Source organism: Sciurus vulgaris, assembly GCF_902686455.1.
Source record: "Sciurus vulgaris genome assembly, chromosome: 1".
Classification (NCBI taxonomy): Eukaryota; Metazoa; Chordata; class Mammalia; order Rodentia; family Sciuridae; genus Sciurus; species Sciurus vulgaris.
The window spans coordinates 42,886,538-42,944,535 of record NC_136461.1 but is presented as its reverse complement, the minus strand read 5'-3'; the positions used below and the strand labels follow the sequence as shown (position 1 = coordinate 42,944,535).

General features: G+C 37.4%; 1 protein-coding gene across 2 annotated transcripts; it reads left to right on the top strand.

The window, feature by feature from the left end:
- The first annotated feature begins 2,337 nt into the window (after positions 1-2,337).
- On the top strand, positions 2,338-57,097 carry NDC1 (NDC1 transmembrane nucleoporin). Of its 2 annotated transcripts, none has more exons than XM_079106464.1 (18): positions 2,338-2,861; positions 4,245-4,365; positions 6,305-6,406; positions 10,431-10,605; positions 12,836-12,974; positions 16,609-16,717; positions 18,792-18,843; positions 21,100-21,235; positions 22,355-22,447; positions 24,274-24,355; positions 26,925-27,080; positions 29,593-29,838; positions 29,927-30,051; positions 32,641-32,691; positions 37,936-37,999; positions 39,405-39,505; positions 51,069-51,229; positions 54,761-57,097. In XM_079106464.1, the coding sequence occupies exons 1-18, from the start codon at positions 2,496-2,498 to the stop codon at positions 54,822-54,824; spliced, it is 2,343 nt and encodes a 780-aa protein (XP_078962590.1). In that variant the 5' UTR covers positions 2,338-2,495; the 3' UTR covers positions 54,825-57,097. The 2 variants fall into 2 exon arrangements, with proteins under 2 accessions (XP_078962590.1, XP_078962591.1); XM_079106465.1 differs by lacking the exon at positions 2,338-2,861 and adding an exon at positions 2,931-3,102.
- Positions 57,098-57,998: the final 901 nt, after the last annotated feature.

The following is a 57,998-nucleotide window of genomic DNA, read 5'->3' as shown; positions in this document are numbered from 1 at the left end:
TAGAGGTAAAGCACCCCTGGGTGATTAAATCTCTAGTACCAAAAAGAAGAAAGAAAGAGAGAGAGAGAGGAGAGAGAGAGAGAGAGAGAGAGAGAGAGAGAGAGAGAGAGAGAGAGAGAGAGAGAGAGAGAGAGCGAGAGAGAGAGAGCAGCTGCAGATAGTAGGGGGCACCTGTGGTCATTTCAGCATATTTCAGCATTTACAGGGGATTAGCACACTAGCTCCTCAGTTCCTGCTTGACAGCAATAGTTTGGTTCTCTCAGTAGCTTAGCACTGAATGTGATCTCATGGATCTAGTGTAGAGGAAGAATATATAGCCTCCTGATATTTGGGTAATAACTCCTTTTTTGTGTTTGCAACTACAGCCCTGTTCTTTATCCCCTGTACTCTCTTAGCTCTTCCAACACTTTTATCAATTCACCAAATTAAATCTTTTAGATAATAAGAAATTGTTAACCTGAATAGACATTGTCTGATACAGTTAATTTTGTCCATTCATTCATTATTTAAGCATTCATGGACTACTTACTAAAGTGATAGCTACTTTGGAAATAATATAAGACAAAGTTCCTGCCTTTGTGAAGCTTGCTTACCAATGGGAAGTTAAACAGTAAGTAAACAGATAATTGTAAAAGATGATTAAAAATATGAGAAGTTCTCTGGAAATAATGATGGCTTAAATAATAAACAAGCATCTGTCTTGTGTAAATATTGTCAGGAGGAAAAGGCAGGTAGCCCAGGACTGTATGGTTGCTCCAATAATCAAGTCTCCTTTTTCTGTGGTGTGGCCCTCTTCCTGTGGTCCAATATGGTGCTGGCACTCCAACCAACACATCCAAATTCCAGGAAGCTAAATGGAGAAAAGGATTAAGAAGAGGTAAAGACAATGCACTAATTTTTTCTAAAGGCTGTATCTAGGAAGTTACCATGTAATACTTTATGATATTGACCTGAATTCAGTCACCAGGCCACACCTCACTGCATGGGAGGAAGGGAACAGGGTTTATCTATCAATCTATGTGAAAACTGGGAGTTCTATTAAAAAATGAGGGAGGGGCTGGAGAGATAGCCCAGTTGGTAGAATGCTTGCCTCGCATGCACAAGGCCCTGAGTTCAATCCCCATCACCAGAAAAAAAAAAAAAAAAAGGGCTGGGGCTGTAGCTCAGTGGCACAGCGCTTGCCTCGCACATGTGAGGCACTGGGTTCGATCCTCAGCACCACATAAAAATAAATGAATAATGAAAATAAAGACATGCTGTCCATCTACAACTTTAAAAATAAATTTAAAAAAAAAAAAAGGAAGAATAGACACTGAAGTAGACAATTGGTAGTTTCTATCATAGTAACCTGGACATTCATTTAGGCTGATTCTTTATAATTTTTTTCCACCACAAGATAGGTTTCTTGATGGTACATATTTGATCTACTTGTTATAATCCCAGTTTGTCCTCTAGTGCTTCAGAAATGACATTTTATATGGTTATGGAAGTGTATATGATATAAACTTAAAGCAACTCAGGAACCATTATTAGCAAACATTGAGAATTAATGTGTGATCTCAGTTTCTCTCACTAGCCAGTGAGTTTCTTCAGAGACAATAAATGCCTGAGTCTATCCCTCTCTCTTCCTGGAGTATTGAATATTGATTGTGGCAGGTAATTGACTATACAGAGGTGTTAGCAATACTCACCTAGGGATCTCACTGAGGCTACAAGCAATCAGAGAAGACTTCATTAAGGAAACCTGAGTTGGTGAAAAGCTTTCTTCCTTACTATCAGGAAATCAGCAATAATATTTATAGAACTCATTATTTATATCCTCATAGCATCAATAGGATATTAGTTTTATTTTTATCCTTATTTTATAGATAAGAAATGGAGGTTGGGAGAGGGCCCAGATATGTCTACTTAGCATGTGGCAGAATTGGAACTAGAAACCAGATTTTATGAAACCAAACACATCCCTCTTAAGAAAATCCCCCAATTTTGTGGGGCTGGGGTTGTGGCTCAGTGGTAGAGCACTTGCTTAGCACGTGTGAGGCATTGAGTTAGACCCTCAGCACTACATGAAAATAAATAAATTAAATAAAGGTATTGTGTCCGGCTACATTTAAAAAAAATATACATATATATATATATATATATATATATATATATTTTTTTTTTTTTTTTTTTTTTTTTTTTTTTTTTTTTTTTTTTTTTTAGTTCCCCCAATTTTTAAAGATTTCAGTTAAATCACTGAGTACCTATTTGTGGAAAGGGCCACAACATCCTTTGATTTCACTTTAGGAAGTTGATGAAGTAATCGAGAGAAATGAAGGCAAATCTTTGCTAGACCTGTCTAACTGCTTTGTAAAAGACTACGATTCCCAGCATGCTTCAAGTCACCGCTGGGAAGACATCGGTTTCCGGCATGCTGTACTTTGGAACTCCGAGTCCCAGAATGCAACGTTCCTCCACAGGCCCAGGAGGTCGTCGAGACTACAGTTCCCAGCATGCAGCGCCGCCGCCCCTTGTTTCTGAAGCCCCGCTGGGCCCTGTTTCGGAGGGAATTTTTGGATTCCAGAGGACGGTTCCTGGAGTCAAAGCCCCCTTTGGGGGACGTGAATGCCGGGCAGTTCTGGCCCGTTGAGCCTCCCGGGGCGAAGCATCAAAGAAATGGGTTGCGACTTGGTTCGGCCTTTACTCAGGCAGCATTTGAGGCAGCCCCGACGAGGTCCTCCCGGGGTCTTGGTCCCTTTGAACTGCGGTGGCGGGCGGGCACACGGTCTCCTGCGCTGCTTAGAGCAGGGCCCGCCATCTCCATGGCCACGGCTACGAGTGCACCCTGCGCCGGCGGGTCGCGGGACATCCTGTGGCGCGTGAGTGCAGCTCACTTGGTGCTCGCCTCTAGGCACGGGCTGGGCGGGCGGGCTCCGAGGGTAGCGTGGGGAGTGGACTGCCTGGGGGACTGATTACGGGGTTGTGGCGGCGTCCTGATGGGATGCTGGGTATTGGATGGGAGAGGAGTAGGAAGTGGAAGCTGACCAACCTGGATGGATGACTTGAATGAAAATTGGGGCAGAGAATGGGGAAGGAGTTTATCCCAGTGTAGTGTATTCTGTAGGTGCAAAATAAATAACTTGGTTCCTTGGGATAAGAAGTGGGAAAGGAAGGACTGGGGATATAGCTCAGTGGTAGCATGCATAAGCCTCTGGTTCCATCCCGAGCTCTGAAGCGGGGATGGGGGGGTGGGGGGATGGGAGTTGGGAAGAATGTAGTGTGGCCTTAGCAGATCCTGGGATTGGAGACCAGATATTCAGGGCATGTATTCTTGGTAGAGGTAAATATCCACTGTGGGACTGAGCTGAGGACATTCTTCCTCCTGCATCTCTTATATGGAGGACAAAGAGATACAGGAGTAAGGTTACTTTTGGGGTAGTGCCTCTAACATAGTGTACTGTTATCTCTTCTATCCTCAGATTAACACTTTCAGGTCTTATCTACTCTTTATCCTCTATATTATATATTCCTATAGTGTATACCTCAGAAATATGGTTGCATTTTGTTCTTTTTTCCTTTCCCATTGCCATTGCTTTGTGCAGACATTGACTCTAATCTCTGAATTGGGCTGTTGTGGTGGATAGGCTGCCCTAACTACTGTGACTCCTGTCTAGGTCTGATCTCCTCCAGTGTATCTTCCTTTCAGCCATCTTATGGTAAACACAAAGGTGTTTTACCTTCCAGAACATAAATCCAGTTGTCACTCTCATGCTTAAAACCCCTCAGTATCTTTCCTTGTATTAATCAACTGTAAGTCTTGTTCCTCCTTATGTTAGGCACTGAGATTTAGAAAACAGTAATGCTACAATGTGTTAGTTTCCCAATAAGAAGTGCATATCATGGTTCTCAAGTACACGGCCTTTGGATATTCGTATAATTATCTAGAATCTGGAGAGACAAGTATTAAATATAATTAGAAAACTAAATAAGGTGATCTCACTCTCTACCCCAAAGTGTGATATTTGATGTAACACCTGACTCTGGACCTAATGCAAGCATCAGCCACTAGTTTTTAACAAAGTTCTGTAGTAGTATGTAAAATTATTATAATAGTAACCATTTGGGTTTATATAAAACTGGATGGACTATGATCTGGGTATATGTGTTAGTGATTAATAGCCTGTGTGAAGAGATAGGATTTGCCTAACTGAAATAGTATAACTGTCTTCATGATTGAGGGGGTTTTGTTTGTTTAATTTTAGGTTTTGGGCTGGAGGATAGTTGCAAGTGTTGTTTGGTCAGTGTTGCTTCTACCCATCTGTGCTGCGGTATTTATAGTCTTCAGCAGTATTGATTTAATTCATCCCATACAGTGGCTGTCAGGTAAGTGATATTCAACTTGGGGAAAACATAAAAATTGCATCATATTTCAAATAATTTATTTCTGATTATTGCCTGTATGTTAACCATGACTTTAAGATAAGTTTAAGGCATTCCCTGCATAACAGAAACCACCTTTTTATTATATAATGTGATTAATAAACTTTTTGGAGACTATGTGTGGTAATAGGTACAAAAAAATCTTTAGGAGATCACATAAATAAAAACTTAGTTTTTGTCTTTCACTTTGACAGCTTAATTGATCTTATTTGTCTTTTAAAAAAAGAACTGTTTCTGTCATCTATTTCAAATTGTGGGTTGAAAATATGACATTCTTTTAAAAATATGCCTAAATTAAGAATCCTTCATTTTTATATTGTTGCTAATAAAAAGAGATGAGAGGAAAGGATGAACTTTTGGCTAGGGAAGATACAGTTAAGTGCAAAAATTGATGAGGAAGAAAAGATTGAGGCAGGCTAAAATGTTTCCCTGAATCTTTGGAGACAAAATTACTAAGTTCACTAAGATATAACTTATTTTATGTTGATTAATAATAGCTACCAGTTATTTCTCATTTAGAGTGTGCTGGATACTGTGCTAAGTACCTATGTCCGTTATCTTTCCTATGATCCTCTTTAAGAAAGAAGTACTATTTCTACTTTATAAATGAGTAAACTGAGATTCAGGTTAAATAATCTGTGCAGAGATACTCAGCTAGTGAGTAATTAATCTAGGATTTGGACACTGGTTTCTGACATCAAAGTTAGTAGATGTTTTTCCACAATGCCTTACTAGAATTAAAAAAATTGAAAAGAGAGATTAATGTTACCAGATTTAGTTTTGAAATCTTTAAAGTCTTGCCTAAGGCTAAGAAACACAAATACTCTTGAATGCCCCCGCTCCCTCAACAACAGTATATTTATTTTGCTTTTGTGTGTTTTAAATTTCATAAGGAAATGCCAATTTTTAGGGAGTTAAAATCTTTACGTTGTGGCCTTTGGAGATATTACTGCTAAGAATTAAAGTCATGTAAGTCTTCTGTTGATCTGTGTCAGTCATTTCTTGAACAGGTTGCACAGGTCAGATAAAATTAAGCCATATGCCAGTGCATAGATAACAGGAATTTAATTATGAAGGCTTAGTAAGTAGTCTTCATTGTTTTGAGTACTGAGTTATATTTTTAAAAATAATTGGTTTCATTATGAAGTTTTAGTCTATTCAGCAAACATATTCTATTGTTTTTCTTTTATTTACATTTTTGGAGAAAATATATACATATCTTAAACTTTGAATTGAAATATTGTCAAACTACTCTGAAAGGGGAACTTAGTGTTTCACGGGACATCATGATTTTTTTTTAGATCATTTAGATGATTTATGGTTATGCTATTTCTAAAGATGTTACTTTGGGCTGGGGTTATGGCTCAGTGGTAGAACACTTGACCTAGCATGTGTGAGGCACTGGGTTTGATTCTCAGTACCACATAAAAAAATAAAGATATTGTGTCCATTTGCAGCTAAAAATATTTTTTTAAAAAAGATGTTATTTTAACTTTAGTTAAATTGCATTTATTAAGATGAGATCTGGAAATGTTTACACTTTAAAAAGAAACTTTGTTGATATCTTACTAACTATGGTACTTCTAGTTCACATGATGAAATGTTCGCATATAGTAGTGTTTGATCTAATGTTAACATCTGAGTGATTTAAAAGAAATTTGAATATAATTTTAAAATACCCAGAACCAAATCTGAAAAATTCATAATGGAGTTCTTGAATTGATGTCCCATTCAACCTGCCAGCGGTGCATAGTTCTTGAAGAAAGGATAACTTTTAAAGTTAAAATTACAGTTATGGTACAAATCTTTGCTATATTGCCATGTGCTCAACATGACTACAAGATTGAATAAACTTAACTAATTTATCTCTGTTATGTTTTAGATTCTTTCAATGATCTATATAGCTCCTATGTAATCTTTTACTTCCTGCTGCTGTCAGTGGTAATAATAATAATAAGTATTTTCAATGTGGAGTTCTATGCAGGTGAGTTTTCAAATGTTAGCATTTTTTTTTTTTTTTTTTTTTTTTTAAACAAATGGGATACATGTTGTTTCTCTGTTTGTACATGGTGTAAAGGCATACCATTTGTGTAATCATAAATTTACATAGAGCAATGTTGTTTGATTCATTCTGTTATTTTTTTCCCTTCCCCCCACCCCTCCCACCCCTCTTTACCCTCTATACAGTAGTTCCTTCCTCTATACTTGCCCCCCTCCCTAACCCTAACTCTAACCCTTCCCTCCCCCCCATTATGTGTCAACCTCCACTTATTAGCGATATCATTCGTCCTTTGGCTTTTTGAGATTGGCTTATCTCACTTAGCATGATATTCTCCAATTTCATCCATTTGCCTGCAAATGTCATAATTTTATCATTCTTTATGGCTGAGTAATATTCCATAGTATATATATACCACAGTTTCTTTATCCACTCATCAATTGAAGGGCATCTAGGTTGGTTCCACAGTCTGGCTATTGTGAATTGAGCAGCTATGAACATTGATGTGGCTGTATTTCTGTAGTATGCAGATTTTAAGTCCTTTGGGTATAGGCCAAGGAGTGGGATAGCTGGGTCAAATGGTGGTTCCATTCCAAGTTTTCTAAGGAATCTCCACACTGCTTTCCATAGCGGCTGCACTAATTTGCAGCCCCACCAGCAGTGTATGAGTGTACCTTTCTCCCCACATCCTCGCCAACACCTGTTGTTGCTCGTATTCTTGATAATCGCCATCAAATGTTAGCATTTTTAAAAAGTCTGAATTTATTTTATTAAGGCAGACTTAAGTGCATTTTATATGATTTTATATGTGAATGTGTATAACAGCTGAATTTTGTGTCAAAATTTTAAAGATGTATACAGATTGATATGCTTCCAGTATATATTACAGTTAATTTTGGTGCTAATTTCTCTTTTTAAAATATACCTAGACCTTTTAGGACAAATGTTGTATGATTCCACTTATATGAGATACCAAGAATAGTCAAACTTACAGAGACGGAACGTAGAGTGGTGGTTCCCAGGGGTTGGGGATTATTTAATGGGTAGAGTTTGAGTTGGGGAAGATGTCAGAGTTTGGGAGGTAGGTGGTGGGATGTGAACATACTTAAGCTACAAAACTGTATGCTTAAAAGTGGTTCAAATGATAAATTTTATTAATGTGTATTTTGCCACAGTAAAAAAAAAGTGGACCTTTTAATAGTTCACAGCTGGAGTTAGAGCTGTGACTTAGCAAATGTATTGTAAAAATCATTCTTTCTTGGATAGTAAATCAAGACCAGGTGAGATTTTTTTTTTTCCTTCAAATATGGAAGTCTGTAATTCTATGATTTAAATAAAAAATAAATAAACACTTTTAAAATATTAGGTTTTAAGCTGGGTGCGATGGTACATGCCTGTAATCCCAGTGGCTTGGGAGGCAGAGACAGGAGGATTGTGAGTTCAAAGCTAGCCTCAGCAATGGTGAGGTGCTAAGCAACTCAGTGAGACCCTGTCTCTACGTAAAATACAAATTTGGGCTGGGGATGTGGCTCAGTGGTAAAGTGCCCCTGAGTTCAATCCCCAGTATCAAAAAAAAAAAAAAAAAAAAAAAATTAGGTTTTGCCTTCAGAGAATCACCTGCTAAATTCCAGAGCTTATTATTTTTCTCAGTTTCTCTCCTACTCTTCCTGCCTCATTCAGATTCCTAAATTTGCCACAGTTAGAGGCTTCTTTTCATCAGTACTTCTTTGTAAAATAGGTGTAAACGCTTGAATTATTTTTTATACGTTCAACTAATTCGGCAAATTTTATTGGAATTGTACTGAGTGAAGAAAGCAAAACCCAAAAGGCTATTTATTGCATGATGCCACTGATGTAGCATTTTGAAACAAAAATCTTTTAGAGGGCTGGGGCTGCTGCTCAGTGACAGAGCATTTGCCTAATGTGTGAGGCACTGGATTCGATTAGCACCACATAAAAATAAATAAAATAAAGGCATTCTGTCCATCTACAGCTACAAAAAAAAATTAAAAATCTTATAGAAATGAAGAAAGAACAGTGGTTGCCGTGGGTTGGTGATGAAGTGGAGGGGTCAGGAAGGAGATGGGTAGTGACGAAAGGATGACACCAGAGACCCTGTGGAAACGTGAATCCTAAATCTGGCTGTTGTAATGCCTGTCTTTTTCTTTGCTTTCCTAATCCCTCACTCTTGGCTGGTGGGTCTCTTCTCCCCTCAGGCCCTGCTCAGAACCTTGGTTTACAGCAGTGTTCTTTCACGCTCTCCCACATGCCTGGGCTATCTTCTATATGTAGGTGTACCTGATGAGGGCTCTCTAGCCTGGTCATTCTAAAGCCTGACTAGTCACTTTGGTTCATTCCTTCTGTGAGCATTCCTTGTGCCTTTACTATGCGCCATGCATTGTATGGTCCCCACTTTCTCCAAAGGGTCACAGTTAATGGGCAGATAGGCAGTGAACATTAGGTGTCTTTGCCTACTGTATATCAGATGGTTGGGGAGTTTAGAGGAGCACCACTTACTCAGCATGGAAGCTTCCTGAAGGAGATGATACTTACACCAAGCCTTGAAGGAGGAGCTAGCTGCATTAAATAGATAAAGGAGAACAGTGATATTCTGGAGAAAACATGTGGCAAGTAAGGTTGAATGACATGAGAGGGTTTGGCACATTTAGAGTGTTAATAGTGAGTCATAGTTGGCTCTCTGGGCATTTCTGGTTGATAGGAGGAGGTGATGGTACTCTTTTCCCCAAAGTGCAGAGCACTTAAACCCTCTCTCTTCACAGTTTTCTGCCTCTTGTCCATCTGTTCTCTTTTAAGTATATTAAAAGAAAACTAGCTGCATGTATAGGCCAGGTAATCTTAGGCTAACTGTTTTTAAAACAACTATACCTTAGTACCTGCCCACAGTAGCCTCCCTAGATCACTTCCAGAAAACTTTATTGGGTTGTCAGAGAGGTATTAAAAATCTTCATACAGGGGCTAGAGTTGTAGCTCAGAGGTAAAGTGCTTGCTTGGCATGCATGAGGCCCTGGGTTTAATACTGAGCACTGAATATTAAAAAAAAAAAAATCCATTGACATCCAAAAATAATATTAAAAAATCCTCATGTGTGTGGTGGTGCATGCCTATAATCCCAACGACTTGGGTGATAGGCATGAAGATTGCCAAGTTTGAGACCAACCTCAGCAACTTAGGGAGACCCTAAGCAACTTAATGAGACCTTGTCTCAAAATTTTAGATAAAGGGTGGCTGGGGATGTAGCTTAGTAGTAAAGTGCCCCTGGGTTCCCTCTCCAATACCATTTAAAAAAGTCCCACATAAGCTTTTATGATGGTATTTAGTATTGTAAATATTTACCTGCTTTATGGTTTATTTTTCTCAGATGGATTATATAATGAGAGTTTCAAATATTGAAATAAAGATAACTTGCTGGAGGGCAGGAGCTATCTTTAAATCGTTACATATTTTATGGCCCTGGAGAGTTCCAGGATTGATTGGTATTGTTTCAGCTATTAGGAAACTTTAATTTAAAAGAAAGGAAAATTATTATCATGCTACCCCAGGTAGATTCTTACTTTTTCTCAAAACTTTTTAAAAATAATTTTTTACTTCTCAGTGGACCTTATATTTTATTTATATGTGGTGCTGAGAATCAAACCCAGTGCCTCATACATGCTAGGCAAGCGCTCTACCACTGAGCCACAACCCCAGCCCTTTTTTTTTTTTTTTTTAAATAATTTTTTAGTTGTCAATGGACTTCATTTTATTTATTTATGTGTGGTGCTGGGATTTGAACCCAGTGCCTCACACATGCTAGGCGAGTGCTTTGCCACTGAACTATAACCCCAGTCCTCAAACATTTTTTAACTCAAGTTTTTCTGTACTGCATTTTACATTCGCTGTGCGTTTCTTTCTGCCCTTTGGAGTCTTCATGCAAGTAGAAAGGGCATAGTTTAGATCCTCTAACTTTGTATGCTGTCATTATAAGGCCTTACCAATGTTTCCTTTGCAGTTGTGCCTTCCATTCCGTGCTCCCGATTGGCATTAATAGGGAAGATCATTCATCCGCAGCAGCTCATGCACTCTTTTGTTCATGCTGCAATGGGAATGGTGATGGCTTGGTGTGCAGCAGTGATAACTAAGGGCCGATACAGTTTTCTTGTGGTTCCCTGCACTGGTACTGAGAGGTAATACTAAATGTTTTAAATGTTTTTCCTTCTAGGGAGCCTTGTTTAGTTACTAAGTCAAAGTGCCTAAGTGTGTTAATAGTTTATGGACATTCTTTGCTTTCCCAATTTCTACAGAAGATTCTTGTTTATGTACATCAATTGTTTTGGTGTTTTACATTGAATTCAGCAGATTTTAAAAATGTTTGTAGAAGGCACTATACTAGGTGCTGTTAGTTTTAGGGAAATGATTCAAACATAGGCAGTAAGCTCCTTGAGGGTTGAGAACAGTAGGGAATTTAAGACATGGACACATACGAATGTAATAGGAAGAAGGACACGAGAGGTGCAGACAGAACCTGTGAGAGTTCAGAAAGCAGGGAGGATCTACATGTGTTCTTGGAGAAGGTGGTTGTTTGAAGGAAGGGTAGTTGTAAAGAATGAATGTGAAGAGAATTTTAAAATAATGACTGCCTTCTATAGAGTGCTTTTATAATTTTGAAACTTACACAGTCTTGAAATATGGCACTGATATAAATTGCAAATTGATACTGACTTTCTGAATTAAAAAAGGTCTGTGGATGTAGCTCAGTTATAGAGCGCATGCTTAACGTGCCAAGGCCCTGGTTTCAGTCCTTAGCACCACACACACACACACACACACACACACACACACACACACACACACACACACACACGCACACACGCACACGCACACAAACATTAAAGAAGATTACTAGAATAATCTTAAATTTCGTATATTCCACCGACTTTAAAACAGTGTTATAAAGAGTACTGCCTAATACTTGATTTTCTCGGCTACTGCTTATGAAGCAGAGTTGCTTTTTTTCCCCTCTGATATAGGCTTTCTGTAGTGAAAACCCTATTGTTAAAAAACATTAAATGATAAAGGACATCTGTGAATACAGTACTGTTGTGACTAAGGAAATTCCCATGGCTCATCTTAGATGAGTCTTGAACTCTTTTTTTGCACATCTCTTTTTAGTGGAGGGGGCAGTGAAGTTCCAGGGAGCAGAAAGCTCCAGTGAGCTACAAGTTGTTAAATAGATTAGCACCATTATAAATACATTTACTAATGATTTCCAAGAGTCTTTAGCAAAATGAATCTCTTTCATCATCTTCATAACTCAGGGTCCAGAAAACAATCAATCTGGAGTCTCAACCCTCATGGAGATAGATGGCAGAGCAGGCTCCTAACCTGTTTTCCTTCATGGAAAGTGTATTCCTATGGACTCTATACACCCTCAGATATTTTCTAGATTATAGAGATGCTTAGACAACTTCCAAAGGAGCTTAAGAACTTGATGTTCACCAAATAATAAGTGATAATTTTAATAATAAGGATAATAATTTTATCCTTAAAATTAAAAGATGTCAGATAAAGATGATAGGGTGATAGGGTAGTGGCTTACAGAGGTGCTTACCAGGGAATCCTCTTGGATTTAACTGAATTTTCAGAACTTAACAACTCTAGATTGTTATCTGAGAAGCACCAGGACTTCCTCTTTAGCAGGAGTACTGGATGCAGTTCAAACAGGTGATAGATCCCATAGCCATCCAGGAGCTGTTGCCTTGCCTGTGGTACAACTCAGAGGTGGAGGTCACATCAGATAGGTGTTGTAGGCTCCCTGTTTTAGAACCTTGTGCTCCATGGGCTCCAGTATCTCCTGCAGCAATTTTATAGGCATAGCATCCAGAATCCCTAGAGTGGGGTGCCTAGTTACCAGAGATGACATTGAGAGAAGACCAAAGGTATGGCATCTCTGTCAGGCATATATAGTTGATTTTGGTTCCTCTTAGAGCAGATGTTTTTTTGAAAAAATATTTTTGGTTGTAGATGGACACATTACCTTTATTTTATTTATTCATTTTTATGCGGTGCTGAGGATTGAACCCAGTGCCTCATACATGTGAGGCAAGTGCTTTACCACTGAGTCACAGCCCCAGTGCAGTTTACCAGTTTGTAAGCAGTGTTACTTACTACCAACGTAGACATTCTTACCCTTGTCAGATTTCCAGGGGAACAGAGCTAGAGTCAGGCTGTCAGGCTTCAGGGAAAAGGGTGTTGTTAATCTTTTGCTCATACTTAACTTAAAATGAACCATTTTGTTAGAATTTAGAACATTTCTTAAGTGATTAACTCAGAATTTTGCCTTCAGTAAGTATTAAGCCTAAAACAATGAAATGTATCCCTGACTGTTAAATCAATAATTTAATTTTTCCCTTCCAGTTTAGATAGCCCTGGGGCACGAACCTGTTTAAATGAATATCACCTTTTTTTCCTACTGGCTGGAGCATTCATGGGCTATAGCTATAGCCTTCTGTATTTTGTTAACAACATGAACTATCTCCCGTTTCCCATCATACAGGTATGACACCATTTGAGCATTACCTTTTGCTAGAATGTGGCAGTATTAAAACTGCCTTGGTGTGTATGTATGTAACGGGCCTTATTTGATTAATTTCAAGATTTGTTCTACACAATTTAGTACTGAAATCCTCAAAATGCCATTTAGAGAAAAGAGTTTGTCTTCATGAGACTTCAGTGTATTTTTGAGAACTACATTGTACGTAGAATATATACCCAGTTATATTTTACCCTTCCTTGCTGCCACTCTCAGACTGCTGTTTTGCTCTACTCTTTCCCCTCCTGCTAGGTGCTGGCACTTGCTGTGACCTAGCAGGACTGGAGTGGTGAGGGGAAAATTATGACATTCATGCAAAGTACCTCTGTGCAGCTACCAGCTTCCTTTTGAATTTAAAATTTCATGAGGGTAGGGGTGTGCAAGTAATTTTAGAATTTGTCAGTTACTGTCTCACATCCATTTCAGAATAAGGCAAGATATGTACAGATAAATAAAACAGTTTGACCTTGTTTGATTTGAGTGGTGTAATATAAACTGTTAGTGTGTTTTTTTTTTTTTTTTTTTGGTGACAGTACTAGGATTGAACCCAGGGGCTCTAACACTGAGGTACATGCCAGCACCCTCCTCCCTTTTTTGAGAGCAAGTGCCTCACTGAGTTGCTGAAGCTGGCCTCAGATTGCAGTCCTCCTGCCTCAGCCTCCTGAGGTGCTGGGATTACAGGTGTGCATCCCATGCCCAGCTTCAGTTGGGTGTTTAAAATTCTAATCTGGAGGCGTCATCCCTGGAATTTAGAGCCACCTCTTCTGGCAGGAGAGAGAAAGATTGGTTGAAATGTCTCACTGTTGCATCAGGCCTCTCCCTGTCCTGTTTCTGCTATTCCTGATTAGCTGTTATTCACTTCATTTCTGCTCTGGCAGGTTGAAGACTGGGCACTGAAACAAAAATATTAGAACCCTAGGTCCTTCCCACTAGAACCCAGTCAGGTGGGAGCGAAGGGATGTGTAAACAAATGATACATCATAATGAGAGTGTAATCTATGAAAATGATGCATTAGAGTTCTCCTAGGTTAACTAAGGTTGTCCCATGCCTGTTGCAACTGTGAGAATATATACTGCAAGGAGATAGTACTCCCTAGAAAAAATTTGGTTCTTACTCCCTACAGTTTGAGGGTAACCATTTAGAAATTCTTCATATCTTGTGAAGATGAAGTAAAAGTAGGATATAAATTTTGCTACCTCAAAATTTCACAAAGAAAAATTTTCAAAATCTTGTGCAGAAATATCCAATGGTAAATCAACTTAGATCCAAATATAGTAATGAATAATAGTAGGTGAGTGGGATAGTGCACGCCTATAATTCCCACATCTTGGGAGGCTGAGGTAGGAGGATCTTGAGTTCAAAGCAAGCCTCAGCAATGGCAAGGTGCTAAGCAACTCAGTGAGACCCTGTCTCTAAATAAAATACAAAACAGGGCTAAGGATGTGGCTCAGTGGTTGAGTGCCCCTGAGTTAAATTTGTGGTACCGAGTATAGTAGTAACATTTTGACTATAAAATATTCAAATACTATAGATAAATTAAAAGTCCCTCTTGCCCTATTTAATCTCAGTCTTAGTCCCAGAGAACCATTATCAACTTAACTGTATTTTCTTCTAAACTTTACTGTACATTATGTTTACATGTATTGGTAGCACTATATATTTTGTGGGTAGGGTTTTCATAAATAGCTTCATATTGTACATATTATTTAGTAGCTATTTTTTAAATGAAACCTTTGAAAAAACTAGATCTATTAATTTTAACCAATAACCATTAGCTCATTAGTTTTTTTTTTGCTTCAGATTTGCTTAACACTACTAAACCAGTTACATTACCCTTATCAAATCCCTAATGGGCTCACAGGGAAAAGCAGAATGTTAGTATAAAGTAGAGGGCAAATAAATGGACAAGAAAGGCTTGGCAAATTTTGTGTCAGTAAGACTGTTGAAAGCATTAAACAAGGTAAGACAGCATTTGGCATAGTACCTGGTGTGTAGTAAATATTCAGTAGAGTATAGCTCATTGCTAATCATAGAAGTCCTATAGAGTTGAAAAATACTTATACTTGGGAGCAAGAGGAGGATATAGTAGACATTCTGTGTGGAAATGTCTACCTGTTTCTGTATGCTCCCTGTACCCTTCTGAGTGATGATTGAGGTGGGAGCTGTAGTAGGAATAGTACAGCAGCTTTGTCCTTTGTATTGGACGGTGACGGTGGTGGTAGCACCCAGTGGCTCATGGAGTGGTATAGTTGCACAAGTTGGACTTTGAAAATATTTGAATGAACCTTTAATTGAAGCTATACAGTTTGTGACCCAGTATTCATATGGGCTACTTTTTGTAACCGTAGGCATCCATAGACGTGGTATGAAGATTTGATTTCCATCTACTACTATAATTCTTTGCTGTTCTTTGACTTCTAAAATTCATTAAATACCAGTCTCAGAGTTAGCACAAAAGAAATCTAGGCAGTGGGAATGTAACTCAGTGGTAGAACACAACTAGGATGAGCAAGGCTCCGGGTTCAGTCACCAATACCATAAAAACAAAGCAGGATAGAATTTAAGTACATTTTTCATTCATTAGGTTTCCTGATTCCAATAATGTATCATTTTTCCATTGGCATTTTGGGGATGAGGAGCAGAAAGGAGAGAAGGTTTGTTTCAGAATTGTTATTTCAGGAAAAAAGATTTTTTTTTCTAGTGCATTCATCTTCTGAGGTAGTTAGTATTGTCTTCACTGCCTCCATTTTTCTGCAACTTAGTGTGAAGGCAGTGTGCATTATCTTTAAGATTATAGGCTCTGAAACCAGCTTGCCCAGATTCATATTGTAGATTACTAGCTGGTAATGTTGGTTAAATCATGTAACCTCTTTCTGCCTTGGTTTCCTTTTCTGTAAGATGGGGATAATAATAGAGCCTCCACTGGGCTGTTGGGAGGTTTAAACAGATTAATGCATGTAATGTGTACCAGTTCCTGACATGGAAACACGAAGAATGCTGGCTGCTATTGTTATAGTAGTTCCCCCCTTATCCACAATTTTGTTTTCTTTACGTTATATATTAGCAGTCAACTACAACCTGAAAATATTAAGTGGAAAATTCTAGAAATAAGCAATTTATAACTTAAATAAATTTTATTATAGTATATTATTATAATTGTTCTATTTTGTTACTGGTTATTGTTTTTAATCTCTTTGATGTATCATATTACTAATCATAGGTATGTATGTATAGAAAGAAACAGTATATTTATATTTAGGGTACTATCTGAAGTATCAGACATTCACTAGTGGTCTTGAAATGTATCCCCCATGGCTAAAGGGGGAAGTGTGTTTTTTATACTTTCTCCATATCTATAGACCTTACTAACAAGTATGGATTAATATTGTTAATTTTCTTATTTCTGATCTCCTATTAGTGAGATGGTTTATAATGTAAAATATTAAATATTTTAGCATCAGAAATATTTCATTTTTGCCTCTGGGATAATATTTGACTTTTTGTACAGTGATTATGGTTTATATGTTGATGGTTATAGTTACGTACTTGCTGTAAAATGAGGTAAGAACATGCTGATTCTTTTCTCTTTTTCCACAGCAATACAAGTTCTTGCGGTTTAGGAGATCTCTGCTCTTACTAGTTAAACATAGTTGTGTGGAGTCACTGTTCCTGGTTAGAAATTTCTGCATTGTGTATTATTTTCTTGGTAAGAATTCTACTTTTTAATACAGGGTATTGTTAGCTCAGAGGTCAGAAAATGTCAATTTGGAAGTCATTCTTTATTGCATTTCTGTGTTTCCTACGGTTATGGGTATGTAATTAATCCACCAGATTCATGGTTTAGATTGTCAGAATATTTATTTAGTTAAAGGAAAATGTTGTTAAAGAAAGTGTGATATATACATATAATGAAATATTATTTAGTTTTAAAGAAGAAACTCTTGTCATATAGATAAACCTTGAGGTCATAATGTTAACCAAAGTAACCCAGTCACAAAAAGACAAAATATTGCATGATTCTATTTATCAGAGGTGTCTTTAAAATAGTCACACTTTTAGGAACCCAGAATAGAATGACAGTTGCCAGGGTCTGAGAGCAGGGAGATGGGAAAGAGTTGTTCATTGGGCAGAAAGTTCCAGTCATGCTTGATGGGAAAGTTCTGGAGGTCTGTTGCACAAAAAAGAAAAAAATATTGTGTGTCATTTGGTCATTATCTAGAAATAACATACTTGTTTTTATAAGTTTGTAGCTTGATACTGACATAATAGAAATATTCTGTTGGTAGAATTTATAAACATGAATTTTCGATACAGAAATTACAACTCAACATTTTTCATAGTGAATAACACAGGTTGAAAACATTAATCTCATCAGTACCACAATAATGTAAACAAAATCCAGTATTCAAAACTTTTCAGATCTTTTTCTGATTTTTTTTCATAGATACAATTTTATAAAATGGTGCTCACTCTATTCACCACTTGTAGTTATATGATCCATTTTTCTATGTAGTTTCAAAGTTTGTCATTCTGATGTTAACCCAGTCCTGAGTGATGTTAACACTGTGTAGATGTGTGTTAACCTACTGTGATTGGCCTGCCCGTGTGTTAGAGCTGTACGGACGTTAGGGCTGACGTAGCAGTTGCTTCAGCATTCTCATGGTCAGCTCTTTTTCCTGTAACTCCTTTTGCATTCATTTTACATTTCATTTTCATCATCACCCCTTCTTTTTGCTGCTCTTTGATCTTTTTTGTCCAGTGTCCTCTTTCCTCTGTTATTTTATTTTTTTATGGTACTGGTGGTTCAGCCCACAGGTGCTCTACCACTGAGCTACATTCCCAGTCCTTTTTATTGTTTATTTTGAGATGAGGTTTTGCCAGGTTCCTGGCCTCCAACTTGTGATCCTCCTGCCTCAGCCTCCTAAGTTGCTGGAATTACAGGCATGGGCCACTCTGCACCTGGCTTCATTTACTTGTTTTTTAATATTGTCATATGGATTTATCATGGGGGACAAGGAAGCAGCACTACTACATGCTTTGTTTTTGTCTGAAAAGATGCAAGTAGCCAGTTACGAATAGATGTTGAGAGAAGTGACAGGATTAGTCACAGATCATGGTGCACATCTGTTATCTACATATTGATTCATATACTGAAAAGCTAGAAGTGCTGTACACAATCACCCATAATTAATATACCATGGTAACTGAAATTTGGACTATTGTTGGTTGTTAAACCCTAATGTAAAAACTGGTGTTTTTGCTGGGTGCAGTGGTACACGCCTATAATCCTAGTAGCTCCAGAGTCTGAGGCAGGAGGATTATGAGTTCAAAGCCAGCCTCAGCAATTTAGCAAGGCCTAAATAATTTAGTGAGAACCTATTTCAAAATAAAATACAGATAGGGTTTGGGATCTGGCTCAGTAGTTAAGTGCCCTGGGTTCAATCCCTGGTACAAAAATAAAAATAAAAAACAAAAAATAATGTGGTGTTTTTCAGTGAAACCATGGTAACTTTTAAAAGTGTGTGTGTGTGTGTGTCAGAATATATATTATATATGTCAGAATATATATCTGTATATATATGTGTTTATGCATATATATGTCAGAATTATATAAAACTAGGACTGTCTATATTTAGAAATTATTCTTTTCTGTCCATTCCTAATCAAACAATTTAGCATTTTGATTAAGTCTTGGTATCTTTGACCCCATGGTCTAAAGCATGATTAAGATTTGTTTTATTAACTTTTTATGTTCATAGCTTGGTATTTTTTCTCCTCAGGCTATATTCCCAAAACTTGGATTAGCACTGCTATGGATCTTCTCCTAGATGAGTAAGTGATACTTTAAAAGTCTAATTTTAACTCTACTTTCCTGATGCTTTGTTTAGATTAAGCTGTAAGTCTTTTTAAAAAGAATTGAAATAAAAAACAAAACTAGAGATCGAGGGAATCAGTGTAACAAGAGGGTGCCTGTCCTCCCCTGTCCTGTTTGTGGATTAGGAACCTGTGTGGCAGTTCCTACTCCTCAGCTGCTCGTGAGATCTAGCTGAAGCTGAGCTTATTCTAAACTGTCATTCAACCCATTCTGTGATGTACCTCATCCATCATACTTAACACCTGGATGATGAATGCTGTATAGAGTTAGGTTCATCTGCTTTAACTGTCTCCCTAATAATTCTAGAAGGTGATCCTTTCAAAATTTTCTTGAAAATTAAATCATTTAAAGTTTTTCTGAGAAGAAAAACCATTGTATATATTTTTGAAAACATACTATTTCCATAGCTTAAAATTCCAGAAGGTAAATAAGCCAGGCATGGTGGCACACATCTGTAATCCCAAAGACTTGAGAGGCTAAGATAGGAGGATCACAAGTTTGAGGCCAGCCCCAGCAATTTAGTGAGGCCCTAAGCAACCCTGTCCCAAAATAAAAAATAAAAAAGGGGCTGAGGAGGTAACTCAGTGGTAAAGTACCCCTGGGTTCAACCCCCAGTACCAAAAAAGGAAAAATTCCAGAAGGTATATAAAAGAGTATGCAGTGAAAAAGCCTCTTGCTCCTGTTTCATCACCCAGTTTCTCGCCCCAAAAGTAAGCAAGTAAGCAGTGGGAATCTATTTTCTTTCTTTTTTTTTTTTTTAGGTAACTTATACTAAATCAAAATGAACTTTTTGAGTTGCATGGACCATTCCCTCTCTTCAACAGTCATTCATTCTATGATATTTGGTATACACCAGTGCTGTGGTATTATACTTACGTCACCCATGAGGCAATACTACCACTGAGATACATCCCCAGCTCTTTGTATTTTTTGAGACAGGGTTTCACTAAATTGTTGTGGTTGGCCTTGAACTACAGTCTTCCTGCCACAGCCTCCTGAATAGCTAGAATTACAGACATGTGCGACCACTGTGCCTGGCTAACCTAAATTTTAAGCTGGGTCAAATGAAAGATTAAAAATAAAGATGTTTTATTAATTATAAATAATAATACTTTTGTCCCTTCACTCAAAAATGTTTCGGTTTGTGTGGCCTAGGGCCCGGCCTTACATCTGTCTTTCATGTAAAGACCTTTGGTAAATGCTTACTTAGAAGTTAAACATAACTCCATCATTTATTGTTGCCCCCCAGCCCACCCCTTGGCCCAAACATATGTTAAGCACTGTGTTGGGCACTCCTCATATAAGCTGTTTTAAATCTTGTACTAGCCCTAAGAGGTAAAATGAAGAGATTCTGCCACTGTTACATGGATGAGGGAAATGAAGTAGGATATGTGGAGTGATTTACCTAATCACAGCACTATAAATGGCAGTCAGAGATTCAAATTCTGGTTTTCACAATTGCTAGTTATGTGATTGTAGGATTATATTTTGCCAATTGATTCAAGGTTTTGGTAAGATGTCAACTTTTAGTTTTATTTAACATTCTTTTTTTTTTTTTGGTACTGGGGTATTGAACTCAGGGGCACTCAACCACTGAACCACATCCCAGCCCAGCCCTATTTTGTATTTTATTTAGAGACAGGGTCTTGCTAAGTTACTTAGCACTTACTGTTGCTGAGGCTGGCTTTGCCTGGGATTACAGGTGTGTACCACCACATCCAGCTCTTTAACATTCTAACAGAGTTTCTTAAATTGCTTAAGGAGTAGAGATCAATTTTTAGTAGCATGTGTTTTTAACCACTGTGGAACTGTTTACAGGGTATGCAGATCAAACTGAAATCTGGTCCAAGAGAGGTCCAGTCATACTTAATGGTTTTTAAATATTAAACTACAAAGCAACAATAACAAACTTGACCCAGCCTAAGTAATTAAGCTTACAGGCTTGTCTCGTCTTTCTCTACAGTAAATGACAGTGAAGATTTGGAACACAAGGAGCCATGGTGTCAATTTAGGCCTACACTTCCCCCAAAGTTCCCTTATGTTTCTCCTAAAGAAGGTATTAGGGAAAGACCTCTAGAAGGGTAAAAGGGCAGAGGACTCTATCAGCATTATTATTTAGAAGTAGGTTTGTTTTTCATTGTGGAGTCCTGAATCTGTTAAATGCTGGGATTGCATTTTTCCCATGGGATTAAATGGTACCTTGCTTTTCATAGGCAGTTTCATAGGCCTCTTGACACCATAAGTGGCCTCTTGAGCCTCCCCTTACTCTACCATGTCTGGCTGTGCGGTGTCTTCCTCTTGACGACTTGGTACATTTCATGGATACTATTCAAAATCTATGCCACAGAGGTTAGTATTGAGTTTTTTGTTAATACCATTGTATTAACAAAATTTCGAGTGTACAGGTTGATTTTTAGTAGAGCTCTGATCAGCATGTATGGCCAAAGCCATTTTAGTCATTTGTTTTTTTATTAGGGGCAAATCATTTATAACCATCATTTACTTTGTATTTTTCTTCTGAGGAATTAGTACTGGTATTCACTTAATTTTTAGAAATTAAACTGAATGGCAGTTAGTATGCTTTATTTATAGTCTCGTTCTCTTCTGGATGCTTTCATTTTTGTGTTAAGTGCATATTAAATGGGCCTGACTTTTAAATTTTATAGACTGTTGATGTGGATACTCTTTGCTTTTTGAAAGAAAGCATTGAAATGTGATTTTGAAAATTGAGATTAGCTGGATAATTTCCACCAAAATCTTTTTAATCTGAGAGTTACATTGTTTTTATCATTCAAGTTTTTTTTGGTACTGAGTCTCTGAGCTACTTCCTTAGTCCTTTTTTGTTTTTTGAGACAGGGTCTCACTAAGTTGCTGAGACTGGTTTTAAACTTTGAATCCTCCTGCTTCCCAAGTCATCAGGATTATAGGTGTGCACCACCATGCCTGGACTCATCCAAGTTTTTGTCTTAGAAAGTGAATGTTTCTATTTCATTTTACCATCTTTGTCGGTTTCAGTGAGAATCTTTTTTTTTGGTACAGGGTATTGAACTCAGGGGCATTTGACCACTGAGCCACACCTCCAGCCCTATTTTGTATTTTATTTAGAGACAGTCTCAGTGAGTTGCTTAGTACCTTGCTCTTGCTGAGGCTGGCTTTGAACTCGCCATCCTCCTGCCTTTGCCTCCTGAGCTGCTGGGATTATAGGTGTGGGCCACTGTGCCCAATCTGAGAGAATCTTTGTTTCTAAAATTTGTTTCTGTTATTAAAAGTCAAAGTCTAATAAAACTGGGACAGTAACATTTTCTAGTAAATAGTGTGTTAGGGTTTGTATGACTTTAACCTGTTTTTGTGAGATGTTAATTTGGTTGTATTGTTCATTGTATAATTTCATTTAGTGCTTACTAACAATATAACAAGGTCATGAAAATAATCATTTTTGTATTCTTTATATTTGACTGTATTTGATAGGCTCATGTGTTCCCTGTTCAGCTACCATTTGCAGAAGAGTCTGATGAATGCCTCCCGAAAGTTTTAAACAGCAATCCCCCACTTATCATAAAGGTACCTGAATGTACTTTTTGTATCTTTTCACAGTCATCTCTAACTTACCTTGCAGAATAGACTAATATTTAGCATATATAGGTATTTGTATATGTATATATTTTTTAGGGCCTAGAATACTTTAGTACTTTCTTTTTTAAGACAAGGTCTCACTGTGTTGACTAGGCTGACCTTGGACTTCTGGGTTCAAGTGATCCTCCTACCTCAGTCACCCAAGTAACTGGGACTATGGGTGCATGTGCCATTTAAACTAACAAATTCTGTATTCAGAAAAGATATAAAAATATTTCCAAGTATAAAATATAATAGTATCCAATTATATGCCTCAGTTATTCACAGACTGTTCATGGTAGCAAAGTGTTTTTTAAATCATTACATCAAGAGGTATTTTTACTCATGTAGTATTTGTTAACTTTTGTGATCAAAGGTAGTGTTTGGTAGTAGTATATAGACATTTATTGAACTTTCTTTAAATATGAATTACTTATAATGATCATAAAACAAAAAAAGAAAAATTTGAATTGAACCCAGGAATGATTTACCACTGAACTACATCCCCAGTCCTTTTTTATTTTTATTTTGAGATAAGGTCTTGCTAAGTTGCTAAGGGTTTTGCTGTATTATTGAGGCTGGCCTTGAACTTCTGATACTCCTGTCTCAGGCTCCTGAGACTCTGGGATTATAGAAGGCATGTGCCACCTCACCTAGTTCCTGAAACAAATTATAATCAAAAAAGTTTAAAGAAGTTGGAGTAAGTTTACAAATCAAACTAAATGAACATAAAATTGTTTTGACTTAAACTATAATTTAAAAATTTAAACTAGATCTACAATATGTACCATTCTGTTAAAAGATCACAGTACTTTTAAAAGAATTAAATGAAGGGCTGAGACTGTAGCTTAGTGATAGAGCACTTGCCTAGCATGTGCTAGGTCCTGGGTTCGATCCCTAGTACCACAACAACAAAATAAACAAAAAAAAACTTAAAATAGTTAGAACCCAGAATTTTAACCACAATCTAGAGAAGTTACAGACAAATAAGAAACTGCACTACTGGGACTTTACTTGCCTTTAAATACCAATTATGACTAATTTATTAGAAGAACTTAAAAATATCAGTTACTCATCTGGTTGCTTACTCAATTTTTGTTCAGTGGGCAGGGGTTATGGTCACTGCTAGTTGCTAGAGGTTAAGACATTGCACAGCTTAGTGGGGAGGGCACTAAATCTACTGTGGCCATTGCAGTGGGACCACTTAGACTGCTTGGGACCAAACTAGAAAACTTCACAGAAGGGCTGGTATTTTGAAGGATGAATAGAGGCATGCCATGAGAGGAAAAAAATGAAAAATTTCGGTAAAAAAAGCAACAGATATGTGTCTACTGTGTTTTAGGCACTGCCTTTGGATGTGGTGGTAGTACAGACATTCTTCTTGTTCTCAGGGGCCCCAGAGTTTGGTGGGTGGAAGAAGTAAATGGGCATTTATAATACATTATGTTAAGTGCCATAATTAGGAGCTTTGTGAGTGTATTTATGGGAAGGAGGCCAGGGAAAGTTTTGGGAGGAAGTGATGTTTACGTTTCCCACCACAGAGGTAGGAAAGAACATGGTTCTGTAGTTCTTTTATTACCTAGAGCCTACCGAAGGTTGTGAGGATAGAGGAAGGAAAGTTCTGGAAGTCTAGAAAGGAAGGTTATGGTTCCGAAATATTATTTCTTTCATGAAAAAGTCCATTTGATTTCCCCTTGGATATATGAGCCCTATTCAAAAATAAGATTTTTTTAGAGGTTAAGAAATTAAATAATGTGTATTTTTTTTCCTTTTAGTATTTAGCCTTGCAGGACCTGATGTTACTTTCTCAGTATTCTCCTTCTCGAAGACAAGAAGTTTTTAGCCTTAGCCAACCAGGTATTGCTAAAAGTAATAGACCTGATTACGTGTGTGTGTGCAGAAAGTGCTTCATTGCAAGTTTGGGGTGAGAGAGGTGTAGTTAATAAAATATCACACATCAGTGAGTCCCGTAAATGAAGTGTTGACTTGAATCTTAAACAGCTTAAATGTTTGCATTGCTATGGGTAGAATTTATGTCACTTGTAAAAGTGTTTATTTTCAAACTTTTATTTTCTTCAGCTTCCTTAATACCTTAACCACAAGAAATAATACAGTGAATTGATAGTTTTAGAGCAGAAAGGTACAACTTAAGAAAAAAATTTTTAGGCTGCAAGGGATCTTATAAATCATGTGGTCTAATCCCTGTGTGGGAAATCTAAGTCTTAGGGGCTTAAATTGGAATAAGAATTCTGTTCTTTGACTCCAAGTACAGTTTTTTCATGCTATGCTCTTCCTCTGCTTCCCTTTAAAAGAAAACAAAAACAAAACAAGAAGTAGGCATGTCATCCCAACTACTTAGGAGCTGAGGCAGGAGGACACAAAGTTTGAGGCCAGCCTGAGCAACTTAGCAAGACCCTGTCTCAAAGGAAAGTTTAAAAAGGATGGGAATGTAGCTCACTCAGTACTTATCTATCATGTGCAGGCCATGGGTTCATTCCCCAGGACAGGGAGAAAAAAAAAAAGGAGGAACTAGATTTGATGGCCCAGGGATGCTCTTGGCAGCCTTGCCATACGCTCCACTGTTACTAGGCCAAGCTATTCAGACTGCAACTCTGCCAGGGCTCTGCCTTGTTCCTAAAGGAAACAGTCCAGCCCCATCCTCCAGTGGGGAACAGAGACCACAGGTAGCTTTTCATCTTCTTTCTATTTAGTTTGTCATTATTTTACCAAACTGAGTCAATTCTCAGATGGTAAAAAACCTACTAGTTAAATGTGATATAGAAATCAAATCTAATTACATAACAATTTAATTGGTTGGAGCCATTCTTTTAGTTGTAAGAAATCCAGAACTTTATACTATGGAAAATTAACTGTAAAAATACTTTTCTATCTGGCCTAGTTAATTTAGGATTTTTTAAAATATTTTCCAGAGATTCAAGTAAACTCTAACAGGGTAGCATGCGTTCTGCCAGAGAACTTGCATTCTACGGCATATTATTAAAATTTAACTGGATTATTACACCGTTCCTAGTGTCTTGAGTTTAGTGGTACATAACATCTGAAGACCCTATGGATAGACTATTTGTGTGTGTATTTATTTGCAGGTTAAGTGGTATTCCTCTTGAGTGGTAAAAGGGGGAGATGTTTAAGGAAGGATCTAATTGAAGAGGGAATGATTGGCACACAAGATGGGCAAAACAGTTTTCAGGGACTCCTGTTCTCAACATAAGAAAGCATACTTGATTTTTACATGATAACTCTAGGAGACAAGGTCTTAGAAAACGAAGACAAGGAAGAGTAAGGGAATTTTTGAAAGAGTGGGGTTTACTGGTTTCAGTAAAATAATAAGACAGCAGATATGTGAACTCTCCATGTTTAAAGTTTAATCATTATCAAATAATGAATCATTCCTAGAGATGTTATAACCAATATTGCTGTTATACACAGTGGTCTCCCCCTTGTCTGTACCACATATTCCAAGACCCCCAGTGGATGCCAGAAACTGGATAGTACTAAATCCTATATGTACTTTGTTTTTCCAAAATATGCATATTATGATAGAGTTTATAAATTAGGCACAGTAATGGATTAACAACAAGAAGAAGAAAAATTGTATTGTTATTACAATATACCATAACAAAATTGCCAGTATCATTACTCTTATGCCATGGGGCCATTATTGTGTAGAATAAGGGATAATCAGGTATTGGCACTTCAATACCATGTCAGTCTATCTGGTAACTGAGACAACTTTTAAGTTACCAGGTAGGTAGTTCATAAAGCATGAATACTTGGGATGAAGGGATGATTCATGTCCTGGTGGCCTGGAAAGGTACTAGATTTCATCACGTACCTCATTATGGCACACAATGTAAAACTTTTGAATTATTTATTTCTGAAATTTGTACTTGATATTTTTGGACCACAGTTGACTTTTTATGGGTAACTAAAATTAGAAAGTGAAACTGAGGGTAGGGAAGTACTACTGTAAAAGGAAATGTAAGGAGGCCTAGTGGAACAGCCATACAGTGTAGAGATCTTTGGGTTTATTTCATTGGACTGGCTTTCATTGTCTTAGTTCATTGTCCACAGTCTTAGCAGCGTGTTCAGTGTTGCTAGTGAAGTAACCCTGATTTGTCTTACTCAAAACATGATCTAAAGTTTGACTTTATTTTAGCAAACAATTTGAGAGCTTTTCAATGACAGAATAGCAAACTTTTGCTTAGAGGCTTTTGGGAAAATTGATTCACCCAAAGACTTATAGAACAGCTATGTATTAGATGCCATGGGAATACATGGTAGCTTAACCAAGAAAAATGGGCATGGTGCAACTCATGTAACATTTCTTATTGATTCTCCCACTCCTGACTTTTGGAGGAAAATACTAGAGTATTTACATCTTAAGAGCTGTTTTTTGGCCTCCTAGGTGGACACCCCCATAACTGGGCAGCCATTTCAAGAGAATGTTTGAATCTTTTAAATGACATGACCCAGAAACTGATTCTCTACCAAGAAACTGCTGCTACAAATGGGAGATTATCTTCTTCATACCCAGTGGAACCTAAGAAATTGAATTCTCCAGGTAATTTTGAGTACCCTAAGACAGAAAAAAGCATTTACATTTTATTTCCTAAGAAAGATGACAGTAGTTAATCTAAGGATACTTACATGAGTGTGAGGTGTTTATTTTTAGGAAAAATGAGCCAATATATGGGATATTGTATTAAACCAAGAAAATTGTTGACTGTAAAAGTTTAAGTTCAAAATACCAAGTCGTTGCATACCAAAAATATGTAAATTTTTCATTGTTTATTAATAAGATTTTTAAAGTTAAATATGGCAGAATGTTTAAAAGACTGATGAAATGATGGTCATTAAATATAAGACTTCAGTATAAAGTCAGGTGAATCTTTATAGATAATACTGAATGCTATTTTAGTAGTACTATCCCAGGGACAAGAAGTTGGTGGTCTAGAGAAGAATAACTGAAATGATTGATTTGGGAGAGGGGCATCACACTTATTATTGTTTTGAGATAGCCTGATAGAATGTTAGTACCCCTTCAGTTTCAAAGATAACAAGTGAGAGGAAGAAGTACAGGTGGAGGAACCTGTGCTATTTCACCAATTCCCTGAAGTAGAAAATGCCCATGAATGGAAGACTGATAAAAGGAATTAGTGTTTGCAGCTAGGCACTTAATGAAAACAGGTAAGCCTGTCTGTGTGAGGACAGTGGTAAACCTTATACCATCAGCTTCATCTCAAGGGGAGGCTGAGGGTTAGCTGCATTGTTCCCATGTGGGAACTTTTTGGTCTTTTCTACCACTAAACTACATCCCCAGCCCTTTTAATTTTATTTTTGAGATAGGATCTCACCAAGTTGCCAAGGCTGGCCTTGAACTTGTGATCTTTCTGCCTCAGTTCCCTGAGGTTCTGTAGTCTTATATTTTAAAGAAACATCTGAAATCTAAAAAAAGAATTTAGTTGAAAATTTTCACTTTTTAAATGTTGGCACTAATCTTTATATGTACATATCATTGTATGAAGCAAAACAAACTCATCTGTTTTTGAAGTCATTGGAGAGGTCCTAACTAAAAAAAACAAATAGATGACACCTGAAATATAATTTAAATAAGATCACTTGGATGTTAGATTTTAAAAGATTCCAGAATGTTACAGATGTTACAGTCTTTCACATATTCAACAAATACTTACTTGTTTCATTTATTCAACTAATACTGAATGCTTTCTATATAATAAGCAATGTGTTAGAAGCCAGAATCTCACAGACGAAAAAATAGTCTTGGAACTAGCTTTTTTAGAGGAAGGAATAAAAACAGTGGCAAGACAGTAAAACTGCTAGAAGGAAATGTGTCAAAAAAAGTCTGAGTGGGTAAGATGATATTTGATAATGAAAGGAGGTCTTTTATGCTACCAAAATTTTTTTAAAAAAGAATTTTGGATATGATTCTGTTGGGATATGGTGACACTAGAGAATTTTGAATAGGCTGGTTCTATCAAATGAGTGAGTTAGAAATTCTGTATTGGGTGGATCATGGGTCTTACTAAATAGTAGAACAGTCATTTTATTTTTTAAAATTGTTTTTAGTTGTCAATTGACCTTTTATTTAATTTAATTAATTAATTAATTTATATGTGGTGCTGAGAATTGAACCCACTGCCTCACACATGCTAGGCAAGTGCCGTACCACTGAGCTACAACCCCAAGTCCCATTCATTATTTTAAATTGTTGTTACATTCTATTACTCGGCCAAAATTGGCCTCTAATTTTGAGGAATAATTTCAAGACTTTTTAAAAACCTCATTTTTAATGTTTAGAGTGATTTCTTCAAAGATTTCTAATTTCCACTAACCCTTAAAAAGTTTTGTAATGAAAACTTGGTACTTCGTTTAATTTCTTATTGTGGTTTTACTAAGAAGATAAAATAGTGCAGTTTGTCTTTGTGCTTGGTGCTAGTGTATCAGGAAATGTTCCTTTGTACTAAATTGGTAGAGATATAAGATGGTTTTTAAAGTAGCCATTTACAGGTGAGATTTATAGGGTCAGATTAATAGATACCCTGGGCAAATTAGTCTTTGGAATGACTTTGGTTAATTTGAAAGAATTTGAGGAAAATGGGAAAAGTTAATACTTTTTTCCTGTATATTTTCACAGGGTAGATTCAGTATATTTAGCTAAATAGCAGTTACATTAGGAACCTACAGTAAAAGTGGATAAATTCTAATGCAGTAATTAAAGTTGTCATTTAAAAATGTGAATTGATGAATTCATTCCAAATAGCTTAGAGTTAGAGAAATTAACCTCGAAGATAAACATATTTTTTTGGAGGGGAACAAAACAAAAGAAGTTAACATTAATCTGACAGAAAAAAAGATATATAAAGATCCTTGAGAGGTCATTGAACTGCAGAAGTAAAACCTGAATCTTGGGAATATAAACCTTAAAGGGAACAATCTACTGAGCCTTGGGTAAATGGGTTAAACAGAAAATTGAGATGCATAAAATTTGGGGACTCCATGGTAGCCTGCTTGGATCAAGTTGACTCTTCAGCTCTGGGCCTGTTCTTTTACAGAAGAAACTACTTTTCAGACACCAAAATCTAGTCAGATGCCTCGACCTTCAGTGCCACCGTTAATTAAAACATCACTGTTTTCTTCAAAATTATCTACACCTGATGTTTCAAGTCCCTTTGGAACCCCATTTGGCTCTAGCATGATGAATCGAATGGCTGGAATTTTTGATGTAAACACCTGCTATGGGTCACCACAAAGTACTCAGTTAATAAGAAGGGGGCCAAGATTATGGACTTCTGCTTCTGGTGAGGACTATTTGTTTTCTAAAATTTGAAGTCTCATAGTTGCAGAGGATCAAACAGCCTAAGTTCTTACCTTTTTTTTTAAAAATAGATCAGCAAATGTCTGAATTTTCTAATCCTTCTATGGAGAACATGGGCACTTCTATGAGTGCTGAGGGTAAGACAGTGAGACAGCCCAATGTGATTTATTCATGGATTCAGAATAAACGTGAACAGGTAAGATAATATCTTTATAGGATTTATGTTTACATATCACATTGAGAGCATTCAGTATCTCACATGAGCAAGCTATCAGAAATAAATAGGTTTTATTTTGTGGTTTTTGTTTGTTGTTTATTAGTTTGTTTTGATGCTTTGTTTATCAGGTTGGCCATAAGAAATTGCCAATATTTGACTGGTTTTGAGTTAGACAAATTGCAATTTCATATGGCTTGATCTAATACAACGCCTTTCATGTGTTAATTCTTTGACTTAAAAAATATTTGAGTTCTTTTATAAGTGTAGGTTGCCACCTTAGACCCTGGGAAAAACAGTGAGTTCTTGTCTGCATCCTAGTGAGGGGAAATAGATGAGTAAGCACATGTATTATATTTCTTTGCCATTAATTGAATTAATATAAGACATACTTTAGGTACTATTAAATTTTAAAGCTGCCTTAAACTGGACATGCGATTAACCATAAGATGTATCCTGATATTATGTTCAGAATATGAAAAATACACTTAAAGAGGATGACATTTGATACATCTTAAGTCTAACATAGAAAAATAGTGTTGGTAAGGGAAATAGAGTACCTAAGGGAGAAAGTGCCATTTATGTGGAATGACCAGGGAAGTCTCAATGGAAAGGTGACACTTGATCAGAGACCTTAAGGGAGGGAGGGAGGGGACAACAGAATGCAAAGACCCTGAGCGCGGAGTGTGCTTGTCTTATGTGAGGAACAGTGTGGACATCAATGTGACTAGAGCACCGTGAGTGAGGTGGAAGGGTGGGGAGGTGATGAGGTGGCAGGTACCAGAGTTTACTGGGCCATTAGCTGTTGTAAAGACTGGCTTTTTCTTTGAGTGAGATGGAAAGCCACCGTATAGTTTTTTTCCATAAGAATGATATGATATAATGACATTTTGAAAGTGCTACTCTAGCGGTTGGTTGGAACTAGACTCTTGGAGTCTAGACTCTCAAACCTAGGCAGGAGTGGAAGCAGAGAGACCATGTTTAAGCTGCTGGATAGTCTAGTGGGGGATGGTGGTGTCTGTGACCAGAGCGGTTGTGGTAGGGACCATAAGATGTGATCAAGTTTTGGGTATGTATTTTCAGGATTCGCTTATAATTTCTGGTATTATATGAGAAAAAGAGTTGATGTTGACTAAGGCTTTTGGATTGAGGAGCTGGAGTAATAATAGTTGGAATTTATTGAGGCATTTTATTGATTATTCTGGAGGAGGAGAGTTGATAGAGGCGAGATGGGGAAATGAGTTTGGTTTTGGACATGACAACCTTGAGATACCTGTTTGACAACCAAATGAAAATATTAAGATAATAGATGAACGTCTGTAGTATAGCTGTACTTTCGGAAGTCATCAGAGTATAGACAGTATTTAACGTCAAAAAACTCAATGCAAACTCTTGAATGTAAGTACAGAAGAAAAGAGATGTAAGAGCTGGGCCCTCCCATGACTGATTCTAGGAGATGAGGAGGAATAGCAGAGGACACTGAGGAGTGGCCATTGAGTCGAACAGAGAACTGGGGAAAGAGTGTTTTGAGAAGGAGGGAGCATCAGATGCAGCTGCTAGATGGGGCAGTGCAGAGATCAGCCAGGTGTGCGGCCCGAGGTGCACGCTTTTAATCCCAGCAACTCAGGAGGCTGAGGCAGGAGGATAAGTTTGAGGAGGCCATCCTCAGCAACTTGGCAAGACTCTGTCTCAAAAATAGAAAGGGATAGGGATGTGACTCAGTGGTAAAGTGCCCCTGTTTTCAGTCCCCAGTACCAAAAAAAAAAAAAAAAAAAGAAATTTGCAGATCACAAGAGCCACTGGGTAGAATAGAGTAGGCCAAAACTAAGAAAGCCTGATTTGCATGGGTTCAGGAGAGTTTGGGAGAGGAATTGGAGACTGTCAGAAAAACCAGACCTGTCAAGGAGTTTTACTATAAATTTTGCAGAGAAATGAGGCAATAGTAGATTTTTGCTTATAAGATGGGAGAAATTATAACATGTTTGCCGATGGAATGATTGATTAGTAGAAAATAATTAAAAGCATTTTATAAACCTTAGGATCCCATGTGACTCTATATGCTATAAGTACTACCATGTCATTTTTAAGTCAATTGGGTTAGCTTTCAACCTGATAGAAAATTTTGTTTCTTGTATATGTCACCTAGTAGAAAACCACTTTGTGTCTTAAGATTCCTTTTTTATTTTCTCTAGGGGACATGTGCTTTTTTTGTGGTTTAAGAGTTTAATTGGCAGGATAGTTTCAGAGAATTGAAAAAGAATACAGTCTTAGAAAACATCACCAGAACAATCCAGAATTCTATTATGGCAGGGCTCTGTTTAGGTGTTAAATAGGTGTACATGGAAACACAGTACAGTTAGGTTAGATGACCCATCTTGGTTATCTAGTTTATAGTACAAAGGTATTTACTTACATAGTTTATCGTAAATTTTCTTGTTCTTTCTCTGCAAGTTGTGAGGTGTTTCCATATTTTCATTTAAGTTAATATCAGGAGAAACTTGGAAATGTGTAATATATATGAGTAGAATTAACAATGTAAATGTGTTAATTTTTCCTTTTTTTCCAACTCAGATTAAGAATTTCTTGTCAAGGCGTGTGCTGATAATGTATTTTTTCAGTAAGGTAAGGATGTGAAATTATAGCCTTGAGAATGGGGGGAGAGGAAATGAAATAGGAAGTAAAGCAGCAGATAAGATCTGAACTCATAAATATTTTATAACTTAATTCTGGCAAGCCATGCAGCTTCCATAGCACTTCACTGAGCCTCCATTTGAACGATAGTCACCCTACCTACACATCTCACCTCATTGACTTACAGAAGCTGAACTTATTGTAGTTAGCCTCCTGAGACTCTTGGCTGTGGGCAGCTTTGTGCTGTTATAAAAACATTGACTCCTTCCTGCTACTTGTATCTTCACAAAGTGAGCAACTCATGGCTTCATTTTCTGCCATTATCTTTGTGACCAACTTGGTGTTCAAAGGAGAGATGACTGAGTTAGATGACCAATGTTAATCTGTGATGGATAAAAAGTTGTATTCAGGCCACATACAAAAAGAACTTTCCTACATACCAGTATGCAGCTGCCTGGCAGAGTGACTCTCATTCACGGAAGCTGAGAACTCACTTCTGTTCACTTGACATAGCTGACCTATAGTCAGTCCTTTGATAAGCAAAAGCTTGGCCCATATGTTAGAAAAAAAATAGATTTTAGTTTTTTATTTAAATTTTTTTTTTAGTTGTAAATGGAGACAGTACCTTTATTTGCTTATTTTTATGTGGTGCCGAGGATTGAACCCAGTGCCTCACACATGCTAGGCAAGCTCTCTACCACTGAGCTACAACCTCAACCCTTCATTTTAGTGTTGTTGTTGTTGTTTTGTTTGCTTTAGTATATTGGACATCTTTCTAATTTAACTATGAGAAAGCAATTCTGACTTAATGGAAGAGATGCCAAAAGATTCAAGATTACCATTATTAGTATGTAAAACTGAGGTAAAGATCAGTGAATTGTGCTCGTAGAATTTTGCCCCCATGGGAGATGTAAGGGTCAACCCAAAAGCCACTGATGGAAAGATGAAGAAAGATGACCCCTCAGAGCATGGGTTTCTGGCTAGAATTTGTTCCTTGCTCACTCTGTCAGTTTTTTCTCCCAGTCCTCTCAGGCTGATTCTCTAAGTTAATATGGTGGAGTAGAAAAAGTGACAGACTGAACCCAGTGGCAGTGTTGAAAAGCTTCATGAATCATACTTGACCCAGGCTTCTCCAGGGAAGATGGACAGAGGGAAAGGAGGTGTGCTGGCACCAAGTGAGGGCTTGGCAAGGGCTCTGGAAAGTTCAGATGAACTGGAGGCCCAGGTGGCATGACATGCCTGGATAGCAATGAACTCCTATGGCCATGAGAGTCTGCAGTGCTCATACAAGGGACAGCAGTACAAACCCCATCATGCATAAACAGATGGAGCCAATATGGGGAATGACAAAGGGACTTGCCCTAACCTGTCTCCCATGTGGGACTGACCCACCCCCATTAAGCCCATGGTGGGTAGCCTGGGAGAGTGGTGGTCAGGGTAGCCCAGTGATGAACAGGACACCGTGGCAGACAGATGCCATCTGGTTTCTGAGGTGAGCTGGTTCATCTTTATCCCTCAAAGCCTTTGGACATGCACAGAACTGAAGGAGGTCTTGCTGGCTGAGAACTTTGGAAAGCTCCCTCTAGTGAGACTGGGCAGGGGTGGCAGGGTGGGGACTGCCTTGAGAAAGCAGCTGAGGCATGGATGGATTGGGATTTCCAGAGACTTCAGAGACGATGCCTGGTATGATAGGAACCATGATTCAGTGCTCCGACTTGGAGGTAATTTGCTGAATGAGGTAGTTCCATCCTGACCTCTCTAGGCAAGGTTGGTCTGGGATGACAGAAAATAGGCCTTCCCAAGACTCACAAGGATGAAAAATGGCCCAGAAAAGCTAGATTTGGGCTTCCAGAATGCAATGAGAGAAATAGAGGGCTGTAAAGGATTCTAGGTGCAGGCTGAGCTGTGCCTTCTGTCCATGATTCTGATCCTGACATTGACTTGGAGGCAGAGATAGCCCTCCCTGATCTTCCAAAGCCCCTAAGGAGATAAAGGGACCAGTTGGAGGATGGGTCTTTGGGCGTCCAAATGCATAAGTGTGTGACAACCACCCCTATGGAACTCAGCAGGGACCTCGAAGTTCCAGCCTCAGTTTGTTCTCAGAGCAACAAGCATGGCACGGGGTTTGGGGGGCTTCAGTCTTGGAGACAAGGGCAGGGTTGCAGGTCTGTCTTCTTGGCCTGGGAATATTTGGGATCCCCCAGCTGGGCCATCCAGATCACCCTTCTGGAATTGCCTGCTCTTCTCTCTCTTCAGTGGAGAGGAGGGTGGGTGGGAGGGCAGCTTCACCCAGCAGGAGCAATCATCTTCTCTCCATGGGACATCCATCCCCTCTTCTAGGCAGGACCTCCCCTACCCCCCGGGGGGCCACACAAGCGTGTCTAGATCTCCATGGCCACAGGGCGAATGTTACCCTTTTTTGTGTTCTCTGACCCACAGTTCTGTCTTTGACCGGGTCCACTTTTCAAAGCAGTTGGTCCACAGGCTCAACCGAGCTTTGGTTGAACATGTCGGTCTCGTGCTGCAGCTGCGTGTACTGGCACAAATGTTGCTGGATCATCTCCACTCTCTCCACTTCCAGCCGCTCCAGCTCCAAAGTGGTGGTCACCATCTCTTCAAACCACTTGGACTGGGCCTGGTTGTAGAGGACTACACAGCACATAAGGTCCGTGCCTTCTTGATGTCCTCCTCCGTCTTGTTGCTCAGCTTGATCTCCAGCTGCGGGGTCTTCATCTCTGCTCTGTGAAGGCTTTCTGGACCTCCACCGATGCATAGTGGCTACCAAGTTGCTTGAGGAGGTCAGCGATATGGTGGTCACATTTTTTCATGTCTTTCTTGAAGTTCTCACAAAAGTTCATTAGGGACTTTTCTACCTTGCTGTGAAGATTGGCGGAGAACTTGAAATTAACTTCTGCTTCATCTGCCAGGCTCTTCTTCACCTGGGCTGGTGCTTCTCCCAGGGAGCCTTTCTCCTGTGCAGTCAAGGAATTCTGAAAGAGCTTAGCCAAGTTCTTTTCATACTCTTCAATCTTTATCCTCTCTCCGACGAATTTAGACATTTCTTTCTGCATTTGTTTGCCTTTCAGTTGCTTTTGCAGCAGCAGTTCAAACCCTTCAAAGGTGCCATTGCCTTGTGGGTCTTTCTTACCAGCCCAGAAGTAGTCACAGTAGCTCCACTCCATTGGCTTCAGCAGCTGCTGTTCAGGCATTGTGTCTGGGTGAAGGAACGTCACACAATTTATCATCTTCTCTGTGTGGCCACCTTTATTTTCAAGATTATATATTTTGTCTTCATTGCCTGAGGTTCTGTCTTCCTAGTGGTCTCCTCTGTTGGTGCTACTTGCAATTGAATTTTTACTTTGGTTTATTGATTCCTTCATTTCAAAGATTTCTTCTAGATGTCTTTTCACGGTCTTCATCTCTTTATTTAAGTGATCTTCCACCTCCTGAAACGTAGCTCTGATTTCACTCTTTAGATCCTCCTTAAAGTGGAGCAGTTATACTAAGTAAGCTCTGAACTCCTCTGGCATTTCTTCTACTGTGTTGTCAATGGAGTCTACAATTGGAGCATCCTGGTTTGTTTGGAGTGCTTTATTCCCTTTTTTTTTTTTTTTTTTTTCATTTTGTTTGTGTGTCTTCCCAACTAGCCGTGGGGATCTGAGGCAGTACAGTTTCTCCTCTGTAGACTTATAGTGTCCCTGAAGGTTTCCAGTACCTCACAGATCTGGGTTTTAGGTCTGCCACGCTGCAGTACCAAGATGGCTCCTGGATCACAGACGATCAGTAAACTGCAGTAGAGAGTGAAGGATATGGAAATAGGCCGCAGGGAGGGAACTTCCCTCCGGTTTCCCGACCTGCCCTCCTGCCCCGCCCTAAATAAACCTCTCCACCAAAACTTCTCCCATCCGTTTTAGTTTTTAAAATCTAACTTCTCCTTCTGTAGACATTGCTGTATTATCAAGTGGGTTAATATTGCACTCATTCAATTAATGCATTTGAGTGGAAGTTTGCATTGGTGTCTATTTATTTTTACTTATTTGTTTGTTTTTATTCTTTTGAGTCATCCTCTGATCTCTCTGGAAAGAGATCAGAGCAACCCTGATAGAATATAGACACACCTAAGAATAATTTCAAGGTGTGTGTGTGTGTGTGTGTGTGTGTGTTGCAGATCTGGAGATTAAACCAAGGGTTACTCTATTACTGAACTACATCAGATTTTTAGAATTTTGAGACAGTCTCTTAAGTTGCTGAGGCCTGCCTCAAATTGTGATCCTTTTGCCTCAGCCTCTTGAGACACTGGGATTATAGGTGTTGCCCCTGCACCCGGCTCAAGTTCTTGAAACTGCCTTTTCAAGAGTGGAAGGGAAGATCCACTCAACTAATAATTACCTCTGCCAAAACATCATCTTCTTTGGGTTTTCCATTAGAGGAAGATGTCTTTCACCAAGAAGATGATGGCTAGCTGTTGTTTTACTTCAGTGCTTGGTTTCAGAAGGAGGGGAGGAAAACTCCCCTCAAATGTCTTTTTTGTATGTGTGCTCTTTCACTTAAGTCCTTTCATTTGAATTTTAACAGCCTTCCTGTGAGATACGTCTTCCTGTCCTAAAGGAAAACTGAGACTCAGAGGGGTCCAGTATCTAGCTTGAGGCATATAGTGAGTGTTGGCCCTAATCAAAATCTCATTTTCTCTTGGGAGTGAATGCCTGCTTCGATTTTAATTTTGCAAGTGGATTTTGCAAGTATGATAGGAAATTATAGACACTGTTGTTTGATGTTGAGAAATGTAACTTAATAGCTTGTTATGTTGTACTTAATGGTCTTCATTGGGCACATAACCAAAGCCAGAATTTGTTTAAATTGTTGCTCCACAGTATCTCACCCTGGTGTTTTAAAGAAGATGGGGTGATTTTTCTTTGGTGTGGAGTTGAAAGTAGACCATTTAAGAGAGGTAATATGTATTAATAGATCTTATGTTTTAAAAAGAGCTTTTGTAACTGTTCTCTTAGTGATCTCTGAGGTGGGGTCAACACATATGACTTATTTTACCTAAGAAACTGAGGCATATAGACACTTCGGAAGTGTCACACAAGAATTTGATGGTAGAATGCATATTTTGTAGTTAAATTATATTGTATAAGAATTTATTTCAGATTTTAATAATAGTTTGTAATTTTGGTAAAATGACATAGTTTTTGCTCATGGGAACTCATTTTATTTTATTTAATTTTTTGGTAGCATCCGGAGGCCTCAATTCAGGCTGTGTTTGCAGATGCCCAAATGCATATTTGGGCATTAGAAGGTAAGCAATCTCTGTGAACTGTAACTGTGATTTTAATTAAATGTCAAATATTGAAGTATAATCCATGAAAAGTCATTTATGGACTCTGATCTCAATCTTTACGTTTTCAGGTGCATTTTTATATCTTTGTTTTATGTAGATCACTTTTCTTAGATATTTAAGTTGTTTTATTTTGTTTGTACTGGTGGGGATTGAACCCAGGACCTTGTGCATGATGGGCAAGCTCTGCCACTGAGCTATAGCCCAGTCCAAGGTGTATTTTGATTTGGATAAAAAATTTTCTCATACATAAGCAGAGAAATTAAGTCTGGGATTCATTCATATCTTTCTGTACTTCTAAATATACAACCAATAGATTTATTTTTAACTTATGTTAACATGTTAAATATGAAAGCTTAATTGTTAAAGAATTGATTTTTGTCAAGTACCAGCATACACACCTGTGATCCCAGCTATTTGGGATGCAGAGGCAGGAAGATTACAAGTTTAAGGTCAGCCTGGGCAATTCAGCAAAACTGTCTCAAAATGAAACGAAATGAAATGAATAGAATAGCTTGGGATGTAGCTCAGTGGTAGAGAGCTTGACCAGCATACACGAAGCCCTGGGATTAATCCCCAGTACCCCACATCCCAAAAGGACTGTTCCTTTTCATCTTATAGATGCTACCTTATTACCTTCTCATTGTTTAAGTGACTCTCAGAGAGGCCTTTCTGAACATTCTATGAAAAGTATCCTTACAGTTGTCACTGTATACTTTTTTCTTCCAAGCATCTATCACATCTCAATATATTTTATTTTAATTTTGGTACTGGGGATTAAACCCAGGGATGCTTAACCACTGATTCACATTACCTCTTTTTATATTTTATTTTGAGATAGGGTCTTGCTAAGCTCTCAGATCTTCAGTAAGTTGCTGAGGCTGGCTTTGATTTGTGGTCCTCCTGCCTCGGCCTCCTGAGCTGCTGTTATTACAGGCATGCCACCACTAGGAGTGTTTTTTTTTCTCATCTACATCTCCAGGCATTTTAATTTTTTTATTTTGGTATAGTGTCTTGCTAAGTTTCCCAGGCCAACCTTGAACTTCTCATCCTCCTGCCTTTGGCCTCCCAAATAGCTGGGATTATAGGCATGAGCCACCATGCCAAGTTACAACTCTGTATTATTAAAAAAAATTTTTCCCTAGTAGAATTAAAGCTGAAGTTTTATCCACTTATTCATGACTAAGGCAGTTGAATGCTTTTTTAGTGTCGATGCCTATCTTTTGCCCATTTTTTATTGAATTGCCCCTCTTTATTTATAGTTCTTTTTATATTCAGAATATTACTCTTGTTTCAGATAGCTGTATTGCAGATATATTTGCCTAATTTTGATTGACTTTTAACTTTTTTCTCTTTTCCCCTTGAGGTCTGTCTCACTTGGTAGCAGCATCATTTACAGAAGATAGATTTGGAGTTGTCCAGACTACTCTACCAGCTATCCTTAATACTTTGTTAACACTGCAGGAGGTAAGCAGTCTGTGTGTTGGCTATGGGGAGAGGTTATTCTGCTTACCTCTCCAGCTTTTCTATTTATTTCTTATATATGATATCTATTGAGTAACCAAACATGTTGGAAATTAAGATAATGGTATTGTTTTCACCATTAGAAAATTGAAATCTAAAGTAGAACAGGAATAGAAAACTTCTAATTGTATACATTTTATAGGAAAAAAAGTATACTAAACCTGTAGGACATACCTCTGATTTTTTTTTTTTTTTTTTTTTTTTTTTTTTTTTTTTTGCGGTGCTGGGGATTGAACCCAGGGTCTTATGCTTGTAAGGCAAGCACTCTACCAACTGAGCTATATCCCCAGCCCTATACCTCTGATATTAAACAGATAATTTTAGGATATTGGAATTCTGTTCATTGATAAAAGTTTAGATCCTTATATAGCTTGTAGCTACTCAAAGTGACCTGTAATTAAATAAGTTCCCTACTGGCCCAGAGGCTTAAGAGCTGAGGCCAGTTCAAACTGAGTGATTTGTTTTAATTATAGGCCTTTTTTCCTGGACTTATAGAAAGGCAGAATAAAACACGTGCTTCCTGCTTTCCATTAGGCTTCCTTTCTTGGCTTGGTGTTGAGTAATACATTTATACCTCCTTATAATATTAGTGTATCAGTATATAAACACTGAGTGGAGACATTTAAGAGTACCATTTGCGAAGAATGGTATGCTTTCTGTAAGATGTGGTCTTCAACTAGGCCTGAAGGGTAACAATTGGTACATCTTTTGGTGTTGGGAAGCCATTTAAGATATAGAGAAAGCATGCCCCACAATTCCTTTCTTTGAAACTCAATTCATTTTACCCTTAAAAAGTCTTACTCATTAAAACCAGTGATTTTGCTTTTTTAAAGTATTATTTGTGCCTACTCTCTCAGGTATGTTGAGATGTGAATGTTCACATGGATGTTGTCCAGTATTTTCCTTCTAATATTTGGCTTGTCTAACCATACAGTAGAGAGCAACCATGACTTGAGCATGTTGCCTGTCAGTTCTCATAGTGTGATCCTCATCACTGTCTTGTAAGTAAGCAAAATGGAGGTAATTTAGCCCTCTTTTACAGATAAGAGAAACTCAGAAGTGCAGTGACTTACCTTAATCGCACATGCAAGTCTCATGGATGAAAGATCTGGTCTGATTGCAGGGCATTAGCAGTGTAGTAGAGCCAGAAAAAGTGGCAGGTCCATATCCCTTTATTCTTCCTGAACTTACCATCTTGTCCTATCCCACCCTCGACCCCTATTTCTCATAGGCTTCTTTCTTGAGAGAGAGCAGTTTCTCCTCTGAAACTTTTTGAACTGTGGTCTGCAGTAGGTTTATATTCAATTCAGTGTGTGTGTGTGTATAACAGAAACAAGATTCCTGGCACAGTACTTCCCTTTACTGTGTGCAGTGAATTTTATTAACATTTTCCCTTCTATTTCATTGGGGTGGGGGAAAACCATGGTGATTGAAATTGACTAAATTGAGTTCACAAAGATCACACTATTCTCCCTAGAAGTTTTCTACATCAAAATTTTTGTTTTCACCCTGCCACCACCAAAATTTCTAGTTTTCCGTAGTTGATTAGTAGGAAAGCTGTATGTTATTTGATTGTAGTCAGTCATACCTTTGGGCAGAAAGGTGAAAATTACGGATTTGTCAGAAAGTCAACTTTATTTACTTTGAAACACAGAAGTTGGGATGGAAACTACTTTTGAGGGGCAAAGTAGAAAGAGGCAAAGAGGCTTACTTCGGGGTGTTTAGAAGAGGTCAAAGAAACAAAGAACTGGATGGTACTTAAGCAGACGGTACTTAGTGTCTGAGTGTTAAAACCCCTCCTTGTCCACATCTTGTGATGTCTGTTTTCTCCTACACCACATCACAGTCCGCCTTTTGTCTTACTCTTTAGTCATCAGGTTTTGTGCACTGCCTCACCTGCCCCAGCCTTATTGATTGTAATGAGCAATTCAGTGTTCATGTGGATAATTATTTATACCCTGACTGCACTGGCCTTTGATTTCCTCCTCTTCACTAATCATTTTTAAGTCCTCTCAACCCACAGCTATCACAGGGACCTCATTATCTCCTGAATGCTTCATTTCCAGAGCCTTGGACTCGAGGATTCTACCCTCTAAGTCAGAGTCCTTAAATATTTTTGTGTCTTTGGAGGTCTAGTAAAGCCTGTGGACTCTCAGAATAATGTTCTTAAATGCATAAACTATTTAGAATTAGAAAGGAAATTCATTTATATTGAAATGTAAATATAAAGATCTTAAGTTTGTGATATAGTAGTATGTGCTTTTTTAATTGCATTAAATAGCGAATCTGTTAGTGGTCTAATAACACCGTTTTGAAGTAGTTGTAAAATGAATGGTATTTCAGGGTCACTGTAGCAACAGTAATGTAATAGAAGATATGGTGATTTCTGTTTGTCTAAGTCACAGAACTGCTAATGGTACTGTGGTTTGTTGTTTGTGTCTATAATTAAAATAAAGGCTGCATTTTAATTTAGAGCATAGTAAAGATAAATATGTAATTTTTATTCCATATTCTCAAAATTTTATCCCTAGGTCTTTGGGCCCCCGTGTGGGAGCCCTTGCTCCAACACAGCCCTCTCCTGCCCTTCTACCATACAATTTCTTTGATATGACCAATTTTTCCAATTCCTTTTCTCCATGTTCTTTGTTTTCCAGCTCCTTCCTGGCTATCGTCCTTCCTTCTCCAGATCAGACCTTCTATTCTGTCTTTCTTATTAATTCCTTCAATTTCCCTGGCTTCAGGTTTTTCAGCTGCACCAAATGGTAAAACTCCCACCTGTATCCACCACTCCTCTATTCTTTTGCCTTTGCCTCCTGTCTCAGCTTTACTTTAGGCTCTTGACACTCCTGCCCTGAATCATTGCCGGCCTTTTGCCCCTTCTGACTCTTCACTGAGATCCTTCATGTTCTGACTCCAGCCACTCTGGCATTCTTCCCATGAGCCCTCTGTTTACCACCATGGACTGTTTGGTTTTCCCAAAAGTATATTGTATTTTCTTAATCTAACTCTTAACTCTGTGCATGGCACCTTTTCTTTCCTCCTTTGTCTAGAACATATTTTTCTCCAGTGGCCTGACTCAGCTCTCTAACTCCTATCTCAGCACTTTATTGTCTTTACTTCTGCTGTCCTCCTGTATTACTGCAGTAGAGGCAGAGACCTCATCTCATTTCTGTATTCCCAGCAATTGCTATGGTACCTGGTGACAGGTACTTATTAAATGCTTGTTGAGTGACTGCTATATTGCTTCATTGCAGGTTAAGTGAGTAAAAGCCTTGTTCTGGGGCCTGAATTGACAGTTTTATAATTTTATAATGATCCCAAATGACCCTTTTATTTTGAGGCAGGACTGTGATGTTTTATGTTTTTGGTTTTATGTTCTTTGATCTAAAGGGATACTTGCTCTTAGTGAAGAAATTAATTCTGAGTATCTCTGTAATTTAAGTTGTGCAATACCAGCTCTTGGGTGCTACTAGGGAACAATTGTATTGGACTGTTAGTTCTTTTGTTTTACTTCTCAGTATCAATAACATCAGCCATTCACTGTGAATCATTAAAGGCAAACTGTGAAAGGAAAGGGGAGCCTTTCATTCTTCAAACCATTCAGTGGGCTCAGAAAGGAGCGATGGATATCCTGCCAGGCCAGAGAGATCACAATTATTATTAGGGGCTCTTGAGTCCACACCTGGGTTAATGCCATCTGAATAATTAATGTGTATCCTAACACATCTGCACCTGTTTCTCAGAGGTTTCAGTGTGCTGTTTTGATTAGTTAAAATGCAAATTTATTTGAAATCATTACTGAATTCATGATTGTTACTTATTTTCTCTAACAGTGATGGAGAACAACTAATATCCTGTGGAAGTTCGCAATATTATTTTATTGTCCTTAAAAAGGGTTCTTGTGACTAAAAGATTGGAGACCAAAATGAGAGTGTATTTTTCAATTAAAAATTTTAAATTGTGATAGAATATCCTTAACATAAAATATACCATTTCCCCATATTTTCAGTGGATAGTTCTTTGGCATTAGGTATATTCACCACCATTCATCTTCAGTACTTTTTCATATCAGAGTTTGTTTAAATATTTTAGAAAGCCTTGTTTTCTTTGAAAAGTCAGTGTCATTTTGATGTAGATCAGTTCTGTTACCTTTTTTTGTCTTATCATCTGAAGGTAAAATTTTGATATACTTGGAATATTGCAGTTTACCTTCATGCCATTCACAGACTTTCATCCAATAAATATTTTAATTATTAATCTGTTAGCATGGGATAAGTATAGAATAGAAAAAGATCTGGTTTCTGCCCTCTAGGAGCTTACAGACTATAAAACAGAGTCATACCAAGAACTAACTAAATTGTAATAGGGCCCCAGTGTATGGAAATGCAGAATGGTCGGGGAACATAACAGGTGAATCTAAGATAGTCTTGTAAGTAGGGGATAGAAGGAGGCTTTTGAGGTCATTAATGGGTTCCTTGAAGGTGTAGGGTTAGGAAGACAGGAAGGGAAAAGGAAGTATTCTTGAGGGCCAGAGCTTTGAGTTTGAAGGCCCACAGACTCTTGACCAATATTCTGCAGATTAGAGTCTATTCTTTGTTTCCCTAGAATTTAATGCTGCTTGGCCTAACATTTGTGTAGTACTCCAGAAGAAATGCTTTATAAAAATTTTTAAAACAATCCTGTGGGTTTACAGCAAGTCTTATTTTGCGTGATTGAATCACTCTCAGAAAGACTATCTGTACGTGTGATTTATTCAAGATCATACCTAGTAAACGATTGAGTCAGAATTAGACACCCGATTTTTGGACCTTAAGCCTTTAGCTGTCCACCATACCAGGTTACCTCTTGAGGGAATGGCAGAGGTATGTATTTTCTTTCTTTTTTTGCAGTGCTGGGGAATGAACCCAGTACCCTCCATGTGCTAGGCAAGGGTTCTACCACTTAGCCCATTAGCTTCCAGCCCATTAGCCTCTTTCCTTAAGAAGAAATGGCAGTATGGCAGAAGTGCCAAAGTGTGAAATCTGAAGTCAGATGGACATATCTGAATTCCAACTCCTACTATTTCCTTGTGAAAAGAAATTTACCATATTTCTTTGGATCTAAATTGCCATTAATTGAAAGATAGGCTTCCATTTCAGAAATTATAAAATGTAAGAGAAAAAAGGTGCATTATCAAATCAGAGAATATGATCATTTTGAAACATCAGTGTAGTCTAGGAGACTGACTGACAAATGCCAAGTACACCTTCAGGAGGGCTTCACTGCTTTCTAAATGACCAAGTAGGGTGTGATTTATTTAGCTTTCTGGGATCAGTGTCTTCATCTGTAAAATGGAAATACAGTTCAAGTATCTCTTATCTAAAATACTTAGGACTAGAAGTGTTTCAGATTTTGAGTACAAATTTTGGATTTTGGAACATATTTGATTTTGGAGCATTTCAGGTTTTAGAATGTTTTGAATTTCAGATTTTTGGATTAGAGATACTCAACCTGTAGTAGCTTATAGAGTTATTATAAGGGTTAGCGATAATATCTATAAGGAGTCTAGAATGGTTTTAGGTATATATGCAAGTGTTAGGTATATAATGAAAGTAGCAGGTACTGTTGTTATTAAATAAAAGCCAAACATCCAGGGCTGGGATTATGGTTCAGTGGTAGCAGCTCACCTAGTATGTGTGAGGCCTTGGGTTCCATCCTTAGCACCATATAAGAAAAATAAAGGTATTGGTTCCATCTATAACTAAAAAAATATATTTATTGAAAACAACCATCTAGGCAAAATGCAACAAGTTCTTTTTAGGTTTTATGTGTGGCTTCATTAGCAAATTATTTAAATGAGATTATACATATAAAGCAACTAACTTAGTTGCTGATAGACAATAATTGCAGTCAATAAATTTAGCTGTCAACATCATCATCATCATCATCACCATCACTATTATTATTCCCTGTAAGAATGTTCTCAACCAGGGGCCGTTTTATCCTGTCAGGAGGTGTTGGCAGTGTCTGGAGAGACTTTCCATTTACACGGCTAGGAGACTGCTACTGACATCTGTTGTGTAGAGGCTGGGGGTGCTGCTACACACCCTCTAATGCATAGGGTGGCCCCACGACAAGAATTACTCAGTCCACAATGTCAGTAGTGCTGAGATTGAGGAACTGCTCTGTAGTCATCGTTTTCAGTAACAAAGCCTAGCTCTTATCCTTAATATTTCTCTTTGGGATTCTGGCTTTATTGGGAATAAGCTCTTTTTACTTATTTTTATTTTATTTTTTAAATTTTTAAAATTTTGTGTGTGTGTTTGTGTGTGTGTGTGGGTAAGCCTTTATTTTAACTACATTGTAAATAGGGTCTCTGAGGGATTATTACAACTTTGCACAGTGGTCACTTGTTAATGACAATGATAGATAAATATCCAGAGGAGAACAGAGTTTTCTCTTTGACTTTTGTTCGCGTACTATTGCATGTAGACATAAGTGGGCAAAAACATGCTGGTTTTCCTAATAGCAGCCCCTCTTTAGGCTTCGGAAGAGCCAAAGTATAAGACTTTGGAATTTTAAATTGAATATTATAAACCATCGCTTCCTACTTTAAGATATTCATATATTGCCTTCATAAATTTGGACTTAACTGTTTCTTACCACATACTTTTTCATAATGTTAATCATGTTTTATTTACCTGGCCTTTTGTTTACTTAGTATTTATTTATTTATTTTTATTGGTGCCCAGGATTGAACACAGGGCCTTGTGAATGCAAGGCAAGCACTCTACTAACTGAGCTAGATCCCCAGCCCTACTTAGTATTTTTTAAAATACATTTTTATTTGTAGGTGAACCCTTTATTTTTATTTATTTTTTTTGTGTGGTGGGGAGGATCGGATCTAGTGCCTCACATGCTGGGTGAATGCTCTACTGCTGAGCCATAACCTAAGCCCCTACTTAGTATTTTTAATCATTCATTTTGTTTTGCATAGTTTGCATACCTATAATCCCAGTGACTCTGGAGGCTGAGGCATGAGGATGGTAAATTCGAGGCCAGCCTCAAGAATTTAGCAACCCTTTCTCAAAATTAAAAAATAAAATTGGTTAGAGATGTAGCTCAGTGGTAAAGTGCTCTTGGGTTCAATCCCTAATACCAAATAATTAAAGTAAATAATTCATTTTTAACACAAATTAACTTAAAAGGAGATGTTATATCCTTATTGTAAAAAGCAAACGGTTTGACTTGTTACAGATGGAGCAAAGTCCATAGTCCCTTTTTAAAAAACCCATCATATATTTCTAAATTAAGACTTCTTTTTTAAATATTAAAAATGTAACATAGTATATTAATCTAAGGTAGAATTCCCTTAATCAAATAAGCAGATGCTGTTCTCCAGTGACATAGCTGAAAGCATTGAGTGGGCTAAAGACTAAATAGCCTGTGTCAACCCAGGTCGGTTTTTACTGCCAGATGAGTTCAAGTCAGGCCAATTTGAGACCAAAGGAGTAACAAACATTTGTTTGTTTTCAGGTTTTTTGGATTTCGGAATTGAGGGTAAAGTAGTTAAAGTGAGAAAAGTCAATAATTCTAAATTCTAGGTGGCTACTGTTGTTTGTTGAAGTCCCTAAACCTCTGAGACCTCCTGTCCTTTGTTGTAGAAGATTAGTGAGGATCAGAGAGGTGTTAAGGATAGTTAGCTCCAAATGGAGGCTTTCCTCCTCCATTTAACATTTCTACCATTAGTCTGTTGGACCTAATGTATTTTGTGCATTTTTTGAGCAATTTTGTAAAGATTGGTGTTTTTTTTGTTTGTTTTTGTTTTTGTTTTCTATTTTTTAGTTTATTCTTTACTAGAGGCCTTTCAAACAGCAAAGAAAATTTTCAGTAAAATGAATTCTCTCCCATTTACCCATAGAGGGAGGTCCATTGGACCCTTATTAAGTCTAAGGTAGATAGATATATTATGAGATATTAGTGATTTTTACATTTTTCATATCTTAAAACAACTTGCTATTTAATTGTCCTAGGAATTATTTCATTATTATTCATCAGTTATTCTTTTTTTAAATCTTTTTCTTTTTAGTTCTAGACAGACACAATACCTTTATTTCATTTATTTATTGTTATGTGGTGCTGAGGATTGAATCCAGGACCTCACATGTGCTAAGTGAGCACTTTGTCATTGAGCCACAACCCCAGCCCTCATCAGTTAATCTTAATAGTGGTAAAATATTATAAAACAAAAATGATGAAATCATGTAGGTTTATTTATTTAATTTTTTTTTTTTTTTTTTTTTTTAAAGAAAAGCTATATAAGAAATCTGAGGTTGGGGATGTAGCTCAGTGGTAGAGCACTTGCCTAGAGTGCACAAGGCCCTGGGTTCCATAACCAACACTGGGTGGGGTTTTAGCACGTATCTTTGTAGTCTTTTTTTTTTTTTCCTAAGCTTTCATTGAATATAGTTGATAATTCAGTTTTTATTTTTTAATTTTCTTCCCACAATGGTAAAGAAAATTGCCAATATATTAAAATCATTGGACAAATCAGAAGACAAGTACAAAGAGACTTCTGTAGACTAGCTCTCTTCTAAAGTAATGTAGTATAGTTCACTTGGATAAATTTATATCTTCTAATAATTACATAAAAAATACAGGTGAAATTAATTTTGGTAACATTTTATTTTACCCAGTAGATCTAAAATGTAGTTTTATCATATAGTCCATGTAAAATTAATAATGTGATGTTGTATATTCTTTTTCATACCAAATCTTGGAAATCGGTTGTATAATTTTTACTTTATATCTGTTCAGATCTCTCATATTTCAAGTGCTCAATAGCTACATGTAGCTAGTATTTATTGAATTGGACAACACAGCTCTAGACTTTGATGGTAGTGAAATTGATCATACAAGAAAATTTTCACTGTAAATCCTTCAGATGATAATATTCTAGATGTATATTTTTCAAACTCAAGAATTGATGGCAGAAATATTTCTAAGGAGAAAGGGAAAAATGCATGCAGTATTCTCATCTAGTAAGTCTAGTAACAGGAAGAATTTCATTCCACAATATTTTTTAATAATAATCATTTATTCTGCTGAGTGTACATGATAATATTCCTTCATCTCCTGCAGTGTTTGTGCACCAAAATTTACATTGTTGAGAGTATTAGGAGATAAGTATTAGGAGAAGGTGTGTGTATACAAATAAGAAAAGAGATGATGTTGAAGTAAAAGAAGTCTCTGGATCCATCATTTGAATTTGTATTTATAAACCTAAGAAGGAAAATGTTTTGCAATTATAGTGCAAAGGAAATGGCTATGCTCTCTTCAACAAATTTCTGAGCTGTCAAAAATTTTCAAAAATATTGCATTTTGAAGGTATAGTTGCAAAAAAAGAATTAGAAGTAGTGATGAACTAGAACCTGTTAGAAATGTATCTTCAGTTTGAAATTGGCATTTATAACATGGATGTGTTCTGGGTTTATGTATGTCAGCTGATGGGCAGCTGGTTACTTTCAGTGGACATTGCTGGGCAGGGGTTGTGGCTCAATGGTAGAGTGCTGCCTAGCATGTATGAGGTGCTGGGTTCAGCTGTCAGCACCACTATAAATAAACAAAAGTCCATTGACAACTAAAAATATTAAAACAAAACAAAACAAAAACAAAGGACGTTGCTTTTTCAGGTGTGTATATCTTTGAAACCTGGAAACTATGGAATGAAATTTGTATTTACTATGTTTATATTCTTATTTAAATTTCTATAAAGTTATATTATCCTGTCATTTTTACTTCTGAAAGTGCTTTTTTAAATTAAAAAAAAAAAATCATGGTGTTGAGAATCAAACCCAGGGCTAAATAACTTTTTAGACTGTAAAAAATCAAAAGGGTCTGTTCGACCCAAGTAGTAAATGATGAGCACCGTTTTTCCTGTTACATTGAGAAGGTGTGCAGTGGGCTAGGGGGTGTAGCTAGATGGTAGAGCACTTGCCTAGGATGTGGGAAGCCCTGGGTTCCATGCTTGGCACTGCAAAAAAAAAAAAAAAAAAAAAATGTGTGTAAGAAAGTTGAAAAGTTTTCCATTATGATTCACTGTTATTGTGTTATTTAATACTACTTAAGTGTCTCTCTGAATATCACTTCTCATACTGCCTAAAGTTATCCCAAGTATGTCCTAGTCTTGGGAAATGCCCTGTTGTGGAAGAAGAAATGATTGGACTTGAAGTTAACATGACATACTGAACACATGCATTAAGTTTTGTTTCTTCCCCCAAACTCTACCAAACTATGGTAAAGGACTATTAAAATATATAAATCCATAAACAGGAGAGGAAGCAACAGAGTCTTCTCTGGAAAGCAGGTGACTGAGGTGACTCACCTAGCAGATCCCAGAGACAAATCCCAGCTTGGCAGTGGGAAAAGCACCAGGTGCCTGTGAAATCAAGGGTGGAGGGTCAGGACCAAGGAGGTTTGGATGAAAAAATTGAAAACCATTAGATCTATCCTCTGCTGCTATTTGCTCCTCCTCCTCCTCTCCAAGCTGTGTTTTGTCCTCTAGAGAGAGCAGAATACCAGTCTGTAGACTAGGCGAGTCCTGACAGTTGTGGGACTGCACTACAAACATAGGGTTGAATTCTCCCTGAACTGGGGGCCAGGTCCCTTGAGACAGGATACTTGCAGAAATAAATTTTTTTTTTTATCGGTGCTGGGGATCGAACCCAGGGCCTTGTGCTTGCAAGGCAAGCACTCTACCGACTGAGCTTTCTCCCCAGCCCAGAAATAATTTTAATTACTTTTGTTTTCAGTTCTTTTGCCTTTTGCTCCATAACTATGAATAATATGCTTATACTCTTACCTTTTGTCACTTTAGATAATATCTTGAAATAATAGAGTACACATTTATATTTCATCCTTCTCCCTTCTCTTAATGTAGCTATATCATTTAAAAATTACATCATTTTCCTTTGGCATTTAAAAGATATTTTAAATTCTCTATTTCTTACTCTAAAACTGTAAGTAAAATCAGTTTCACTTGTAACTTGTCACTCTTGTCCCATCTGTTTTTACTCATGGACCACCTTACCTAGAATTAAAAAGGGAGATAGACTAGTTTAGCAAATAACTTTATGTAAACTTTAAAACTTAGCCCCCCCCCCCCCAAGAGACCCATAGTGAAGGCACTCCTGCCTGTCATCCACTCTTAGCAGAGTAGAATATCAGTGTTTCATTTCCCAGCTTTGCAGATTTAAGGCCCTTGAATTACAGCTCCCCTTTATAGGGCAGGTCCAGACTTCTGCTGGGCCCCAGTAACTGCTGGAGTTGCTGAGTCTCTTCACTGCATTGTTTTTCAAACTGTTGTTGCTGTTTCACAGTAAAAACTCATGTTTATGGATATGTGTAGCTCTATCTAAAATAAAAATCTCATTATTTTTTTGGCCTAAGTTGACTTTCTAGATAAAGTATAACCAAAGTTTTTTTTTTTTTTTTTTTTTATTTTTTTTTTTTTTTTTTTTTGGTCTAGGCAGTTGACAAATACTTCAAGCTTCCTCATGCTTCCAGTAAACCACCCCGGATTTCAGGAAGCCTTGTGGACACTTCTTATAAAACATTAAGATTTGCATTCAGAGCATCACTGAAAACTGCCATCTATCGAATAACTACTACATTTGGTGAACATCTAAAGTAAGTTTATCTGTCGACCCATGGACACAGTTTGTTTTCAGGAGTTCCTCTGAGGAATAGGTATGAGAATTATGAATGCTTACATGTTTTTAGTGTTCTTTTGGGACCTTAATGGTTCCCCCTGTGAACCAACAGCTTGGATTTAAACTTAAAACATTTGACATGTTGCTGGGCATGGTGGTGCACACCAGTGATTCCAGCTGTTCAGGAGGCTGGGGCAGGAGGATTGCAAGTTCAGAGCCAGCCTCAGCAACTTATCAAGGCCCTAAGCAACTTAGCAAAACCCTGCCTCAAATTAAAAAACAAAAAGGGTTGGTTGGGGATGTGACTCAGTGGTTAAGCACCCTTGGGTTCGGTGGCCCCCCCAAAAAAGAATTTGACCTGTCATAACCTTTGGGGATTTCTTTCGAATGGACAAAAGAGAGAACAGAAAGTTATAAAAACAGTAAATGTGGAAAAAAAAAATTATATATATATATATTCTCCCCTCCCCAAAGATCCTTAAGGGAAGAATAAGATAAAAAAACTGAGTACCTTTCCAGAAAAGCATATTAAAAATAAATCCATTGTTACATTTTGGTCAGGAAGCTAAGACTTTGGGTGAGCAGAGTATTCCATAAATGAGTCTGTGGTGCTTTGTGAGTCATGCTGGAAAAGCACTGGCAGATCACACCACCTTCAGAAACGAGAACCACAATGCCAAACCTGTTTATATTTAGTTTTGTTGGTGTTTACTGCTTTGCTCTCATGAACAGTCCAGCTAGGCAGGGTGAGGGATACTAGTTTCTCAGCTAAACCATGCTTATTATAATTATAAAAGAGCTGTAGAAGGCATAAGAGATTGTTCTGCTTTTTCTGTATGCAATCAATGTATAGTTTAGGACTTCCTCATACTGCCTGTGTTTGGAAACAAGGAGTACATTTCCTTTTACTTAATACTAGGCAGAAGTAGTAGCAGGCGTTTATGGGGTACTTTGGTTCTTTGTGGGAATACAAAAGAGCTGTCAATCACTCTCCATCATTAAGACATTTACTAACTTGTTTAAAAACAAACAAAAATCTATTTATTGAGTAAATTCTAGACCTGTGCCATGTATTGCAATTTTTCATTTACATCTTATTAAGGATGCTGTGAGGCACAGAAATTATCCTAATTGTACAGATGTGGAAACTGAGGCACAGAGAAGTTAAAATTTGCTTGATAGCACAGTCTATGCATTCGAACATGAACCTGAAATCAGGTCAGTCTTGTTCTTAAAAATCTGCCGCCTTCCTTTTATAAACACTTGTTTACCTCCAAGATATAAACTAGCACGTAGGAATACACTCAGAATCCACTCATTGGTGAATTCAGAGAAGGAAATGAATATGATTTATAATAATGATAGAGCAAAATCAGAGAGAAAAAGGGATTCTTAGAAGAGAAAGAGGGGTTGGGGCTGGGGTTGGGGCCCAGTGGTAGAGCCCTTGCCTAGCATGCGTGAGGCCCTGGGTTCGATCCTCTGTTTGATCCTTAGCACCACATAAAAATAAAATAAAGGTATTGTGTCCACCTACAATTAAAAAATATATTTAAAAAAAAGAGGGTTGGATGACAGATGAAAAATTATGAGAATGAAATTCTATCTTGGTTTCATTCCATATTTTAAATATGCACTAAAACTGTTTAGTAGAGTCTATTTTTTACAAATATAGGACAGAATTACATGAAGGAAAGAATATTATATCTGTATTTCTATCTGACTGTATCATTGACTATCCTGTGATTGTGGGCAGATTACCTAATGAGGTAAAGTAATTTGCCCAAGATTATATAGACAGTAGGTTGCAGAACCGGAATTCAGACCATAATCTTGCTAATTCTAGAGTTTTGTCTGCAGTATCTGTACACCTAGGCAATAGACTGTATCATCTCTCCTAAGCTCTGAACCTTTCTGATACTGTTTAAACTCTCACTTTACTTCATTTGGTATTGACATAGATAAAATGAGATCATAGGTTCTAGATAAGTGAAGTCCCCTGTACATCATATACTCTGACAACTATTAGTGTAACAACTAATTCACTACCTAAAGCTCCTCCTTGGGAGAACCATTTATAAATAAGCTCTTGAGCTGTGGAATTATCTCAGACCAGTTTTTCATTGGAGACATTCATTCAACACCAGTTTACCTTTTTTTTTTGTTTGTTTTGTTTTATTTTCCCTAAATTTTATTGGGTATATTTGAGGTTTATAACATGATGTTATGAATATGTATAGATAGTAAAATGATTCCTACAGTGAAGCAAATTAATATAGCCATCATCTCATGGTTATTTTTTGTATGTTTGACAAAAGTAGCTAAAATCTACTTTAACAAATAATTCCTGATCATTAACCGTAGTCCTCATGTTGGACATTTCATCAGTGGAGTTGTTTATTCTACATATGCTACGTTGTGTCCTTTGATCTACCCCTAACCCTCCCCCATGTACTCTTATTTTAGGCAAATTTTATTTACTTCCATCCTTTAATGCATCAAAATTTACTTGAGGGGCAGAATTGCTATGGACTACTGACAGCAGTTCATAAAGGAGAGTTCACTACCGCTAGTGGTGAGAAGAGTGACAGGAAAAGCCACAGACTGGGTGTTTGAGTTCAGAGCCATTTAGCTAGAGATACAGCTTCACTAGCTTATACCTAGAGGGCATCTTTGTACAGTGAGGTACTTGAAGTGGTTCCATCAGAGGTGAATATATTGGTTTAAGAAAACAGAGATGTGAAAAGGCATTTTAGGGTGGTTTATAGTAAAATTATTAAAAAAGACTTTTGGTACTTTAAAAGTGATGAACTTAGTTATCTGAAAATTTATTTTCAGCAATGGCATATTACTATTCAGGAACTAGAAAACCAGAATCTTTTGTTGCATTCAATTTTTGTCCAAAAGGAAGTTTTATACTAGTTTCAGTGTGTATTTGCCCTAGTTTTGTCAAGGTAATGTATTTTTGTGGTGGTGAGAGTAGAGCGAGAATTCAGCATCCCCATCCAAACATAACTTACGTTCAAAGGGAGAAGTAAATCTAAACCACCAAGCCATTACCTTTGAAAGCAATTAATGGAGTCTATTGTGTTTTAACCAAACATTTTAGTTTAAAGGATTTCATATTAAAGGCAATTCAAATACTCTACAACTCAAAGATAATGTTGGAATCTGGTTTAAATAAAATAATAAAATCCAGAAAATCTACTGCAAGGCCTGGAACTCTGCACAGCAGGTTCCACAGCAGAGCAGGTTCAAATCGATGCCTTCACTTGTCAGTTTTGATTTGCTTTGGTCTCTTAGAAGGTAGAAGCATACCATTACTGAACACAAGCCCTCCTCTTCATTAGATTAAAAAAGGTTTCCATCCAACTTTTTCAGAAGTACTAAATAAGTGAAGATTTCTATTCATTTTTAATTGTTTTGAAAAATATTGACTCTGTGCTCTGTGGTTCACTTAATATGCTTAATGTAAAATAAAGCTTATGCTTTGAATTTATGTTTCATTTAGTGCTGTGCAAGCATCTGCAGAACATCAGAAAAGACTTCAACAGTTCTTGGAGTTCAAAGAATAGTTAAGTAATATAAACTGTGTTCATTACACTGCTGATACAACTACAGATGGGACAGTAAATGTTCAGCATTCTTGGATCAGAAGAAAATGGACTAATTAGATGCTTCCTTTGTCGTGGTGGTTGCTTTGAAAACTATACTTTAATGGGAGAAATCATGGAAAGAAATTCTCAGCAGAAAACTGAAAACTGCCTCTTCTGTACCGATTGCTTTTTGTGTGTGTGGTATAATAAAATCTTTATTCGATTTTATAGGAGCATCGATGGCAGTAGAAATGTCGCTAGCTCATATTACTTAATAATAACTCAAAAATTTCTTAGAATTTACTTTTGAAAAGAGTGGAGCCAGTTCAGAAATTAAAATAGGTTGACTTGATAGTCTTCCTCATCATTCTAAGAGTCTAGCTCTCTATAAACTCAAAATACAGGAACTTTTTAGTATAGTTTCTGTTTACTGAGGGATAAAAATGGTAACAGTGGAGAAAAGTTCACAGAAAAAATATTGTCTAATGGACATATTTTGTTAATCTGTTAGGTTGTGTTTTTGTTCCAGGGACAAATTAAATTTGCATGATTGTCCAAAAAAAGTCTCAATTTACAGATGCTAACTCTATATAAAGGAATGTGGAAAAATTCGGTTCTTAAGTTACAAGATTAAACATTCACATTTGGATTTTGAAAAACAATTGACCAACATGTATGAATTTATTTTGTATCATGCTAGTAAACAATAAGTATATGAGTTTTTTTCCCCAACTAGTTTTGCTTTCTTTTTCTGGAACAGAACATTAAATGATTGCAGAGTTTTTTAAGTGAGAGAAAAGGTTTTGCAAGAAAAACCAGAAAGCTTTCCCTTTTCCCCCCACCATTCATCTTCATTAGATCAAATTATTTTGTAAAGCTTGTCTGGCTTCACGAAGGGAGTGGCTTCTGCTGTGTTAACTGGCTAATTAAAATATAATAGGAAAATCTTTAAAGTGAGAAACAACTTAGTCATCAAATAGCAAGTGAAACCAAAATGAGAGAGGGGTTACTGTGCTTGGGAATATGTAGTATGTCCAAATGTGAGTGAGGTAATTTTATAATTTATTAGATCAACTTCTTTGGAGATGAAAGATTGAAAGCCCTGGTGGTTCATTGGACTAGCTTTGGACTAAAATGCTCCTTTGTAATTTTTTTTCTATTATCTTTTCCCCTCTAATTTTCCCCCAATTTTTTCCTTTAAAGTCAGCACAGAATTGTATATGAATCTTTAATGTGGTGTATATATGTCTACCATTTGTCTGCTTCAATGATGTATTATACCTTTACAATATGACTATTTTAGCTCCAGGCCCTGTGGCCCCCTCCAACAAACACATGCCAAATTGTAAATGAATCCTGCTGGCCTCCAAAGTGTCTTTATGGGACAGTTCCCCAATTGTCAAGTGTTTGGGTGTGGACTATTGTCATTTTTTTGTTTTTGTTTTTTCTTTTCTCTCTTTGTGTCTGAGGTTGAGTTGACCTCTTTTTTTTTGAATGTGAAAGTTAAATTTCAAATGTGGTAGTTTCTTATACGTGATCAGAAAATTGTGGCTAGAAACTGTTGTGTTCTATGTGTCAAAGCCATAAGCTCTTTTTATATTCCCTGACTGCCCCCTGACTGAAGCATTTTGGGAGACAAGACCTCTTTTGCTTCCATTAAAGAAGAATTGTAGAGCTGGGCGCCATGGTGCCCGCCTGTAGTCCCAACTACTCTGGAGGTTGAGGAAGAAGGAATACAAGTTTGAGGTCAGTCTGGACGACTTAGCCAAACGCTGTTTCAAAATTTAGAAAATTTGAAAAGGCTGGGTGTGTGGCTCGGTAGTAAAGAACTTTTCCCGTATGCACAGGGCCCTGAGTTCCATCCCTAGTATCGGGGGCTTTTGGGGGCAGCCTTTCTCTGGCTGTTAGTACAAAACACAGTCGTATCAGCTCATGTCTTGACCCTCATGGAAGGTGTAAAGCCACAAAACTTCTTTCCCAGAGAACTGAGAAACTGTCCTAGAATAACCTTATACAGTTGAGTGGACATGGATAAGCAATGAATTTGTTACTTTGCTGCATTTTTTTCTTAGTAATTGTTTTGCATGTCTTCCTACAGATATTTATGATGATCTGTTTATATCATTTTATATATCACTGATATTGAATTGGATAGAAAAATAAATTGACAATTTTTAAAAATGGGACTATTAATTGAAATGTTTGTCTACAAGGTCAGTTATTTAATTTCGTGTGTGTGTGTGGGTTTCCTTAACCAGTGCCATTTAGACTTAGAGTTATTGCTTATAAAACCTGATTTGACTTCTTGAGCAATCTGTTTTTGCTCTTAATCACACTAATACTGTGGGTAATAGTGTTTAGTGATAGCTCTTAGGAGCCTGAATTCTAAGTCTCTCCTTATTGTCTTGGCTCTTTCTTTCAAAACTAAACGAAGGGTGCAGGTGCTGAAAGCCATCTCTTAACAGAGGTTTCTATTCTTGCCAAAATTGTGTTTCTAAAGGGATCGTATTCCCCCAGTCTTAACAGTTGTGCCTGTCAACCTTAAATTAGTCTGAACTTCACCTCTGGATAGTTGAGGTACCAAGACTCTCAACTTCCTCTCATGCTTTCCCAATCCATAGTTATCTTTCTTTAAAACCAGATAGCTTAAATTCTCAGTTAACAATCCAACTGTTCTTAGCACGGTTTTTAAATAAGCATATTCTATATTGCTTTGAGGAGCAAGAAACGGGGTATGATGAACACATACTCCCATAGTTCTCAGTCAGACTCCTAAGCAGCCTTGGCAGTTGCCGTAGTAATATGCAAACTGATGTGAACTTAGATAATCAAGAACATTTACTGACTGTGTGTTGTGGCACACCTGTTAGAAATGAACTGTCTTCAGGAATTTGTAATATTAAGTCGTGGGATTTGGAAATTGGTGATACAAGTTTCTGTGACTCAGAATCACATGGATTGCTTAGTAGATAATGTAACGTCCGGGCTGGTTCCCAAGTGATATAGTTATTTTTTTTAATAACTTAATTTTTTTATTCATTTATTTTATTTAATGTGGTGCTGAAGGATTGAACCCGGTGCCTCACATGCAAGGCAAGGGCTCTACCACTGAGCCACAAACCCTCAGGTGATATAGTTTTTGACAAAGTCTAA

Bases quoted from the DNA above. Each gene is read 5' to 3' on its own strand.
- NDC1 (XM_079106464.1), top strand. From the start codon at position 2,496: ATGCAGCGCCGCCGCCCCTTGTTTCTGAAGCCCCGCTGGGCCCTGTTT. The intron at 2,862-4,244 runs GTGAGTGCAGCT...GTTTAATTTTAG, and splicing joins CGCGGGACATCCTGTGGCGC to GTTTTGGGCTGGAGGATAGT. The intron at 30,052-32,640 runs GTAAGATAATAT...TTTCCAACTCAG, and splicing joins TTCAGAATAAACGTGAACAG to ATTAAGAATTTCTTGTCAAG.